We start from the raw sequence: 72089 nt of genomic DNA on the forward strand, positions 1-72089 counted from the left end.
AGTTCCTACTATAAGAAAAGGTACTATGAGATGATAGATATGTTAACTAAATTTATTGTGGTAATCATAGATATATATCAAATTATCTCATTGTACACCTTAAAGTTACACAATATTATATGTCAGTTATATTTCATAAGACCAGGAAAAATTTGCAAGAATTTAAAACATTGCTACTCATCTTTCACTTTTTTATTTTGGAAACTATGTTTACTTTTCATAGTTGTAGGTCAATTATGCTAACCAGAGAAAATTGAAGTAAATAGCACATGGCCTGAAACATAGTAAGTGCTCAATAAAGTACTTATTAGTATTGTTGTTAATAAAATTATTACTGTATGCCCATTCTTTGGACAAATGTGAAAACCTCCTACCCAAAGTTATTTCAAAAGTTATATGTTACAAGCCCCTCTATCTCATTGTATGCCCCATCCACAGAAAGTTTTTTTTTTTTTGAGATTCATCCAGTACACCAAATCTATTTTACTTTCTTATCCTTGCATATGACATTGCTGTGCCAGAAAGGCTCTTCTGTTCCTAGTCATTAGCACACACAGTTCAACTTCAAGGTTTCCATATCAGAGTTAATCTCTGTCTCATGGAACTTTGAACTTATATAATACTTTTAGCACATTTTACTTCATGTTTTGTCTTATTTATTTTTACACCTTCCAAGCCTCTAAAGCAGTCTCTGGCATGTAATAAGCACCCACGAAATGCTTATGGTGAAATGTGTAAATCCAACAGAGTAGGGTGTCTTCTTTTAACATAATATGGATTTTTTTCATGTAGTTCTTTAAACTTGTTTCTATTTTATTTTTCAGAATGGTGGGGCTTTATTTACTAAAAATGATTGCAGATGTTATTAAGTATACCTGTCATACTTCCTGCCCAACATCATCAGGTGAAGATAAGCCACTATCTTTGTGTTTTCCAACATTTGCTACTGCAACTGGTTTTCTCAAAATTCAATAGAGATGCTTTTCTCACAGACTATCCAAGGATGAGGACACTCTGGGTCCACTGACAGAAAGCCCAAACTCCTAGTAAAGATTCTTAGTAAATGCTGGCTTTTGTATACTATGGTAGAGAGAGGAAGAAATCAGAAATATGTGAATGGTGCATTGGTATATTTCTTTCTTAGCAGTGATAAATTCCTTCCTCCCAATTCAGTTTTACAGAGTCCTTTCTAGGTATGAACATGAGGCATGTTGAAAGTTACAAAGTCGCGAAGTGTTAGAACAGGAGCCTTAGAATTTGCCGGGTTTACCATGATGGATGCCTTAATTCTCTGCTTGGTAAGCTCTAGTTGAAATCAATACTGGAGTGGAGCTAAGCTACTAGGTAAACAATGCTGACAGTCTACACTACTAATACCAACTGTCTCGCTTTATCTAGAAGTGAAAGATTTCCTGGGATGTGGGACTGTCTGTAATAACACTGGAGAGACATTGGGCAGTTTGGGAAGGGTGTTCTCTCTAGCTGGTCTGTTTATGTTATGCTTAGCTTCAGCAACCAGGAATGCACTCTTTTATTCTTCCTCATAGCAGCTATGTTCTAATATTAAAATAAAGTAAATGAGAAGTTATTATGAGCTGGGTATTTATTAAAAATATCTACATTTATTTATACTTTGCTTCTGGATAGATGCTATAGGACAAGGCTTAGTGACCTTGATTTTGAAGCCAAGTGCCTGGGTCCAAATCCCAGCTCTACCACTTATTTGTTGAGTATCCTTGGGCAGTTTTTTTAACCTCTCTGTGCCTTAGTTCCCTCGTGTGTAAGGTTCCTAATTCTAGACCTTACGTCATTGGCTTGTTATTAAGGATGAAATTGAGTGATACGTACAAATTTCTTAAAATAGTGATTATTATTGTTATCATAACTACTGTTACCATTATTAATTTGCTATTAATTAGATGTGTAATTCTTTTTTTAAAAAAAGATTTTATTTATTTATTTGGCAGAGAGAGAGAGAGAGAGCACAAGCAGGGGAAGTGCTAGTGGGGAGGGAGAAGCAGGCTCTGAGCAGGGAGCCTGATGTGGGGCTTAATCCCAGGACCCTGAGATCATAACCCAGGCTAAAAGCAGACACTTAACTAAATGAGCTACCCAGAAACTCCTAGATGTGTAATTCTTTAGTTTCCTTATATGTAAAATGGAGGTAGTGTCTCATATGGCTAATGTGAGGAATAAAAGGGAAGAAGGAATATTAGAAAGCAGCACAATGACTAGCAAAAAAAAAAAAAAATCTACTCTCAAGATTTTACTCAGTGTCATTTTTACCATTATTATCAAAAGTGTTTTATTATTGTTATTCATTTGCCTTATTCTAGTTCCAAACATTAAAAACAGCAATCATGGATATAAGCAGATGCTTTGGATTCCTGGAAAGCTTTCAATTATCTAATTTAACATTTCTTGTGTTATTTCTTCATATTATAGCTCCAGCACCCATTAAACTGTCTCATAGTAACAACTTTGCAGATGATAATACAACTGGGACAAGTTACTGAGCTTTCTCTAAGATGCTTTGCCATCCACAGGAGACAGGCACATGGACCTGTGGCAGTGACAACGGACTGCTGCTTTATCTTCAGTGTGTAGTTGTCAGGGTCCTGAAGAAAACTGACTGTCTGGGACAGATGTGACCCCCCCCTGTTTTTGCCACCCTTCCCAAAGTTCTTAGTTCTTATTATTCCAGGGACTGCACTTTATAAAAACCTCAAAGGACAGATGAGATTAGAACTGCACATACATAAAAAGTTTCTTGGGAGAGGAAATGAAAAACTAGAAACAATTTTTTAAAGCACACATTTTTGATTAATAATCAATGCCGGTGCCAGGGCACCTGGGTGGCTCAGTGGGTTAAGCCTCTGTCTTCAGCTCAGGTCATAATCCCAGGGTCTTGGGATCAAGCCCCATATGGGGCTCTCTGCTCAGCAGGGAGCCTGCTTCCCCCCCCACACACCCTTGCCTACCTCTCTGCCTATTTGTGATCTCTAGCTGTCAAAAAAATAAATAAAACCTTAAAAAAAAATAATAACCAGTGCAGGTGCCATGCTTGAGTTGAGGAAGAAAGAAAGGGAGGAGAGAGGAGATTGTACACCAAGTGGTGGAGCTTAGCTAAACCTTTGAGGCTCCCAGAAATGCATTCCTGAGCATATATTCCAAGCCTGTAATGTGGCTATAGATTCTTTATGCCTCCATATGCCATGCCAGGTTATAGGCTTTGTAGCTTTAGGAAAACAAAAACAAAAACAAAAAGACTGGTTTAGGTATTTAGGTTATAACACCAGGGATTACATAAGTACAAATCAACCTTAGAACAACATTCGATATTATCAGACCTATGAGCAAGGTAACCATACCCAGCCTTTAAAGTCTCCAAAGAGGTGTGGTATTGAGTAAGAAATGCCTGTCCTCGCATGAACTCATTGTACAGTAGGAGGATTTAAAAGTAGCTCTATTTGCAAGAAAATATGCAAACTCACCAAAGAGAGATATCAGATACTTTCAGGTGGCCTAAGCCCTGGCTCTCACAAATATATTCAGACGTTCAGTTCATTGACATCCTATGGTTGGACTTGGAAGGCTTTTGCATGAAACCAAAGTAGTGCAGCCATCATGTCCAACAAGATCAGTTTTACTCCATTTCTGTAATTCAGCCCTGTTCAGAGTGACAAAAAAGAAACCCAAAAGGTTTAGGCTTCTAATTAAAGAGAGGGTTTTAAGCCCAACTGTCCCATAGCTTGTGAAGTGATAGAAGAGGGTCACAGCGCACACAGACAGCGTGCCAAATGAAACCCAATATGCACAAGTGGAAGGGACACCAAGCAACCAATAATGGATAGGCACGCTTTCATACGGGGACAGCATCAGCCTTTCTTAACGTGATGGAAGATAAAGAAGATCTTCAAGATTTTAGAAGGTAGGTAGATCCATTGTCTTACTGAGAAGTGAATGTGCTTTAGGAATTCCTGGAAATGTTTTTATGAACATAATTTTATGAATAAAAGATAATTTCTGGAATTCATTATGAGTTCAGAGAGTCACTAGATCTCAGGGTATGTTCAGGAAGTTACAGTAAAATGAGTACACACAGCAACCAGGTAAATAGAAAACCTGGATTTCTCTTTCTGGCCAGTAGAGTATTTTCCATGAGAAAAGCCACTTTTAGCCATTTTAGTCTGCATGGGAACCATGGGGACAGGGAGAACAGGGGTGTGCAGTGGGTTACTCTACATCACTTTCCAGCATGCGTGCACTTGCTTTTCCTCTTAGATTCTTTCAAGCCTAACAAGGTTGATACATTATGTAACTTGTGCAATTTTACAACAGCTCAACCAGGCTTATGTAACAGGACCATTTCTGAAGGACTTTCTCTTGTCATTATTCACTAGGTTTGGCTGCTTGTATTTTTCTAAGATCCTCAGACTAGCTTTTTATTTTTATTTTTTTAAGTAATATGATAGGCCATGTTTAAAGGGAATGAACAGGATGTGAAAATCTAGCAAACCAGACCAGCATCATTCGAATAATTATTTATATATTTAAAAGATGTATTTATTTACTTTAGAAATGGGGGGAGGGGCAGAGGAAAAGGGAAAGGGAGAGAATCTCAAGCAGACTCCCTGCTTACTATGGTGACTGAGGCAGGGCTCGATCTCACGACCCTGAGATTGATGACCTGAGCTGAAATCAAGAGTTGGATGGATGCTTAACCAAATGAACCCCTACACCCGCTTTCCTCAACCCATGCCCAAACAAATAATATGTATTAATCATTCATGTGTTTTGGGAATGCATTCAATATCTATTATTCAATAACTGATTGATATTTATTATGTCCTTACTTTATTCTCAGGCATTGCTAGTAGCTAATCATATGTCTCTCTTTAAATTACTAAGCAATTTATTATCATAGTATCTGTAATAGGCATTTGACAAAAACTTATGCATTTCATAAATTCCCCCCCCCCAAATTTTTTTTCTTCCATGAGCCAGGTATTATGATGTTTTATGTACATCATTCCTAACCCAACCCCAAATCTCTTCAGAATAGGAATTAAAACCCTCTTTTTAAAGCTGAGACATGGAAGCCCATAGACACTGAGTGACACACCTCAAGTCACAGATCTAATAGTGGGTAAGGGGTTTTCCAAACCTTGATTGCTTGAGGCCCAGCTCACCTCCTTTTATCAGACCACTTGTTGAAGAGCTGTCAAACCATATTGAAAAGTCTTCATATTCAGGGAAACATAGCTTGAAATTTTACTGACTAATCTGGTGATTTCCATGATTTATTCATTCAATATAATTTTACTTGACTTTTGATTAAATTAAGATATTAGTCATTGATTTTAAGCAATGAATCAGCAAGACTATGGGGTGGACAAAGAAGGAAACTAAAAAAAGCTACACGAAGAAAGATGATCTATGTGCAAGTGAAAAGGAAGACCTTAGACAGATGATCATTGTGACTCCAGAATTTGAAAATTCTCCGTACTTAGGAACTTCTCCAAGGAGAAATCAAATGTTCTCAGAGTGACCTAGGATTTTTCTTCCTCCTACTCTATTTCCTTCCCCTTGTCTTCCCTCCCTTCTTTCCTTCCTTTCACATTAATTAATTACTGATATGCAAGGTTCTATGTTAGATGATAGGACTACAGTGATGAATCCTGGAAGACGCACATGTTAAGGAGATAATTATAAAATATAATCAATTCTTTACCAGGTGCTAAGAAAGCTATAGTTTGCTGCCCATCTCTGCCTAAAATGGAAACAGACAAAATATTTCCTGGTGTGCCCCTTCAGATGTGCTACAGGAACTTCAAATCAACCCTCCCACAACTGCCAATAATATCATTTTATCCTTTGTTACGTCTCCTTTCTGACCGACCACTTTGTTACCCCAATCTAGGAATTATCCTTAACCTTATATTATCCATTAAGTCAGCCATTCAGTCAGACAATCCTGTCAGATCTTCCTGGTAAATAGCCTCTCTTTCAACTTCATGGCCACTGGAAATATTCACTGAGCATCTACTTTGAAGTAGGCACTGGGATACAGGGGTGGAAATGTGGCCTACAGTCTAGCACAAAGGCCAATACTGAGCACATCTCCTGGGTGTGATCATTGATACAGAGAAGTATAATGTCCTAAGGTTGTGTACCACAAGGCTGTGAATCCTATCTGAAGGTTCAAAGAGAGCTTATCCAGAGAAGTAAAATTAAAATGAAAACCTAAAGGATAAGAAGGAGCTAAGTAATTAAAGAGAAGCAAAAAGAAAAAAAAAAAATTCCAGAAAGAAAGGTATATCATTTGCAGTGGTCCTGAGTCAGTAAAGGGTATGGCGTCTGTGGAGAAAATAGAAAATTTCATGGAAATAATAGATTATCTGTTCTATCTTTCCCTGAATTATCAAATAACTTTCTTATTTTCTTCCTTTCTCTCTTGGACTTCTCTCATCAGTTTTTCACCTGGCTGCTAAAGTGACCTTTCTAAAATGCAAATCTCATTATGCCACAAATTCCACAGTTTCCCCACTGCTTACTCAATAGAGGTCAAATTCCCATTATGGTACATAGAATCCTTCAGTTTTCTTCCCTGAATTTTCTACCATCTCCAACCCGAAGGGCCAATAATTCTCTTTGGCTTTTCAAATGAGTCATGCCTGTTCACATACTTATATCTTTGCTAGACATGATTTCTCCAATCTAGATGCCTTTGTCTGTTTGGAAAACTCCTCAAATGGAAGATCCTCTAATGGAACATTCTCTAATAGAACTTACATGCCAAGTTCTCTAAATCAGAGGTCAGCAAACTATAGTCCATGAGCCAAATCCAACCCTGTCAGTGTATGCCCTATTAGCTAAAATGCCTTTTATACCTTTTTAGAAGTTGAAATAAGTTTTAAAAAAGAATATTCTGTGATATGTGAAAATTATATTGCACTTCAATGGCCAGACATGTAGTTTTATTGGAATGCAACCACGTTCATTTGTTTACATATTGACTGTGGCTGCTCAATACATATTCATTAAATGAACAAACGAATGAATGTAAATGGGGTTATGGCCATGGAGGATGAGAATGGATGTCGAGTGCGTTGAGCCTAAACTACACTTAATACCCACATCACAAATCTGTGCTGCTTTTCTTTATGATTTTTAACTGAATTTTAAAAATGTAATAAAACAAGGAATTATTTGCATTTGAATGTAAGAAAATGTAAGCGATATTCAACTAAACGGGAAAGGCTACAGTGCATATTAAGTTCTTACAAGCTCCAGTAACTAACTCTGAACTTTTATTACCTGGAGGACCATTTCCTGACTTTTATGGGAGCCATTCTGGGCAGTATATTCACACTTTGCTGATGCTTTTGTGTGCTCTTGGGCCAATTTCTCATTTCATCCTTTCTTGCAACTGACTTATTTGCCTTTTGTACATGAGGCTGCATTTAATTTGGCTGAAAAGCAAGAACAGATATTGCAATGTAAGAAATGTAAAACTATCCCTGCAGCTAAAAGAATCACACACACACAGAATCCACAGGATATATAGGGGAATTTTATTTTTTTATTTTTTTATCAATGTTCATACAATGGAGACCTCAGCTTTCACCTAGGAAATGTCTATTGCTGAGATTATGCCAGGTTAGTTATTTTCATTGAAATGCTGAAATGAGATCTCCAGAAATCTGTTTTCCAAAAGATTTGTGAAGCCCCTGGGAATTAATTCCTTCTGAGCAAAAAGAGAGTTAGGAAAATAAATTTAAGGCAGTAGCAGAGCCTTGGCAGTCAGAGAGAAGAGATGACTCTGAAAACAACAGGGTATTGGCTCTAACTGTCTGCCAGCCCAGGCCCATGAACTCTTGTCTAGTCCCCAGATATAAATGTTAAACCCAAAAGGACAGTTTCTTAGAATCTCGGTATGATGTTGAGTTATAAGCAGCGCTGCTTTAGGTTCTCTTCAAAAGTGCATTAACAAAAAAAAAAAAAAAATGGGCATGGGGAAGGAGAAAGACCTTCTCTCTCACCAGGCTGCCTTGAGTCTAGAATAGATCCGTGCTTCAATGGCAGTAACAGGGGCACAGGCAAAGGCCTGGCCACTTACAGAGGCACCTGCAGAGGAATTCTATGGAAATAAAGTTGTACCTAGCATGAGTATCAGCACAAAGTCAGCACCAGGAACTGAGGAAATACAGAAGAGGGTCATCAAAATTTGGAAAACCAAAAAAGTTTCCTACAGGATGGACCAGACAGTCTGAGAGTAAATGAAGGAGTGGGGAGCTGGAGGAATATCTGTTACAAAGGCTTGGCCATGCTGAAGGTCATGGCCCATTTGAGGAACTGTAACTCATTTAATTCTGACCACAAAGCTTTGAAATGGGTATAATTATCATCTCACGTACAAATGAGAAACTGAGACATAGAGATATATCTTGCCTTAAGTTACATACCTAAAAAGTGACAGATCTAAGATCTAAACTCAAGCAGTATATATTTCCCAGGTCTGTCATCCTAACCTATACTGTATAACATTACTCATTTGGTCCAGGGCCTCAATACATAGTAATTGTACTGAACAGAGATAGTTTTGTTGACTTGTGTTATTCAGTAAGACTTAAATTTCAAGTAAGCAATCCCACCCCCTCTCACCCCCCAGCCAATTCCCCTTTAGGACAAAAGGCATATTTAAAACTACACCAAATGGGGACGCCTGGGTGGCTCAGTTGGTTAAGCAGCTGCCTTTGGCTCGGGTCATTATCCCAGCATCCTGGGATCGATCCCACATCGGGGCTCCTTGCTCAGCAGGCAGCCTGCTTCTCCCTCTGCCTCTCCCTGCCATTCTGTCTGCCTGTGCTTGCTCTCTCCCCCTCTTTCTCTAATAAATAAATAAATAAATCTTTTAAAAAAATGAGTAAAAGTACACCAAATGTTACTAAGAATTTGGTCAAAAGCTGATGCACATCATATATATAGAATCAGTCTTATATTTTACACCTTTTACATTTACGACTTTAATTATAATTTTTAAGACCCATTACTGGCATCTCCCTTAAAGATAAGGAAGCTAAATATTAGAGAGGTTAACTATTTTTCCACTGGTCCCTCAGTGGCAAAGCTCAGACTATATCCAGGATGCCCAATATCCTTGTTTGCTCCACATTTTCCACTTCATTTCCTCAAAGAGAGATAGACATCAACGTGAGTTCTTAGAAAGAACCCATTAATTAATAGAAATAATTTTTTTAGTGTGTACTGTGTGTAGGTGCCTTGCTAGGTTCTGGCAGTGTAAAATAAATGAGTCACAGTCATGGTCCTCAAACATAAACACATGGAAGGAGACAAACAGGAGGACAATTCATCTCCACATTCCACAAGCAGCCCACCCCTGAACATGGTAACTTGTACTAGGAAAAAAGTAAACTCAAATCTAAGGGAGAGATTAGGGTAGTTTCTGGAAAGAGGTAACATCTGATTTGCATCTTGAAATGCTATTCATCTCTCTAGAAAGTAGGATTCCAGGCAACAGAAATACTATAGATCGATCATTGACTGCTCATTTAAAAACCACTGTGGGGCAGGTCATATGCTGCATACTGGATTACAGGATCAGGCAAGATAATAAGGCCGCTGCCTGTGTGCATCTTTATTTTAGTGGGAAATTTGAAGGGTTGACTACAGATAATTTGTCTTTTAAAAGTACAATGAAAATGTTTGATAAGAATACTTAATTTGGGGATAGAGATAAGAGGGAAGTAGAGATATTTCTGACGAAGTGACAGTGAAGTTAAAGCCTAGAGGATACTAGAATTATCTACTCAAGTGGAAAACAGAGAAGGAAGAACATTAAGAGACAATAACAATACCATGTCTAATGGTCCTGATGCAATGATCAGCTATGCATGAAGATGAGCATTATTTACACATAGTGCGGCCTAAGACGGTTCTAGAGAGGTGGGCAGGGACAGGGCAAGGAATGCCCATGGGCAACAACAATGAAGCCATTCAAGGATTCAAAAGAGAGATGAGTTGAAATGATCAAATTTGGACTCGTAAGACTTACTTGGACTCCATGGGCAAAGCCACAGGGTGTGAAAGACACCGGGATACTCAGGAAGTAAAGATAACTTTGTGAAGGCTGGAGTTTAGGGCCTGAGGTAGAGAGTCACAGGAAATTCAGGCTGGAGTCAGATCCTGCCTCAGGGTAAGACATGTATTTTATTCAGCAAAGAATCAAGATATCTTGATGGTTTATATGTAGGAAAATAAAATTAAGAATTGTGCCCAGAAGACTCATGTGCATCCAGGATATTGCAATTACTAATACAGATAATGGACTGACAGATTTCTTAAATATTTTACCAAAAGGTAGAAAGAAAAAAAAAAAAAAGCCTGTGCATTTTGATTAACCAGAGCTGCCTGGCTATGTTTTCCAGTTATTTGAAGTTTGTTGAAGACCTCAAATGCAAAAAAAAGAAACAAACAGACATGGCAGAGAAGGGCAACTAAGACCTTGCCACACAATACCTAGTGGAATGAATCTTCTGGTAATCCTACGTGAGCTCCCCAGGGAAATGCCTGGGCATATACCAGAATAGTGCCTGCCTATGTGATGCAACCTAATTCTGCCTCTACTTGTGCCTCTGGGTGGTAATTACAGATTTATACCTCTGGGTGGTAATTACAGATTGTTTGATCTCAGTTGGTAGTATACTATTCAATTTCCTCTGAAGACATCAGAGATATATGCACTATAGTAAAAATATTTTCCCATGCCACCATCTGAATCTCAAGCATAGATTTCTACTCATTTAATTTCTAGCTACTTACACAGGCTTTTTTGACATAGAAACTGAGTACAAATTAAAAATATAAGAACATTACTCATATTTCTTGAGGTAAAGATGGATGGATGTCCAGTAAATTATACCTACTCTTACAGACTTTGCTGTTGATGGGGTTCATGAAGGTTAACTAGTTGATCAGTCCATACTGGCTGCCTCCCATGACACAGTCTATATCCAGATGATTAGATTAAGAGGATGTTGTAGGGGTGCCTGGGTGGCTCAGGCATTGGGCATCTGCCTTCACCTCAGGTCCTTATCCCAGGATCCCTGGGATCAAGCCCCACATCAGTCTCCCTGATCAGCGGGAAGCCTGCTTCTTCCTCTCCCACTCCCCCTGCTTCTGTTCCCTCTCTCACTGACTCTCTGTTAAATAAATAAAATCTTTAAAAAAAAAAAAATTTAAACAGATGTTGCAAGAGCCACCTAAGTTCAGAATTTGACAGGTAACTTTGAAAATTCAGTGGAATCCTATTGTAATAATTTTCTCAATCATATGTCTCATACATCTGCCCTACAATTCACTGTAACCAGTTATCTTAGAGTTTCTCTACAAAACTAGAAGCAATCCCTTTCACATTTCCTTTGTTATTATAAAGAGGTACCATTCAGTTTAACAACTTATGAGGCTGCCATAGGTAAAGGCTTTTGTGGCAGTGGCAGACTCAGGACAGTCAAAGATCTTGCAATTGTCCAGTGATTAAATAATTAAATTTCATTGATTTATGCACAAGGAATAGGAAAGGAAATCACACCTGAACTCAGTGTCATTGACACCTCAGAAATGTGAATCAGTTTGTAACCTTGTTAATTTGGTGACAGGTATAGCTTTAAATTTGGAAGTTGCATGTTTTCTGTTTACTTCATTACACTATATTATGTAGCATTAAATAGCAGGCTAAATAAATATGATTTTTAGGTGTACATGAAATTATTACTATATATCCATTTAAAAATGTCTTTGAAACAAAAGAAAGGACTCATGTTTTGTGTAGACTGTCTTTAAAATACTAGAACCTCTCTTGGGGTGCCTGGGTGGCTCAGTGGGTTAAGCCACTGCCTTTGGCTTGGGTCATGATCTCAGGGTCCTGGGATTGAGTCCCGCATCGGGCTCTCTTCTCAGCGGGGAGCCTGCTTCCCTCTCTCTCTCTCTCTCTCTATCTGCCTGCCTCTCCATCTACTTGTGATCTCTCTCTGTCAAATAAATAAATAAAATCTTAAAAAAAATACTAGAACCTCTCCATATTATGATGATATGATATAAGTTTGGGAAGTGATAAAATTAACACAGTTTGTAGTAAAATTTGAAGTAATATTCTGAAAATGCATTAATAGTGTTAGGATTTGAATTTACTCATCAACATAAAAAGCATTAAAATGTTTTGCTTTGTTTCTGAGAAATATAGCATAGCAGTAAATCAAGAAAAGTATGGCAGCCCCAATTTCAAATGACACATAATCTTGAGGAGAATAGATATGCATAAATTAAATAATAGAGTGGTTAAAAAGTTTTGGAAAATTAAAGATCAGAGAAAAATGAATGCCATGATGCACCTACATGATTGACTAGGAACGAAATTAGCAATAAAGACAGTAAACGCTCTGAGGTCATATGCTACAGAGTGCAGTTTGTTGGTGTTGTCAAGAGGATTTCATAGGGAACTTAGAAAGTAAGGGGCAATAAAGCACTAGTAGAAAATGAGAAAATGGAAAAGTTAGGGAAAGGATTTTAGGAAGGGAGAGGCCAAACACAAGGGCTAGGTTAACAGACACAGGAAAAAGGAGGGCATCCAGTGTTAACATTAGGCAGTGACCAAATTAGTTGGGATGCAAAGTTCTGGATTCACATATTCATGAAGGGGAATAGCAGAAAATAGGCTGAAATGTTAGGTAGAGGGAAGTGTGAGACTCCTTGAGCTAAACTCTCCTTGAAATTTTCCATTGGTGGTCTTCTACTTCTCCTGATCTTTGTGGTGTCTGGACTTCTGGGAGATTGTGTTGGATGTCGTGAATTCCCTTGTTCAGTTCATCTCCTCAGATTCAGAATGAAAATGTGGAGCCTGGTACAAACTGGCTTTTCCAAAAGAAGAATGTAGATGACTGCAAAACCTGTTTCTGGAATGTGCATCTCAGTTTGTCTTTTACCTTAACTTTTGGGCATTTATACTTTGAAATTCTGCCACTGCTTCCTCCAATCTCCCAAAGTGAAATAACTTCCTGTTCTGGATGCCCATCTTCCCTGTATTTGTCAGAGGCGCTGTAAGGCAGTTTCATCATCACAGATGCATGGGCTAGGAGCTGTTGTTCTCCAATATATAGAAAATGACACCCTAATTTATCATCCAAGTGAAAGCAGTGCTATCAATAAGTAACTCCACGGGTATACAAGATGTAAATGAGATGGTCCTGGAAAATCAGGGCTAACAGTCACCCTATTTAATCTTTCTGTCATTTAGTTCTGTCAATTCCTTATTTTAACTCTCTTAGTTTCTGACTTCCTTTTCACTGCTTCTGTGCCCATCCATACCCTGAGTTCTGCGGCACCCTCCTCACCTCTCTGCTAGTCTCAACCCTTCTCCCTTGTGATACATATAATTGAAAATCTACTTCTGGTGCCACTTCCCTCCTCAAGAATCTATAGCAAATCTTTAGTGTTTCTCCTCTCCAAAACAAAGCTTCTCTTTCTGGCTCTTTAGGACCATCTTGATCTGCATCTAACTACCTGCTGTTGTCTTCTACTACTCCTACCCACACACTGGATTCTCCCCAGAAGTATCCTTTTTAAGTTTATTTAATTTATTTTATTATTTTATATTATTTTGGCTTTTGCAAATGAAACTTGGACAACCTAGAATGTCTACATCAACACCATCATGGCTTTCTATGTTTTCTTTCTAATCAACCTATCTAATCTTTAAAAAGAATTGAATCAATCCTGCTTCCTTTCTTAGGGCCTTCTCTGATACTAAACTCTCCTCCAAACTTAATAACCTTGTACCTAGTCCTTGATAAACCACAGAGCTTTTGTATTCACATTCCCTTTTGGTACCACTATTACAGGTTTGTTTGTTTTTTTTTTTTAAGATTTTATTTATTTATTTGACAGACAGAGATCACAAGTAGGCAGAGAGGCAGGCAGAGAGAGAGAGAGGAGGAAGCAGGCTCCCTGCTGAGCAGAGAGCCCGATGCGGAACTCGATCCCAGGACCCTGAGATCATGACCTGAGCCGAAGGCAGCGGCTTAACCCACTGAGCCGCTCAGGCGCCCCTTACAGGTTTGTATTCTTAAACAAATTTCTGTAACTAGATTGTTAATTTCTTGAGAATAAAGAATAGGGTGTCATGTGTCATTGAAGTGTGACATGAAGTGTGTTTTTGCTAATGTCTTTCCCATCAAAATCACTTTTTATTCCCCTCCTGACTCATCTGCCTGGCCATTTCTAGAAACAAAACAAAATTTTTAAAAAGCCATTGTTTTCCTTTCATAATTATCTACTTGATAAAATCTAAAGCAATAATATCCTCTTCTTACTAAATGAAATAAATAAATTCTAATATGTGGCAGTATTAGTATTTTTCATCTTCAATGTCTATGACTAATTAACCAAACCATTCTCATAAAGACAAACAGTTTGCTTTCTTATGCATAATGGATTCATATGTAAAAATTTCTTACCTGGGATTATTCCTAGTAAATTTTAAATATGGCATTGTTCCTTGTCCTTTTATATTTTTCTACCTTTCGGTTTGAATGCCTTGTGTTAACCTAAAGCTAGCAGCTGAGATTCTGCTGAGTCCTTCATTTGGTTCAATGGCCTGATTGTTTTCCTCCAACCTCCGTTGGCCAGTCACAGTGGTTCTTGAATCAGTGCCTACGATAGGTGGAATCAGTGGCTCAGTCTCAGGGAAGTGGGAGTCACCATTCTAGATTATTATGAGGCCATCACCAACATGGTCCGTACCCAGGGCTGCAAAGGTACAGGGAAGAATATCTTGCCTTGCTCCTTCTCTCGACTTCTAGAACCTGCCATTTTGAGTCTCATTCAGGAAGAGAGGAAACCTTAACATCCTACTTCTGATTTCCATTTCATTTTTTCTGTTATCTCTCAGACATGAAAAAGGGGGTAAGGTCTTTTCTGTAGCTACCCTCCCTCCTTCTGATTTTAACAGTGGACTGGTTATTCTAAGAGTTAGAATCTCCAGGTTTGGACTGGTATATGTAAAAAAAAGAGAGCATGAGCTCCCTATCTGTAAAGCCAGGCTTTTATTGCTTTGATCTCACAAAAAAGCTAAGTCTCAGCCTTTCCTACTCTAAACTAGACTTTGCAGAGCAAATTAAGACCGATCATTTTAATATTTGAAAAGTAAATATCTGGATTATTTTCATGAATTAAGTAGAACATCTCTATTTTTTTTTACTTTACTGACAGAAAAAAATTCCTTGCAAAATGTACTCCTTTGTGAAGACACTGGTTTTCATAGCTAAACTCTAATAGTACATAGCTTTAAAATCATTTCTTATAATTCTACAATCATATGTAATATCTGTGGTTATAAAAATGCAAAGCTTCAGTTTCAGTGTTCAATGTAGTTACCCTAAATATCTTAAAAGAGGTTAAAATACCAGCTTCCTGTATAGCATCCTCTTGAGCAAATAATTACTGTTACTGTTTTGTTACTGAAGTATAATTGACATACAATATCTTATTAGTTATTGTTGCTGTTAATTATTTATCTATTGTAGCCTAAAATTATTCACTCAGAACGGTGACATTGATAATATACTGCTGGAATTTTAAGAGATGAAAGTAGCCTACTAACTCTTTGGTTCTTCGCTCTTTTCCTTTCAATTCAATGCTCATTCACTCAGCATTTATTAAAAACCTATTCTGAACAAAGCCCTTCATGGGGTGGAACAGTAGAGATAAAAAAATAATAAAAGTGGGTCTTCTAGCAGAGGAGCTCACATACTTATTGTGTGCCAGGTATTTTCTTTACTATATTCTTCCTTACTTTCATTTAATTTTATAATATAATAGCTTCCCAAACACATGGCAGGTTTGTCTCTGAATGAGAAAAATAACAGAGTCTATAGCAGTCACTCTTTACCAAAGAAATTAATGCTCCATTCTTCATTTGTAAGTTCAGTTGTTGTTCATTTAAATTTTTGTATATTCATTCACTTATTCATTCATTTCATAAACATTTATTAAGTAGTTACTGTGAGTCAACTGCTGTAGTCGGCTTCCAGACATAAGCCATCTATCTGGGCCTTCAAAGTGATCTCAGTCCACTGACTCAGTATACACAATAGTGCTATAAGAGAGTGGCCGGGAATGTGAAACCCGGAGGGATGGGTTGCTTTGGTGGAATGGGAAACCTTCACAGAGGAACGGGTACTTGAATTGATGTTCAGGAATAGAAATTCATAAGATAGTTAAGTGGGAAAGGGCAATTTGGTTCAAGGAAACTGTATACACGGAAGTGTGGAGGCTGAGAAAACGTGATTTCGTTAAGCCTGCAACATAGAGAATGCTAAAAAGCCTACTTCAGTTTTGTTGGATATAAAGATGTGCCTGCTAAAACATGACATTTCCTAGCATTCCTTACAAATGAAGGTGAAGACTGGGAATGTAGCCGGGGCCTGCTGAGGAGTTAAAAGTGGCTGTTGTGGGGGAAAGCTTCCAGGTAAATTCCTTAAAAAAGGAGCAGCTGGGGCTCTCCTGGGGGGCTCAGTGGGTTAAAGCCTCTGCCTTAAGGCTCAGGTCAAGATCTCAGGGTCCTGGGATGGAATTCTGCAACGGGAGCCTGCTCCCCCCGCCCCCACCTCTCTGCCTACTTGTGATCTCTCTGTGTCAAAAAAAATAAATAAAATATTTTAAAAAGGGAGCAGCTCAGCTGGGATGGGCCTTTGCCTTTTTCCCTTCCTGTTCTTCCTGCCTGGAATGTGAAAATGATGCTCAGAGGAAGAACAATGCCCTGTGCCACAGGGCAACAAGCAAGTGCTACGAGTGGCAAAGCAGAAAGATGAAAGGGCCTGACAACCCTAAGGCTAGATTGAAAAACTAACCCTCCACTGCCTATTACAGACTTATTGCCAGAGGGTAAAACTCCTTAATTAGTTAAGCCACTGTTGTTCAGGTTTGTGTTACTTGGGCAAACTGGTGGAGTTTGTGTTACTTGGGCAAACAGACTAGAGGAAGCCACCCCAAAGAGTACTGTGCAGTTACAGAGTTTGAATGGTGTCTGCTAGAATTTCTTAAACTTTATATTTAGTGGGTTTTTTTTTTTTTTGTTTTTGTCTTTGTTTTTTTTAGTGTTTTGAGAATCACCAAAAGTACCTGTTAAACATTCACATTTCTGAGCCACAGCCGCATAGATTCTGGTTCTGATTCCAGTCATCCAGGTGGCAATAGGAATTTCATCTTGACTTTCCAAAGTTAGCTCTAAGACCACATTTACTTTTTATTTTTGTTATTGACATATACGGTATTCTTAGTTTCAGAGGTAGAGTTCAGAGATTATCAGTTGTATACAACACCCAGTGCTCATTACTTTAAGTGTGCTCCTTAACACAGATCACCCAGTTACCCCATCCCCCCACCACCTCCCCTCCAGCAACTCTCAGTTTGTTTCCTAGAGTTAACAGTCTCTTACAGTTTGTCTCCCTCTCTGTTTTTATCTTACTTTAAAACAAAGCAAACCCAACAAATAACAAAATGTAAAAACTCTCAGACTTAGGGATGTTGAAGCAACTGATGCATTTGGCTGTGGTAAGTGAAGCAGGTATTTTGTTTGTTTGTTTCTTTTTCTCTTCCTTCTATGGGAAGACACAGTTGCTATCCACAGTTCACAAAATCCAAATCTATGACACCTATGTTCAGTCATAAAGCTGATGAAGAAAATATTTTGTGTTTAATTTAACAGCCCTTGAATGTGCTTACTGTATACTACAGGCACTGTTCTAAGAACTTAACAAAGATCAATTAATTTGGCTTTTATAAGAACTCTATGCAGTGGGAACTACTATTATCCCAACTCCTAGATGTGGTAATTGGGTATAAAGATGTTAAATAACTAGGCTGCACAACTATTTATGCTGCATCTCTAATCTCTGGCCATCATAGATTTATTATTTATACTTCCAACCACTTATCAGTGAGCACAAAAAATCCCATGAATTATTCGACTATAATGAGAATAAAGACATTAGCACCATATGGCTGTTCTGAGACATAAGCATCTGGAGAAATGAAGATCTTGTAATAAAAGCATCTAGCATGAATTCAAATCTCATGGGCTGTGATGTTAGTTTTGACAAGCAAGTAACTTTGCTAGCCCAGCTAATTCCCAAACATCTGTTTCTTAATTTCTTAATTTCTGGGTTTTATGAATTTGAAAATACTCAAGGGTCTGGAGCTGTAACCAGCATAAATATTGTGGGTCTACAGTAGCATTTTCCCAAATATTTTTTTCCTTAAACAGTTGTTCTACAAGATGTCATATTTTTAAAAGGCTTCCAATTTAAACGAATTTGGGAAGTATTAGGTTAGCAAAGTCTTTATACTGCAGGATTTATCAGAAATTTGATATGATAAAGCCCATTGTAGATCTCCAAGAGAGAAACATAGATAGTGTTTTCCCAAAATTTGACCTTGGAATCCTTTTTTTTTTTTTTCTGAGTTTGCAGTGGAAGCGTTGTTTCAAAGAATACAATTCTAAAAATGATAGCTAACTGTGTATTCAAATTTAAATTTTTTATTTTGTACAACTTGAAGTAATATTTTTGGCAGAACTGTTCATAAAAGATTTTCTGCAAGCTGCGGATACTCATTGGTATGTGCAGTCATGTAGATGAGAGAACAGAGGAGGAATAAAGAGAACTGAAACACTGCTAAATGTGACTTTATCTCCTTTGCATACATAAAAAGCACTTAGGAAAAATTTCTAAATATTTATTTAAGTTTCTAAATTCCTTTTCATTTATTTCAGGACTTTCTTCTAAACCTTTTCTGTTCCTGCCTTTGAGTTCTGCTGTTTTCCCTTTGAGCTCTGCAAGATGCAGTGTTTTGAGTATTTCCCTCTTTCTTTTTCTTTCTCTAATCATAAAGCTGTAACTATAAAATGTAAAAATGAAATATTCATCTCCTTCATCCACCCAGTAGACATCTTTTTTCATCATCTGAAGTAAGTGGGAGAAGCGATTTTAATGTATGCAGGATAAAAATCAAATCATCTTTTTCTTAATGAGCTAAATAAGCTGAGAAATGTTATGGAGAAACTGTGTGGTAAATAGTAAATAAATATGCCTGAACTTCTCTACTAAAGAAAATGCTCTTGTTAATGTTGGTGGTTTACTATGCTGATTTCATCAAACATGAAACAAAATTTTAATAAGTTGATTATGTGAACTCAAGTCTCTGAAAGGATTGTTGGATTTAAGAAGAGATACAATAAAGCATTCATTTCAGGTATTTTTCAACTAAAGATTTGAGCAGATTAAAAAAAGAAAAACTTCTAAGATGATTCTAAGATCATCCAAGATGATGAAGAATCGATTTAAGCCAACCAATTTAGTCTGGGTCATGTGTGGACTTGTTTTTTATCAAAACACTGGCTCCTCCATAGACTGATTAAAAATACTTCTCAACTGAATTCAGGTTTTCTCTTCTCTGGGGACATGCAATTCTAAGGGAGTGAATATTTTGGAGTATCATTCTCATATTGTTTATCTTGTCCTCTATGTGACTGTGTATATGTCTTTCTCTCTCTCTCTCTCCCCTTTGTTTTTCTTTCATTTTCTCCCCCATTTTCATTATTAGAAGTCAGGTCATTTTTTAATATATCAGGTTTGTTTCTATTATTTTATTTTTTTTAGGAAAGGAGATGGCTACATATTATTATTAACTGCTACTGTTATTCACTAATTCCCAAATGTATAAAGAGGATACAAACGTGAATTAAAGTCACTTCAATTTGCCCAAAGAAATGTCCTATCATTGGGGTAGATAAGCAGTAACAGAATGATAAATCCTATCAAGGATATTACAAGATCTCCATAAAGCTGATTGCTCATTTCCACACACCAACAAAAATTCCCAGTCCTCTGATTTTTTGTGATGAAATAAAAACTAAATGAAATCTGAATACTGGCATATTCTCCAAGCTTCCTGTTCTATTTCTTCCTCATATCTTTGTACAGATATTGGCAACCTGTGGTTTCCTAAGAAAAATGGTAATCTTGTATGAATAATTAATCAGCCAAATAACGTCTTTCCATGTCCTACTGAAAATGTATCCAAGACCAGCTGAGTAACTCACATCATAATGTTAAAAACATCAAAGTTTATCTACAACGTACTTGTCACTGGGCATAACCAGTAAGGGATGACTGAGGTTAATTTTTCATTGAAGCTAATTAGTTACCATTTTGCTTGACCTTAGTTTGGATTTCTAGCCACGGCCATTTGGCTCATACATGTAAACACAGAGAAATACAGGGAAAATCATCGTTTTTACCTGGATTTTTGTTTAGATTCATAATCTGTGCTTTAGTTTTAAATCTCTATGGTTAACTACTATTACCATCATTGTTCATGTCTAGAGCTATGCCTTTCAATATATTAGACATTAGCCATATATAGTTACTGTACACTGAAAATGTGGTCAGGTCCAAAGTAAGATGAGCTGAAGTGTGAAATATACACTAGATTTATTAACACAAAAAAGAAGGTAAAATATCTCATTAATTTATTTGATTAAATATTGATATAATGATATTTTAGATATATTGGGTAATAAATAACATACACTATTATAACTATTTTTACCTCTTTTCTGTTTTAATGAGGGTATCAGAAAATTTAAAGTATATATGTCGCTTGTTCATATTATATTTTTAAAATAAATTTAACTCCCAAATTAAGAGCTATATATATATATTTTTTAGTTTTTTTTAATTTATTTTCAGCATAACAGTATTCATTGTTTTTGCACCATAACCAGTGCTCCATGCAATCCGTGCCTTCTCCAATACCCACCACCTGGTTCCCCCAACCTCCCACCCCCCCGCCCCTTCAAAACCCTCAGATTGTTTTTCAGAGTCCATAGTCTTTCATGGTTCACCTTCCCTTCCAATTTCCCTCAACTCCCTTCTCCTCTCCATCTCCCCTTGTCCTCCATGCTATTTGTTATGCTCCACAAATAAGTGAAACCATATGATAATTGACTCTCTCTGCTTGACTTATTTCACTCAGCATAATCTCTTCCAGTCCCATCCATGTTGCTACAAAAGTTGGGTATTTATCCTTTCTGATGAAGGCATAATACTCCATAGTGTATATGGACCACATCTTCCTTATCCATATCCTTACCCATTCCAGTCCGTTGAAGGGCATCTTGGTTCTCTCTACAGTTTGGTGACCGTGGCCATTGCTGCTATAAACATTGGGGTACAGATGGCCCTTCTTTTCACTACATCTGTATCTTTGGGGTAAATACCCAGTAGTGCAATTGCAGGGTCATAGGGAAGCTCTATTTTTAATTTCTTGAGGAATCTCCACACTGTTCTCCAAAGTGGCTGTACCAACTTGCATTCCCACCAACAGGGTAAGAGGGTTCCCCTTTTTCCACATCCCCTCCAACACATGTTGTTTCCTGTCTTGCTAATTTTGGCCATTCTAACTGGTGTAAGGTGGTATCCCAATGTGGTTTTAATTTGAATCTCCCTGATGGCTACAGATATATATATATATATATATATATATATATATATATATATATTAAAGACTTTATTTATTTATTTGAGAGAGAGAAAGAGAGAGCACGAGCAAGAAAATTTCCCCTAATTACGATAGATAGTAGCAAGGCACGCATTTTCTATTTGTGTACATATCCAAATCTTTTAAATTATTGGAATATCTGCTGATATAAAGAAATCTTCAAGGAGAAACTTCAAAAAATTACAGAACTATTTTGAAAGAAATCAAAGAGTTGTATGTGCCAATTGCAAGGGAGGTTTTCATTTGCTACATGATATGTTTACTATAATTATTTAATTTTTAAATAATAAGCAAATATTCTATACTCAGAAACAAGTACTCTTTAAAAGTAATGAATTAAGAGACACCTGATATAAAATTCAGTTAATGTAACAGCTTCTAAAAACCCAAATACATATTATGATGAAGAGGCTTACTTACAGAAAGATGTTGATTATCATCTAAGGAAGAATCAAGTACAGGTTATAAAATGGTATTATAATATGATGCCATTTTAACGTGTTCAGAATAAAAGAAACATAAAGTTGTATCAATATTGCAATTATTCCCCATGGAACAATTGTTCTCTGGGTAGTTGAGCTAAAGTTCAAGCAATTTTTTTGGTTTTATTTTGTTTGCACTATTTTTGTTGTTGTTGATCCATATTTTCACATTTTCCAACAGTGGATATATAATAAATGCATATTTTTTAATTAACATGACCTGTAACAGGCCTTACAAGGAGAAAATAACTAAGAGACTGTGGGAGGACACATGTAGGTGGGCAAAAAAAGGAGAGTCAAGCAGCAGTGAAAGGAGCCTGGGTGAGAAAACGTTGTCATGGTTGCCAGTGTGCCTCCCACAGCTGGAGCTGGGTCATCCACAAGCTCTAAACTTTGATCGTGGATAAGGTTCTTAATATCTCTAAGGTTGTCTGATTATAAAACCCACTTTGAAAGCATGCTGCGAAAATTACATGACATGGTGATGAAGAATGAGTGGCATCAAGCTCCTCACAGAGTTGATGGCAAACAAAAATGTTAAGTAGATTGATACAACCTCTAGTGTGATGGATATTCTACTCTTCATCTACACTACTGCCTTCCTGCTCTCAGTGTGAAGTTGCTACCACTGCTATGTGGCCCAGGGGAAGGAGAACTGAAGAACTGAGATTCAGTGCCAAGGAATACATTCTTCTCCCTGAGATGTCCATCCAAATCCCAAACTCCACCTAGGACTCTGAGAACAATCCCTACCCAGCACTATCTGTTTACATGAACCATTTTTCTATTTAGTTTAGAAAATAGTTCATCTAATCATTAAATAAATGTTGGTTTCATGTGAGCTACTGTTACAGTGGACCAGAAGTGAACTGACACATTCAATGGGTACACTGACATTCTAAACCCAAAGGGGAATGGGCAGCTTAACAGGCAGAAAACAAAAACCGAAGACATTCAAGACCATCTTGGATGTCTCTGAAAGAAGTGGGGAGAAGGTAAACCCATAGGGGAATGGGCAGCTTAACAGGCAGAAAGCAAATACTGAAGACATTCAAGACCATCTTGGATGTCTCTGAAAAAAGTGGGGAGAAGGTAGGTCAGATGCCCTTGAAGTCTTCCTCAAATCTAAACACTTATTATTCTATGCTTTTTACTTTAGTATATGATTAAGATTCTTAGACTTTTCACTAGATTAATATCCTTAGTCTTATGATACTCAAATTTTCCTCATCTAGACACCATTTTTCCTCTTTAAAGTATCTTTTCATAGCTGTCTGATGTGGACCAAACTGCTTAATTCTGAGCAGGCAATCTCATTTCCTTTATTTCCAAGTGCTTAAGGGACTGAACTTGCACACTGAAAACTGATAAATTACTGATGAGCAAATCATGGCCAGATGTTCACTTACGGTGCTGTTGATTTTTAAGTTCAGATTCAAAGATCTATCTTTAATTTAAAGTGTTTAAATTTATAGGGGTACCTGGGTGGCTCAGGGGGTTAAGCCTTTGCCTTTGGCTCAGGTCATGATCTCAGGGTCCTGGGATAAAGCCCCGCATGGGGCCTGCCTCTCTGCCTACTTGTGATCTGTCAAACAAATAAATAAAATCTTTAAAAAAACTGTTCAAATTTATAAATTGAGTTATAATATTCTTTTCCATAGATATGAGAATTAGGTAAGCAACAGAAATAAAAGTATTTAGTTTGATAAACTGAATCACAGTTGACATTTGGAGCCTTAAAATTTATTTTTGCAGTGTAAGTATTAGAGCTAGGGAAGAAAGGAGTTTCATTTAGTAACCAAATGCCAAAACCTTATGTAAAACTCAAATTAGAAGGGTTTTCTTGCCTTTCAACAGCTGGTAGAGCCTCACCCTGAAGAAATCTTGGCAGATTTTTATGCCAAGTCTACAATTAAGAAGGAAGAAATAATAAATAATAAATACAGTCCCAGATCACACACATATACATATACAGCACCCCATACTTCCTCTGTCTTCTAAGTGATTCAAGTTTTCAAAAGAAACAAACAAACTAACAAACCATGAATATAAATGACAGAGCGTGTTATCCTCAAAGGTACTAAGATCTGATAATATATTTAAGTACTAAAACTCTCAAAAGGACACGATTTTAAATGCAATTAGGGAGTGCTAGATTGGCACAGTCTAAAAAGATAGCCCTCTAACTTGATTAAGGAAGGAATTACTGTACCTTTTCTCTCTTACCCATCCGCACTGTATGGACACTCTCAGGTTCCTGGTACATATCATCTTTGGTACACACAGGGTTCCTCTCACTTTGTATTATTCTATTTTTCCCTGATGTCCCCTAATCTCAGTACTTTTCCCTCCATTCTTATTGTTTTCTACCCTACAGGGTCTAATATATGGCCTTAAGAGATATTTGAACTATTGAAAAGTACATAGGCTGTAAAAATTTTTGTTACAGATCTTCTCTCTTGCTTAATCAACACTGTGTGTCTTAGCTCTACTCATATATGGCAGATTAAATATGACTGTAAATTCTTGGACATTCCTCCAGTAAGAGATGAGTTCAAATGCCTTACTTTGAATCTGGTGGGATGTGTGACTGCTTTGGCTAACAGTATATAGCAAAATGACACTGTGTGAGTTTCAGAGACTTGACCTTAAGAAACTGACAGCTTCTGTATCCTGCCTCTTAGAATTCCTTCTCCAGGAGCTGTGAGATGCCATGTAAAATGCCTGCCTACCCTGAGTCCACCATGTGGGAGAAGCCACAGGAAGGCATTGACAGTCCCAGCTGAGTCCAGTATTCCAGCCATCTCCACCAACACATCAGGCATATGTGTGAAGCCATGTTATATGCTGCAAACCATCCCTTTTACCACTGAATACCAGCTGTCACACCAGTTAATGCCATGCAAAGGTGAATCATCCAGTAGAGTCCTCCCTGGATTCCTAACCCACAAAGCTGTGAAATAATAGATTGTTTTAAGTCACTAAGTGTGGGGTAGTTTGCTACTTAGCAATAGATAATGACAGCAATGTGTAAGTACTATTACTTTACAATTTCTGACTGCTTTATTTTTTTTAAAGATTCATTTATTTACTTTTTGAGGGGGTGGGAAGGAGAGACAGAGAGGAAGAGAGAGAGAGAGAGAGAGAGAGAGAGAGAGAGCATGAACGGGAGGGGAAGAGAGAGAGGAAAAGAGAATCCTAAGCAGATCCCAAACTGAGCACAGGGCCCAGTGCTGGGCTTGATCTCATGACTCTGAGATCATGACCTGAATCACCTAGACACCCCTTTGACTGCTTTATAATGCAGTTTTATATGTCTGTGTTTATCCACAAGTTCTTTTTAACTTGCATCAGTATAGGATTGTATTATATAGACCTAGTTCTTTTTTTTTATTATTATTATTCTACTCTCTTTTAGATCCAACCATGATGCTCTTCACAAATCTAATTCTTTGTTTCTAAGTACTAAAGCTGTAACCACCATATATGTTTTCATCTTTTTAGGACCACAAACAGTACTGTGATCCATATCCTTATATTTGCTTATCTGTCAAACAGTGTGCTAATTTCTCTGGGCTATATTCCAGGGAGCCGGATTGTGAGATGCCCAGGTGTATGCACATTTAGTTTCACTTAATACTTCTACAGAACCCTTCATACTGATACCATAAGTTTATACTTGTATGTACGTTATATTGAGTTGTTATATTTCTCTCATCTCAATTTTGTGTTTTCTGCTTCCATTTCTTTTCTCACTTTTTTACCTCTATTGGATAGATTAACTTTACCTCTGCTGATTTTAAAGTCATATATTATTTTGTATTCTATTGGGAATTAACACAATATTAGCCAGAATTCAATTACTAAAAAAAAATCCTCCAGAGTTAGTTTTAGCAGAGAAGTATTAATTACAGAGTTTTAAATGGCTTATCAGATTATGATAAAAACTGAAGAAACACACTTCAGATTAAGTTTTAGAAGCAATACAGGTTGCGGTGCCTGGGTGGGTCAGTCCATTGAATGTCTGATTCTTGATTTTGACTCAGGTCATGATCTCAGGGTCCTGGGATGGAGCCCTGTGCCTAACTCCCTGCTCAGTGAGGAGTATGCTGGGGGATTCCCTCTCTCTCCCTCTGTCCATCCCCCCTCTAAAATAAATAAATAAATCTTAAAAAAAAAAAAAAAGAAACAATCCAGGTATATTCTTAGTCATTATTTCTTCAAATATTTATCTCCCTCTATCAATACTTTTTTCTTCTCTCTGTGGCTCCTGCTATTCAGGTACGGATTTTTTTTTAAAAAATCTCTGGAGTCTTATAGTTTCCATTTCTGTCACTTTTGAATGCCATTTGGATAGTTTCTTTTTATGACCTCTTGCAGCCTCCCTATTTTTGTTCAGCTACATACATTGTGATATACATCCTGCACATGGTATTCTGTCAACAATTGTGTTTTTCAAAACAATAGCCTCCAACTGGTCCTTTTTTTTTTTTTTTATCAATTTTTGGTTCCTACTTCATATTATACCAGTATCTCCCCTTACTTCTTAGAGAATATTAATCTTATTTAAAATGCTATTCTTGATCTATTGGTTTTTTTCTCCTATAAGCTCTTTAGTTTGCTATTTTTCTTTTCTATCTCACCCCTCAGATTCTCCTTATTTTCCCCTATGTGCTTACATTCCACAGGGATATGTAGTCTGAAGGATGGCTGCCGGTGATGCCTGTATCCTATATACTTACATTTGCTTAATCTCTTCCTTTTGAGTGTGGCTGGACCTAGAAACTTGATTTAATAAGAATATACCATAGGATGTCAATTCAAAGATTAGATTAGAAAAAGACTCTGGATTCTACTTTCTCTTGCTCTCACTTGCTCACTCTGTAGAACTCATCTGTCAAGTGGTGAGCTGCTCTATGGAGCGGCCGCACAACAAGAAAGTGAGGAAGGCCTCTGGCCAATAAGAAACCAAGTCCTGCTAATAAATCCATGAAGAAGTTAGTTGAGAAGCAGCTCTTTCCCCATTTGAGCCTTCAGATAAGACCACGCCCTTTGCTGCACTTTGACAGCATCCTTTTGACAGGTCTTGAGGTCCAGGCACCCAGCTAAAGCACACTCAGATTTCTGACCCATAGAAGTTGTGAGATGATAGTTTATTGTTTTAAGCCCTATGTTTTGGAGTATTTTGTTATGTAGTGATAAGTAGCTAGGTAAAGTATTGCTATGAAAGGGTAAAAACTTCCCATTGGAGGGAAGAATAGAACTTCCCATCTTACTTCCCTTTGGACTGAGGAGGAACAGGCCTCAGATGAGACAGCCTCTGACATTAAAATATGAGCTCGACTTTCCACTTTATCATCTCTCTACTGAGTTGCCTTTCCCTTCAAGGAACCATCTAGGATTTCTACCCAGAAATTTTCCCCACCCGTCTTTCTCAAGTTTAACCATCTAGCTCTTGGAGTATGGGAGGAGAAGTGGGGGCAGGAAACACTCAAGCACTTACTGGCAAACACCCCTACCTCTACCTTTTGTGTTTTGTCTACTCACATACAGTGGAGAAGCTACTCCCATACAGTAGGGCAGGCACTGACCCACACAGGAAATGGGCAAGAGAAATCTACTTTCACTCTTACATTAGAATGAAAGTTTAGTTATGTAAAGTACCTAAATTATTTTCCTTTAGCACCTTGGAGATATTGTTTGCTAGCAACATATATTACAGCCAAAAAGTCTGATGTCATTTTAGTTTTCACTTTTAAGCAATCACTTTTTTTCCTTTAAAATCAGTATTTGTATCTTTTACTATTTGTTCTACTATATCTTCTATTATATCAAAAACTCTATAGGAGTGAAACTGGCTTTTCTGGATCTATTCTTCATGTCTCTTAAACCATATAGATGATACTGTGTCAGAACTATTTCTTATGTAAAATTGGTATAATACTTATAGAAATATATAGACAGTAACTAATAACATTTAAAATTAGCTTACAGTTAGATCAAGAAATTATCCAAACGAACTTCACCCAAAGGAGTGATCATATGAGAATATATGTACAAGTATTTAAGCACTATTTTTTCTTTCTTTCTTCTGTTCTCTCTTTTCAATTGCAAAACATGAGTGTTCACCAATACAAGGATGGTTGAAAAATATTATGGTATATATATTCTATGGAATACTGTGCCACTATTCATAAAATGACTTAGATTTAAAATATTAATTATACTACTTTCCTTTTAACACTTATAAATATGTTAAATGATTATGTTACTACTTTTATTTGTCTACCAGAAAAAAACATTAAAGGGGTGCCTGGGTGGCTCCATCTGTTAAACTGCTGCCTTTGGCTCAGGCCATGATCTCAGGGTCCTAGAACTGAGCCCCATCCCTGCTCAGCGGGGAGTCTGCTTTCCCCTCTTCCTTTGCCCCTTCCCCCACTTATGACCATGCTCTCTCTGTCTCTCTCAAATAAATAAAGACTTTTAAAAAAATTAAAAGACAAATGAAAAAAATAAAGGCAAAAAAGAAGGAAGAATGTAGAAGAGAAAGATTAACACACAAGTCATATTAAACTTTGGTTCTGATGACAAAGTTTTTTGTCTGGTACTTACGTGTACCACCCTTGTGGGACCTCATGTTTATAGAGTTTCCAACTGTTTTCATAGAACTACACAGGTGGGAGAAATAAACCTCTTCCAGATATTTATTAGAAATTTTTATTTCACGTCTGGGTGGCTCAGTTGATTAAGCCGATGCCTTCAGCTCAGGTCATGATCCCAGAGTACTAGGATCAAGTCCCACATCAGGCTCCTTGCTCAGCGGGGAGCCTGCTTCTCTCTTTGCCTCTGCCTGCCACTCTGCCTCCTGTGCGCTTGCTCGCTCTCGCTCTCTCTCTCTCTCTGACAAATAAATAAATAAATAAAACCTTTAAAAAAAAGAAAAAGAAAAAAGAAATTTTTATTTCTGTAGCCTCAGTAGGTATTTCTGTACCCATCCAGTAGGTAATTATCTCTCTAAATTGGCCGTTCTTATTTTTCCAACAGCTATGTTCTGCAATAACTACAAAAACTATTATGTTTATGGGATGCTTGGATGGCTCAGTTTGTTGGACGACTGCCTTCGGCTCAGGTCATGATCCTGGAGTCCCGGGATCAAGTCCCGCATCGGGCTCCCAGCTCCACGGGGAGTCTGCCTCTCTCTCTGCCCTTCTCTTCACTCATGCTCTCTCTCACTGTCTCTCTCCCAAATAAATAAATAAAATCTTAAAAAAAAAAACTATTATATTTAGGTTTTTGAGAGGTGACAGAGTTTAAAATAATACTGAAATTTTATTAGACTTTTTTTTTTAAGATTGTATTTATTTATTTGACAGAGACACAGCGAGGGAAGGAATACAAGCAGGGGGTGTGGGAGGAGAAGCAGGCTTCCCGCCCAGCAGGAGGCCCCACATGCGGCTTGATCCCAGGACCCTGGGAACATGACCTGAGCTGAAGGCAGATACTTGAAGACGGAGCCACCCAGGCACCCCAAATCTTATTAGAATCTTAAGTAGTTTCTTTCTGGTGCCATTTTCAATGATAACTTGCTAAAATTTTTATTTATTTATTTATTTATGAGAGTGAATGAGTGGCAGAGAGAAAGGAGAGAGAATCTGAAGCCAACTCGTCACTGAGCACAGAGCCTGACGCAGGGCTCAATCCCACAGTCACAAGATCCTGACCTGAGCCCAAACCAAGAAAAGCTAGATGTTTAACTAACTGAGCCACTCAGGTGCTCCAATAGTCAGGATTATTATATAATCCTTATCAACGTGGGGCTTAAAGGAAGTCTAACAAAGGACAAATAGGACTTAATTTCAGAATGCCAATTTGTTGGATCCTTTCGCACATTGAGGTCCTTCATCCATTTTGAGTCTATTTTTGTGTGTGGTGTAAGGAAATGGTCCAATTTCATTTTTCTGCATGTGGCTGTCCAATTTTCCCAACACCATTTATTGAAGAGGCTGTCTTTTTTCCATTGGACATTCTTTCCTGCTTTGTCGACTGCCCTATGACCCAGCAATTGCACTATTGGGAATTTACCCTAAAGATACAAACATAGTGATCCAAAGGGGCACGTGCACCCGAATGTTTATAGCAGCAATGTCCACAACAGCCAAACTATGGAAAGAACCTAGATGTCCATCAACAGATGAATGGATCAAGAAGATGTGGTATATATACATAATGGAATACTATGCAGCCATCAAAAGAAATGAAATCTTGCCATTTGCGACAACATGGATGGAACTAGAGCGTATCATGCTTAGCGAAATAAGTCAAGCAGAGAAAGACAACTACCATATGATCTCCCTGATATGAAGAAGTGGTGATGCAACATGGGGGCTTAAGTGGGTACGAGAAGAATAAATGAAACAAGATGGGATTGGGAGGGAGACAAACCATAAGTGACTCTTAATCTCACAAAACAAACTGAGGGTTGCTGGGGGGAGAGGGGTTGGGAGAAGAGGGTGGGATTATGGACATTGGGGAGGGTATGTGCTTTGGTGAGTGCTGTGAAGTGTGTAAACCTGGTGATTCACAGACCTGTACCCCTGGGGATAAAAAATGTTTATTTAAAAAAAAAAAAAAAAGATTAGAAGCAGAAAAAAAAAAAAAAAAGAATGCCAATTTGTTAATAGAGGCTAAGGAGAGAAATATCTCTCAAAAGGCAGAAGAATGGAGTCTAAAACCGTAAAAGACTGTTTTTTTAGTTTGTAGAACCTTTTATAACAACTCAGTCCTATTTAACATTTTAATTTAAGAGGATTGGACAAGGAAAAATAATCAAATCCAGGGTTGTGCAAACACTGGAAGGACACTAAGTATCGCAGAAGGGAAGAGGGGTCTTAAAATGGCAATGTTAGTAAAGTTATGCTATGAGAAAAATACTAATTTGAACAGGAACATTCCACTTAAAAGGATGACCCATGAGGAAACAATCCTCCTGTACTTGAAAATGAGTCCAGGTAAGGCTCTGGAAACTCTACCATCTCTCGTGGCATTCAAGTCCACAGCAATATTTACTTCATCTGCCGGATACTTGGCCTAAATGGAATTCACAAGATTGCTGAATCGTAGCCATGTATCTAAACAAACAACTGGTACCTTGGCAGGAGGACATAAACATAACAAAATTTTACATTCATCTTATTTGGGAGTTCCATCAAGATGAAAAGAAGTTCCATTTACACAATTCTAGATGCTCAGTAAGACTCTCCTGATAGTAACTGAAATTAAAATAGTTGATATGACCTTATTTCTACCTTTTTTGATTTTCAGCTGTGGAGGGTGGGGAAGTTGAAATTACTTTTCCAGAATCCAATTTTCCTGAAGGCTTAAACTGTTAAAACTTAGAAGGAAAAAAAAAAAAAAACCAATAAAATTGAACTACTAAAATCAGGTCCCTATTTGGCCACATTGTGAGAAATGAATCTTGGACATTGGAAGCACACCACTGGGGAATCTAACACAAGCAGAGATGTCTCTGTCTCATGCTGCATAGAATTAAGTGGAGCATAACTGTTCATTGAATGACTATCAAAACCGGTTCCATCCCAGGTTGTTGAGACCTAAGTACCACTAATCATGGGGAAAGTCCACAGGTTGTTGGATTTGAGTCATCATTAGGGGGGTAATGTTCCAGCTGTGAAATACATCACAAATCAGTGGTAAATGCTAGTGCTTGATTTTAGGAATGGGTAATTTGGGTATCTAATTTGCTTGCAGGATGAGGTTTTGAAGAGGGAAAATTGGAAAATGGGGGAAGTTGATGTGAACAATTAGTGAAGAGGTCAACTGTATAAGTCCCATTGAAAGAAGTGATGTCTTAATAAGGTTTCTGGAGTGGACCACTCCACTCCACGAAAGCAACATTAAGTTCTCTTTATCAGAGTGACATAACGCAGGTGCCCACAGCATCTCTAGCCTATACTAAGATGCACCATAGACTGATGGGGAAAAAAGGAGATACATAGACTGATGGGAAAAAAGGAGATACATGGGAAAAAAGGAACTCTGACATTGTCAACAGACCTTATCTGTTTTGAGGAATCTAGTCTTCATCAATTTCTACCAGAACCAAATAATAAGGAAAAACTCCTTTTACAAGAGGATTCTTCTATTAATCTGTCTGAAATATTGGTGACTCCAAGTAGCTATAATCATAAATCAATTCAATATTCATTATTGTTATCATTTGCCCTTTATTTTTTAATTTTTAAATTAAATTCAATTTAGTTAACATTAAGTGTATTATTAGTTTCAGAGGTAGAGTTTAGTGCTTCATCAGTTGCATACAACACACTGTGTTTATTACTTCAAGTGCCCTTAATGTCCACCAAGCGATTACCTCATTCCCCTACTCATCTCCCCTCCAAGAACCTTCAGTTTATTTCCTATGATTAAGAGGCTCTTATGGCTTGTCTCCCTTTCTGTTTTTAACTTATTTTATTTTTCCTTCCCTTCCCCTATGTTCATCTATTTTGTTTCTTAAATTCCACATATGAGTGAGATCCTATGGTATTTGTCTTTCTCTGATTGATTAATTTTGCTTAGCATGGTACTAGTTCCAACCATGTACTTGCAAATTACAAGATTTCATTTTTGACGGCTGAGTAGTATTCCACTATGTGTTTGTGTGTGTGTGTGTGTGTGTGTGTGTGAGACATCTTCTGTATCCATTCACCTGTTGATGGACATCTGGGCTCTTTCCATAGTTTAGCTACTGTAGACATTGATGCTATAAACATTGGGTTGCATGTGCCCTTTCAAATAACTATTTTTGCATCCTTTGGATAAATACCTAGTAGTGCAGTTGCTGGGTTATAGGGTAGTTCTATTTTTACCTTTTGAGGAACCTCCATACTATTTCCCAGAGTGGCTGCACCAGTTTGCATTCTCATCAACAATGTAAAAGGGTTCCCCTATCTCCCCAACCTCACCAACATCTGTTGTTTCCTAGGTTGTTAATTTTAGCCATCCTGAGAGGTGTGAGGTAGTGTCTCATTATGGTTTTTATTTGTATCTCCCCAATGCCAAATGATGTTGAGCATTTCTTCATGTGTCAGTTAGCCATTTGTACGTCTTCTTTGGAGAAATGTCTGTTCATGTCTTCTGCCCATTTCTTGACTGGAATTTTTGTTGGCTGGGTATTGAAATTGATAAGTTCTTTATAGGTTTTGGATATTTTTATCTGATATGTCATTTGTAAATATCTTTTCCTATTCTGTAGGTTGCCCTTTAGTTTTGTTGACTGTTTCCTTTGCTGTGCAAAAGATTTTTATCCTGATGAAGTCTTGGTAGTTCACTTTTGCTTTGTTTCCCTTGCTTTTGGAAACACATCTAGCAAGAAGTTGCTGTTGCTGAGGTCAAAGAGGCTGCTTCCTGCGTTCTCCTCCAGGATTTTGATGGATTCCTGTCTCACATTTAGGTCTTTCATCCATTTTGAGTCTATTTTTGTGTACGGTGTAAGAAAGTGGTCCAGTTTCATTCTTTGGCATGTGGCTGTCCAGTGTTGCCAACACCATTTGGTGAAGTGACTGTCTTTTTTTTCCATTGGATATTCTTTCTTGCTTTGTTGAAGATTAGTTGACTATAGAGTTGAGGGTCCATTTCTGGGTTCTCTATTCTGTTCCATTGATCTATATGTCTGTTTTTGTGCCAGTATCATATTGTCTTAATGATTACAGCTTGAAGTCCAGAATTGTGATGCCTCCAGTGTTGGTTTTCTTTATCAACATAACTCTGGCTATTCATGATCTTTTCTGGTTCCATACAAATTTTAAGATTGTTTGTTCTAACTCTGTGAAGTATGCTGATGGCATTTTGATAGGTATTGCACTGAATGTGTAGCCTGCTTTGGGTAACATAGGCATTTTTATAATATTTGTTCTTCCAATCCATGAGCAAGCATTTGCCCTTTAAAAATAAATAAATCCATTAACTGCCATAAGAAAAGCCAATTTTCAAAGAGGAACTGTCCTCTAAAATGATCAAACCTTAAATCTTTTGTTAAAGGAATATTTGTTAAAGGAATATTTATTAAATGCCTACCATTTGGCAGACATTATGACTTCAATAAAAACTGTCCTTAAGGGTGCTGGGAATATTGCATTCAAGATAGATTAAAAACTGGAGCAGGTTATTCAACTTTTGGGGAACTCACAGATTCCTCTGCGGTGTAAGAAAATCTATTGGTCCATGTTTTAGAACAATGCATATATACTTAGAGTGGATTGAATTGTGTCCCCTCCCCTTAAAAAAAAGTCCAAGTCTTAACCTCTAGTATCTGTAAATATGACCTTATTTGGAAATAGAGTCTTTGTAGATATAATTAAGTAAAGGATATCAAGACAAGTTCATCCTGGATTTAGAGACAGAAAAGAAGACACAGAGACACAGAGAAGAATGTCATGCTATGACAAAGGCAGATATTGGAAGTATGTATGCTGACACAAAACAAGAAATGTCTAAGATTGCAGGCTAAGAGAGGCAGGAGGACCTCAGAGCCTCTAGAAGGAACCAACTTGCTGACACCTTGATTTCACACTTCTGGCCTGTGAGAGATTAAATTTCTGTTGCTTTTAGCTACCTAGTTTGTAGTGATTTGTTACAGCAGCTCTAGGAATCTAATATTATGCTCCTAGATATAATATTTCTTAGAATATCAAACCCATGCATGGACACCCAAAGGGTTCATAAAGCCTAAGTTAAGAACATCTAAACTGGAAAAAGTCTAGGAAACTGTGGCCAAAGGGGATTGAAGGAAAGTTGCAACTGTGTCATTTTTTATAAAGGTCAATGAGGAATAGGAGATAAATATTGAAAGACAATGATTCTCCTCAAGTATTTTGAAAATTTAAATCTTTGTGGCCTCAAAAATGAGTGGACATATAATTTATTATCCCAAATGGGGAATTTCTGAGAGTTGAAGGGAGATACTATTAACACTTATATTGGAACAATAGATTTATATATATTCTAAGACTGCCCTGAGCAAAGTAGGAGATATGGTCAACCTACACATGGGAGATAACCAAGATCAAAGGATGGGATACATATAGAGAAAGAGAAAGAGACAAAATTTGTCTCAAAATAAGAATAAATTTCTCAAGAAAATACTCCAAATAACTAGATTTACCTAGGCAGAAATTTTTGGACAAACAGCATTTTACATTAAGGAAACCTATGAAGCCACATCCAAGTCTGAGGTTATATGCTGTATAATTCTAACCTAAAACTGAACTTCACCATTTTCAATACATTCTTGGAATGACAAAGTATTGATTGTGGACTCCCTCAAGAATGAATTCCTCCTGTAGGTTTTCAATTATGAGGCCTTAGTAAATACAGTTGACATTACTTTGAGCTACTGTAGTAATATCTATTTCAAAGGACGGTTGTGAAGTTTAAATGATAAAAAAAAGTAAAATTTAACCAAGTGTCTGAAATAAAAAACATTTCACCTTAGTAAATCATAAATATACACAACTATATATTATTTCACTATATATATATTATATAACTACATATTTGTTATTTGACTAATTGAGTTAATTAATGCCAACCCTTGAGTTCTTGAGAAACCATTATTATTCCGGTATTTTATAGAGCCTTGGGAATAGAAAAATATGTCACATGTGGTTGATGGAAGGGATGTAAGGAGGAGGGAAGAAGGAAAGAATGAAGGAACAAATGAACAAATGAATTAACAAGAGAAGAAAGGATGAAAGAAGAAAAGAAAGAAAAAAGTTCACAGTGATCATTATGTTACACAAGAACAGCTTCACTATGAAGATTTTAACAGGCATCAAAGGGATATAATATGATTCAAAGTAAAATGTAGAACTAATGTCCTTCAACCTCCCAGCCCATGACAATTCCTAAAATGTCTTGCACAGATTAGTATGTGAATGCCTCAGATACTATGCAATGATTTGTCCTCAGCTGAAATAATACATGAATGTCTTGGATACAGTTCATTCTTGTTATGTGAAATATGTTTTTAGGCACTTAAATTTCTATCAACAAATGTTGAGTCAACCTGCAGCTTTTAAGGGCTCTAACCAAGACAATAGTTAGAGGCATAGCATTTGTCCTAGTTTTGGGGGTTCTCCTGAGAATCAAAAGGGATAATGAGCGAAAAATCTTTAAAACCTTAATTGCTATAGAGTGGAAAATTCTATTAATAATAATGACAGTCAATAATGACAACAATTCTGTTAGAAATAGTCAGTTCTCCTTGGCAGCAGGGACATGGGGTACACACTTTGACCCAGGAGTATGTGGAAAATCCAGCTCTGCTCTGAAAATGTAGGGCATCTGGAGAACAAATGTAATAATTCCGAAGAAGACTCCAAACTGGAAAACCAAAAGCCCTGTGGCTACCAATTTGAAAAACACAATGGCATTGGGGATTTGAAGTACATAAGATATAAAACCCCAAAACAGACTGTTTTCAGGAAGTAGCATTGATAACCTGCACCAGGCCGGCTAAAGGCTACAAGCAAGATAATGTTAAGCATTGCATAGATGACCACAAATGTCCAGGGTACCATGGCACTTTTCTAACTTATCTAACTGGGACTGACCTCCTTCCCCTGTTCCTTCCCATGAACTATGACCTTAATGGCAGGGTAATTTATAGAAAGATTAAATTGTGCATGTTCTGCCTACATACTCCTTCCCTTCCCATTTCTAGCAGGCAGCCAGCTTTGCAATTGTGGCCTCAAGGATTTGAACAGGGCCAAAGCAGAAGCAGACAAATGTTAAGAGCTACTTCTGCTTTTATTTAAAACAAAATCTCTAGAAGGATTATGCCAGAAGGAGAGAAGAAAGTGAAGAAAACATTGGGGAAGCCATAAAAACTCCAGGACTGATTGGAGAGGGGAGAGGCCAGCAAGAAGTAGGTCCTGCCACTGTTGGTAGGAATGCAAGTGGGTACAGCCACTCTGGAAAACAGTATGGAGCTTCCTCAAAAAGTTGAAAATAGATCCACCCTATAACCCAACAATTGCACTATTAGGTATTTACCCAAAGGATGCCAAAATAATGATCTGAAGGGGCACATGTACCCCAATGTTTATAGCATCAATGTCCATAATTGCTAAACTATGGAAAGTGCCCAGATAACACCCACAGAAGAATGGATAAAGAAGAAGTGGTATATATACATAAGGGAATACTACTCAACCATCAAAAAAATGAAATCTTGCCATTTGCAATGATGTGAATGGAACTGGAGGGTATTATGCTAAGTGAAATAAGTCAGAAAAAGACAATTACCATATGATCTCATTCATATGTGGAATTTAAGAAACAAGACAGAGGATCATAGGGGAAGTGAGAGAAAAATAAAGTAACAACAGAGAGAGAGAGACAAACCATAAAAGACTCTTAATCATAGGAAACAAGCTGAGGGAAGATGGGGGGTAAGGGGTAACTGGGTAGTAGACATTAAGGAGGGCACGTGATATAATGAGTACTGGGTATTATGTAAGACTGAAGAATCACTGAACTCTCCCTCTGAAATTAATAATACACTATATGGTAATTAACTGAATTGAAAAAATTTTTTTAAAAAGGAAAAAGAAATAGGTCCTGCCCTGCAGGACCTTGTAGTATCCTAAATGGGGGAAAGATTTTTAAAAAGAAATGTGCAGCATTTACAGACATAATCTCAGGTACCAGGGCTCTTAGTCCCTCCAAAGATGAAGATACTTGTGTCCAAGAAACAGAGTTGCCCAACCTAAGGGGACCATGAACTTAGAAAATGGATATCCTCTTGGAAGCAGCATGAACTATTATCCAATTAGGTGAAGATTTGCCATAGCCTTTGGTTATGTAAGATCTACGAATTTTGCCCCGCAAAGAATGAAGAGCCTCAAAAATGAGTAAGATCCAATTTTCTCCATTCTAATGTATTGAGGTTTGGAGTTTAAATTCAGTTGGTTTAAATAAACTATTTTATCTGTAATTATTTTTGTACATGTAACTGTATAGACAAAGAGTTATATCTCCTTATATTCCTCTCTGACTCCTAAAGTCATGACCCTGCTTGGGTACTTCACTCAATCCTATACCTTTCTAAAGTGGGATTTCCTCACCCTTCCCTTTTCTCTCAACTAGAACATAGGTGTCTCAGTGTGGCAGATTCCAGCATGAAGAGAGCTATTCAAAGGACTCTACCATCAGGTGAGAAGGAATGAACATGAGGTTCAACTTGCAGGAATATGTGAATCCCTACTCAGATTTTTATGAAGAACTTCTACTAGTTTTCAGAAAACATCTCATTCATCTTCTCTCAAGCTACCTTTATTTCCTAATACCTCGTTAGGAGTTCCCCTATATTATTGCATAGGAAATTGTGCCCCTTCCTACCAGGACACCTACCATTGTATGCAATTATCTATTTGCTTCTCTGTTTTTCTATCTCCTTACAGGACTGTTTGTATCCTTGTTGGGAACTGGGTCTAAACACTAAAATCTCCAGTGTCTCAACATAATAAAGTCTTATATTGTCAATGAATATAATGTCATGAATGATACTTCTGATCTGAAGAGTCAGACACTTCCAAGAGAATATTGATTCACAGATTAGTGTTTCGAGAAAAATAAAGACATTTCACCAAATGGATCTAGACAGTAAGTCCTGTTATTAATGAATTTCAATTTGAGAAAATGGTGTTTATCTTTTTGCCTTATATGAGAACCAAAGTTAGACTTGGGGAAGAAAAATTTATCAGGTCCATTCTCAAACACATATTAAGATCACTAAATGCTCAAAAAAGAAGATGAAATAGAAGGAATATGAATGCGAGGAGGAGGAAAAATGCACAATATTATTCCAAAATTTTGAATTTTGAGTTTCCCCTGAAATCAAAATTGCAAACTGAACTGCAAAGTATTTAATAAAACCATCTGTAGCACTTCAACTGCCAAGCTACCAATCAAATATAATTAATCTAATAGCTAAAACATTTGATTTAAATTAAAACTTTTCTGGTGGGAATTTCAATTTTCCAATGACACTTAATACAAGGAAAATACTTGGGCTGGGAATTAAGTCAGAATTCAATGATTCTTTAAGATCATAACTTACAGTTTTCTAGTTTTTTACTGAATTTTTAGTTCTTATTCAATATTATGGATACTTTTAAGATTTTTTATTGGTATTCACAAGTTATATGGATAATTTTTCTTCCTTTCAACACTAGTGAACTATAAATGGAAAAGGCTCTTGAGCAACTGATTCTCACAGCACATTTGTTGCTATTGTTAAAATTGTTCATTTTCACAGCATTAAAAAAAATGTGATCCAAGATGAAACCTGCCTTGCAAAGTCACAACTTACAAGTGAATTTAAACATAGTCTGGAAGAATCTATTCATTCCTTCATAACATGCAATTCTATGAATCAAATATAGACACAACAATTTTAGACACCTTTTGCAATTGCATCACCAACAAATGGTTTGTTTAAAAATATAGTTGTAATTTAAAAAGCACACGTGCTTCCGTAATATTTTATCACCCCTTGCCCTGTGAGATAGACGGGAACCAAAAAAGCAGTCCTTTTTTTTTTTTTTCCTTTCTCAAAAATACATTCTCCACTTAAACCTTTTTGCTCTTGACCCTTAAATTTTTGCCTAAGCCAATGGCTGTCAGTATTTTCTATGGCAATCAAAAACCTATTTTCTGCAGCACAGTAACCCACATAAAGCAGAAACAAGCACAGACACTGTCGGAGACAGAAGCCCTGTGGGTGGGGCTACCTCTGGTTTCACCGCCTCTACTCTCCTCTAGTGGCCCCTGAAGAAAATGAAGAAGGTGCCCAGTTGCTTCTGGACAGTCCTGGTTTACACTGGTTGTTCCAGCATCATTATTAATAGCTCCCCCTTTCACACTCACAAGCTGTATGGTCAGTCAGCTTGCCTCTGAGGCACTGTCAAATAAGTGAAGAGCTCCTAGAACATGGATGAAAACCACTGGTCTGGAATTGTTATAAAATAGAACAGAATTCTCTTTTTTTAATTGATTTTTTTTCTTTCTGTAAAAAAAAAAAAACTTTTTTTTAAGTAGTTTTAAGTTCATAGCAAGATTGAAAGAAAAATAGATAGCCCATACACGCCCTGTCCTCACACATGCAGAACGTCTCCCATTATCAACACTGCCACCAGAGTGACTGCTGCCTTTGTTAAAACTGATGAACCCATACCGACACATCATTATCACTCCAAGTCCATATCTGCATTAAGATTCAATCTTGAGGGGCCTCTGGGTGGCTCAGTCAGTTAAGAATCTGACTTTTGATCTCAGTTCAGGTCTTACTCTCAGGGTCATGAGTTCAAGCCCGGTATTGGGCTCCACGCTGGGTGTGGAGCCTACTTAAAAAAACAAAACAAACAAACAACAACAACAAAAAAAAAAAAACAGACGAAAAGATTCACTCTTGGTGGTGTATATTTTATGGGGATATCTCTCTTGTCCAGGCATCTCCTCTCCTTATGACTTTGGTAGCTGGTGTTCCACCAACAGCATCAATAGAGCCAAGCCATATTACATTCCAGATGGTTTTGCCTGCCCAGTAGGTAAAATGGAGTTTATCCAAAATAAAAGTGCATCACTTTCCCTATCTGTACTCCTTCTGAAATTCAGTGTTTCTCCTAATTCTACCAACTCTCTAGTCATTGAAACCAAAACCCTAGTGAACTTTTACTTCTTCTTTTCCCTTTTGCCAAAATCCATTTAGCTGTCAATTGCTAACAACTCTGTCCCCAAACATTTCTCTCCTATATGCCTTTTTACCTCTACTGTCACTGTTATTACTCTAAGGAGGATTTATGTTTGCTCTCATATGTTAAGAGCCAACACATAATCCCACTCCACCTTTCAATTCCTATTTTAAAAATTTTCTCATCAATTCTACTCCCTACAATTTCTCATTTCCCTCACGAACCTTTCCCATTTCTTTCAGCTTGAAGTAGTCTCTCTCCTTCTTTAGAACATCATTACAATTTCACCCGTGCCTCACTTATAACTCATGGAAATTTTTACTTTCAGTTTTATGTGTTTGCTTATCTTATTTACTCTAAAAGTTTATCAGTTCTTTGAGGGCAAGATTTATGGTTCATTTTGGTATTTCTGATAAGAGCTTGAACTTTGGAGATTTTTCTATGAATGTTCATCAAATGGATGAATAAATACAAAGACATGAGTTAACTTTCAATATTTTCATTGCTTTAACCTTCATGCTCTGACCTGAATAATGACATACTATTCACTATCTTCCCCACTCTAAACAGGGAAGTCTACTTAATTTGTCCCAAGCATAAGCCACTTTCTATCGTCCTTTTCACAAATGACCTACATACAAAGCCTTCCCCTCACTTCCTGCTACTCCTACCTCCACTCCAGGTTTTCAAAATTCAACTCAAAATAAATGTCTCTTTACCAATAGCCTAATTAGCTAGCCCTCCTGAGCTGAAGTAGGTTATTCTATATTACTGGTTATTCTATATTATTTAACCAATCCCTATTCCCTGGTATCATCAACTTTTGATGATGCAAATAAGACAAAAAAAAAAAAAAAAACACCCAGGTAAAAATAATTCCTATATCTATATCATACATTTCTCCCAGACATCTCTTATAGCTTACAGTTTTTGAGTATTTACTACAAACCAGACAGTGTTCTAAGAGTTTTCCTATAATGATCGATTAATTTTTGATAAAGCCTTCTTAAACAGATATTATCTTCGTTTTATGAATTAGGAGACCGAGGCCAGAGAGACAAGTAAGTAGCAGAACTGGGCCTCACATATAGGCAGTGTGGCACCATCAACTTCCATGCTGGTAGCTACTGCATGTTTCCAGTCATCAGAGCTTTGAACTCATTGAACCTAAGGTTAACCATATGATGTAATAAAAAGCTTCCAAAGTTTGGCAAACAGAAATGCAAAGTCTGCATTGGCTACTCAGTAGCTCTGAGCCCTGAAACAAGATTATGTACTTGAGTTTTCTTATCTCTAATACTGGGGAAATTTTTAGTATTGTGAAAATTGAATGAATTAGGATACATTCCATCAAAACTACCCAGTAGAAAACTTAACATATGGTCTGTGTTCAGTGAATACAATGAATATACAAAGTGAATAAAAATGGAAATTTGTAGCATGAAGATGATTCAAACAGAACCAAGGGGCCAACTGCTGTGTTGTCCTCACCCCCCCTGCATGGTCCCCAGCCTTTCAACTAAGAGAGAGTAGGTGGGGTAATGGTTGAGAACCTGGGCTCTGGGGTTGTTCTGTCTGGATCTACATCCCAGATCTACAAAATGCTAGCTCTGTGAAGTTAAGCACATTTCCTAACCCCAGTCAGCTTCAATTTCTTCAACTGTCAAATAAGAATAGCAACAGCACCTATATCAAGAATTGTGTGCAGATTCTGAGTTACAACCATAAACAGTGCCTAGTGCATAGCAAGCTGCTGTTATTAACTAACTAGACCTTTAACACCTCAGCTCAAATTGCCAAAATAGTTCTTGAGCGGTCTTTATGTGTCTGGGAACTTCCTTTACTATCCTGTACAACACTGATGGGTTCTTTGTGGTAAACGGAAGTCTAGATGGTCCCATGAACTTAGCCTCCAAGTGTTATTTCTGTGATGGTTTCCTTACACGACAAAAGGGATTTTGCAGATGTGATCAAGGTAACTAACCAGTGGACCTTAATTTAGGGTGATTTTCCTGGTGAGCCTAATCTAATTACATGATCCTTTAAACCAGAGTTTTTCTCTGACTAATGGCAGAATAAAAAGTCAGAGATTTGAAAGCGTGAGAAGTCCTCCGTGTTCTCCTGCTGACCTTCATGCTGGAGGAGACCATGTGAGAAGGAATGTGGGTGACTTCCAGGAGCAGGGAGTGAACTCCACATGACACCCAGCAATGAAATGGGACTTCAGTACCATAGCTGCAAGGAACTGAATTCTGCCAACATCCTAATGAGCTTGGAAGCATATTCATTACCAGAGCCTCTAGATTAAGAGCGAAGCCTAGCCAACATCTTGACTTCAGCCTTACGCAACCCTGAGCAGAGAACCGAGTCACTTGGTGCTGTCTGTCTGTCCTATAAAACTGTGAAATGAAACATGGGTGCTGTTTTAAGCTGCTCACTTAGGGGCAAATTGTTTTGCAGCAGTAGAAAAAGAACACAATCACCTCTCTAGATGATTGATCTATGGTGTCAATGGATTCTAATTGTTTTAACATGGTATACAGGATCTTCCAAGTGTTATCTAGTCTTTCTAACTGAATACCATTTTCATTTATTGCTTACAAGTAACAATCACTCACAGCAAAAGAGACCATTAACTAACTTTTTGTGGCGCCTTTCATTTCCCACTGCCCTGCTCTTAGTAATTGGCAAAGGCATAGTTCCTCTCTTAAGAGGAGAGGCCTCCATTTAGCATTTTTCACTGGATCTTAAATCCTTTACAGAGGGGATGGCCAGTCCTCGGCTTATGCTAATATTTTCCATTCCTTGTCCTTTAACAATAGATTTCCTACCTCCTGATGGTGAAAGATGTGGTGAAGAAGATATCCAGGATCATGATGATAAAAAAGAATCTAGCTACAACAATGGCAACAACTGCAATAGCAACAGCACTACCGTTTTGTTAAATACTCAGACTATCCTAAGCTCTTATTAAATACTTTACATTCTCTCCTTTACTCCTTTCTGCCGTCTCTGTAAGATAGCTTTAAATAACCTCAGTTTGTAGGCCAAAGTTGAACTCAGGTGGTTTAAATAACCGGAGAATATATAGGTAGCAAATAATATACACCTTGTATTTATTTGACTCAAAAGCCCCTACTTTTAATTAAATTTTAGTTTTAGTTTGGTTCGCGTTATAGGGGATCCCAGGGAATTGGGGAAGGATTCTGAAGTGTAGGGTGCCTTGCAAAAGGACATTGTTTTCAGCTGAATTTACTTGTGTCAACCACTGTATGGGGCACCAGGAACACAAAGATGAATAAGCTACAGTCTCCTCAGAGGCTCACAATCAAGGCAGGAATACTTGAGAGAAGGAACCCCTTCTACTGGGACTTAAAGGATGAGGAAAGACTGTTAAATGGGAAAGGTGTTCCGGGAAGAGGATACCTCAGGACTAATGCTTATAAAAGACTTGAAAGAGCTTGGTGAGGTAGGGAAACAATGATTACTGGAGTAAAGATGTGGACAGCCAAGCCTAGAAATATGCAAGTGTGGAGAGGCACAGAGTGGTCAAACGCCAGGCAGAATGCTATATGCCCAAAGATCCCACTTAGCCCTGAAGCAGTAGGGCATCTCTGTTGATTAGATTTAAACAAGGCTAGTAACATTAATAAGAATAGTTGGCATTTATTGCATTCTTACTAGATTTCTGGCATTGTGATTACATACTTTATATTTTCTAATCTTTATAATTACTGTGTGAGGCAATATTTTTAGGTCCATTTTATAAATGAGGAAAATGCGTTCTGAGAGATTAACTAACCTGTTCAAGTTGAGAGCTACTAAGCCGTTGACTCAAAATTCAAACCACGAATTACCTTAAACCGAACTGATGTCCTTAACTATTGGATTAGATCAGAGCTCAGCGGTAAAGGGGGAATCTGAGGTTATGACATGTTTTGAAATTAGAGGGACTCATTGGCTCAATGACTAATTAGTTTTGTTCACATAAAATGTGTTGTTCAGTAATGATAAATACTCGCTCTCTCACCTAAAGTTTGTCCTTAAACAATATTGTGGCAGCAATGAGAGAGTAAGAACAAGAGAGAGCCAGAAAATACAGTTACTTTCCCACTGGACCTGAAGAGGATGAATTTGAAATTCTTGGTCATTATAAAATTCCTAATTGTTATACTTTCCCACAATCTTAAATCATTTAGTTTGAAGATAGTATATATTTTTTTTAATGTTTTTAAAGTGATTCATCTTAAAACCTCATTGGGTACTTAAATATACACATTTTGTAAAAAGTCTGTCAGAGACATACCCTTCCCTAGTAACTTTATGGGTTTGGGGTAAAGTAAAAAATAGAACATGAGTTTATCATTTACTCTTTTCAATAAACTGGAAGAATAAAATGTTCCTTTCTCATTTAGACCATTCCATATGCTGCTTTCTTTCTTTATCAGGTAGAACGGTTTATGTCTCAAACACGATTTATTAGGCTGAAAGGAACACAGCTAGAGATTTGATTGAGACCTAATTCCCATAACATTGTGTGTCAACCACACTTCAATTAAAAAAAAAAAAAGACTTAATTCCTGCCTTTGGTTAACTTAACATCCAGAAGGGAAGATGCCACATAGTCTCAAAAACAAAACAAAACAAACAAAAAAAAACACCCAGAACTGAAATGTCATTAAGTAGTCAACATTTAATGGGATCATTAGTGCTGACAGAATTGAGAGAAAGAAGAAATTTGGGGGTGATTTGTGAAGGGGAGGGAGTGGGTCCAGGGTCTGGGGCTTGAAAGAAAGGTCAGATAATCATGATTTCCTTTGAACGAAAGGAATGAAACATTGAAGGGAAGATGATTAGGCATCAGCAAGAGCAGGGAGGTTAGGAAACTGATTTTTTTCTAAATAAAGACAGGAGACCAATTATCTAGAGACTAAATTATGCCTCGAAAAGTAGACTTTAATATTTGGGTGATTGCTCATGTCTTTGAAAATCTGGTGAAGGCTATAAACTCACTTCAGGAAAAATGTACAATTGTAAATACAGTAAATTATCCTAGAGTACAGAAATGACTAGTATTTTGGTACATATCATTGTAGACCTCCATCTCTGGTCATAGGTATATAGATATATGTATATAAAAACATCTGTCAACAATAAAAATATAATAAATTTTCAAATATAAAATATGAGAAAGTAGGAAGCATATGATGCATTAAAAAAAATCTTTGGTTTTACATGTGAATTCTTAAGTATATTTACGTACATTTCTTGTTCTCCCCACAGTGACTGATAAAGCGTTCAGGCATTTGCAGCAACAGATTCAAGCGCAGAGACTGATACTCATTTTGGAACGAGAAATGCTATTATATTCAGAATTATTTTATTAGAGCAAATTCTATTCCTTTGAATATTTTTATCTTTTCAAATAAAATTAGCTTTTATTCTTAATTATAGTTAAGTAAAACTACATGCTCATAGTAAACATTTCCCAAGGAATATACTAAAGTCTAAGAAAGAAAGTGAAAAGTCAGGTGAATTCCTACCAAGAACGGAAGGACTTTTAAGCAACAGAATAACATAGTTAATGTAGTTCTTCAATTGGTAATACCGTGTAAGAGGAGTTAGAAAAGGAAAAGCCTAGAAGCCAGGAAACCAGTTAGACGAGCAAGTAATCATTGGATAAATAATGAAGGACAAAAAAAAAACTGTCATCAGCAGTGAACATGAGAACTAAGTGTGTTGAGCATCTAATTTGTGTGAAGCAATATGATGGACATACAATATACTGAAAAAAGTTTTTAAACCATGTGACCTGTGCCCTCTAGGATCTCAATTGAGGGGAAGAGATGTGTTCATACGTAGTTGAGATTCACAAAACATGCTTGGGCAATTTGTGTGAATATGATTAATTCCTTGAAATAAATATAACACTGTATATTAACTGGAATTAAAATAAAAACTAAAAAAAAATATTAAATCCTAGTACACGTCCTTTTCCAGCTTACTGATGGACTGGGAAACATTTCAAATTTCTTTTTTTGATTAGGGTTAGGAAACTGGTGGTGCGCAACAGAGAATTACAAAATCAGGGCTATGGTGATAACAAAGTCTGGAAAACCTTTAAATCAACAGAAGTCATTTGATTTGGGAATGTAAAGAAAGATTTGTAGGAAATGAAGGGCTCCAGAGTTCAAGTTGCCTGGAGGGCAGAAGTAAGCCCTTTTAAGGGTGAAGCCTTATAAAACATTTATCTCTTGGTGGCTGTCTGACTAGAAGGGTCAGGCTAGGGCAATGTTTGTTAATGATTATTGAGTGTAGAGTTGTTTTGGAATGTATCTAAAGCTAATTCTTAAAGTAAAAGATAGGAGAGTGATTAAGAAGACAGCAACAATTATTTGAAAATAGGAAGAAATAATGAGCAAGACAGAAAATAAACAGCTCTACAAGTAGCTGGTGTTTTTTTTCCCCCCAAAAACATGGATTTTGCTTTCTGATTATCTGGAATATTTTTCAATGAATCCACTTTTTTGCATAAACATAGGAAACATAAAATAGTGTATTTTTAAAATTTTTTCATGCGTTTGATAAAAATTAACTGAAAGGATATGTCAAAAGTAAAAGTTAGAAATAAACAGTGAAATCTATTATTAATTTAGCTTTGTATAGTATTCCATTTTAATATAATTTTCAAATAAAATTTCTCTTTTGACTGTATCTAGGGGGAGAATATTAAAATAAATCTTTTGAGAATGCATAATTAAATCTTTTTATACTAAAGTCTGCATCTGATTCTTTTATGGTTATTGGGGCTAGATGACTTTTTAAGGTCTTATTACTCTAGTAATAGGTAATAGAAAAAAATTTTAAAAGACATGCAAATAAATACTAATGTATGACTTACATATCAAAACTTATATGGATTTTAAATCGAAATGGCACTGCATATTTCCCATTTTAATTTCACTAACACCAGACAAATCCTTTTAATAATCTAAACGCAACTCCTAGGCTGGGAGGGGCTACCATTTCATTTTTTGATTCAATTCCAAAGTTCCTTTCAGAGTAATAAAAATATTTTCTAAGGAAGCAGAGGATGACCTTGCTTCATTATTTAAGCAACTTAGTCTGTTTTTTTCCAAGCTCACATGGAGTTGTCTTCAAGGACATTTTCTCTCATATAGTTCTTACAGGAGGGATGATGTCACCATGGAAGTTGTCAAGCATGATGTTTCCCCAGAGACATTGCTCTATGCTAGATATTTGCAAGAAGGGGCCAAAAGACAGACATCTCCAAAGGCATTTCTAGATTCAGATCTAGATCCACATCTATTCTTTCTTAGGAAAAGACTCTGCTTTGAAAACAATTCAAAGGGACACAAACATTTAGAAGCAATTAGAGGAAACTTTCTATGCAAAAAATATTAAAATAATAATTCACCATATCAAGTTAGAAAGAAAGAAAACTAGGTGTCATTAAATTGTATTTTTATTTTAATTTTGTCTTTCTTTTCTTCCTTTGGTAAAGACATCTAACTCACTAAATAATATAAATTAAATATCCTAAAATTATACAGAAAGTAAATGGTCAAATAGTATATTAGGAAAGGTCCTAGAATATGCATATAATTAATTTCCCCATCTTGTCCCATGTTGATGGATTATATCATCTAAATTCTGCTTAAATTTCAAGTTATGGGTAAGTTGAAAGAAGGGAAGGATAAATTGGAAGTATAAAAAAGGACTTTTGCCATATAATTGAAAAAAAAAGATGGCAGTGTAGTTTGGGTCTGCATTTTGCACAATGCACTCAAATTGTGTGGGTCAGGTATCCATTTTATTTAAATATTTAAGCTCCTCAAAATCCTGACTGCTCTTCATTATTTTTATTTTAAAGAACTAGACTAAATTGCCCTTAGTCTTGTCTACAGCTTTCCCAAACTACTGCAAAGCACTTGATTATTATTTTCCTCACCAACTCACTCCAGAAGAAAAATAATCAAGGGTCTCCACTTTATTCTTAATCTCTCTCTCTTCCAGGATCACTCACTTTCATTCCATCCTCCTCACAATGTGGTCATGTGACTTTCTTAACGCCAAGTCCTTCTTTGACTTTCCTTGGCCCTCGGTCTAGCGCACCCATGATCTTCTCAGGCATACTTTATGTGACCCTTCTGTTATGATGTCCCCCCATGCATCCCAAGTTTTCTGTGCCAGAAAAGTTTTTACTCTACTTCACTATCTAAACTCTTCACAGCTGTCCTAAGTTGAAAGTTTAGGCCTAAAACCAGCTGCACTATTTTTTAAATAACCCTCACTTCCAGCTGATACTTTGTCAGTATAAAATATAAAATATTGGAAGGCTTATGGAAAAAAAATCAATACAATAATCAATTCGTCATGTACTTATTTTGATTTAAAAATTTTAAACATCTTAAGAACAGTCTTTGCAGCAGCCATCACTAAAGGGCCTTTTAGATTTCCAGCTCTTTTATACTCACAAATAATTCAGAACTACATTACAAGCTCAGTGTCTTCACAAAATAAAAACTGAGAGAGACAAAAAGGCAATCTGAATTTGAAAAGGTCTTTATTTTTCAAAGTGTTTTAAGGTGGATCCTCAATTATGTCATGTGGAGAAGAATTTCGTTCTAGATGGCTAACAGAAGAACTTTTGTCAGTAGAATTGACAAAATGTGCCTGGAAAACGTTCAGCTATTTTGAAAATAAATGTCAGGATGTCAGCTCCCTTTTTCTCTGGCCTCGGGCTATGATTACTTGGCTATTTAACACTCATGTGCACCAGCCCCTATATATTAACCCCATCAGAGATGTGTAAACAAATCGGGACAGAGTTCCTGCTCACCAACTTCCAATTCTTTAACGTCACACACATAAAACAACTTACTTTGGTTTTCTTCCTCCATGTTATGTTTTCTGATTTAGCAGTTTATTGCAGATTTATATCCATGGTCAGACAGAAAACGACAGAAACGTAACTATCAGTCTTCAATCACTGGTCAACTAAATATCACAGAGACAGAAAATAATGTGGACTCTGTGGACGAGACACTGAGCCGGCAATCTTTATACAACTCTCTTTAAGCCTTTATACAACTCCAGTCATGTTAACATTCTGAAAGTTTCTATCACTTGTTATCTTCATATGGGGATAGACTAGTGTACTTGTAATTTTAAAGTAGTCATAGAACGTTCAAGAAAAAATCAGCTTTATTTGTATTTTTTAAGCTGCCTGAGAAGTCTTTTTGAGGATGGATTGGGTATATATATACAGAAGGAGAGGGAAGGAGAGGTGGGGAACACTGTGTATTTTCTAGTCAGGTATTCCTTAACCTATTTATGCCATCTATGTCTAAACTGCATCTTCAAAATTTCTCTAAGGATGTTTGTCATAGCATTGCATGCAATAGTGAGAAAGTGGAAACCACTTGGAAGTCCTGTACTAAGAGATTAACTGATCAATAAAGGTGATATAACAAAACATTATACAGCTGTTAAAAGACACTGGAAGATATAAGAAAATAAGAACATAAAATATCTTAGAGTAATAAGACACACAGATATATACATTTATTGTGAATAAGTATGTATATATAGAAAAAAGTACCAAAACGCCCTGTACAAAAATACAAACATAGTCTATCTTTGTGTGATGGGATTATGAATGATAACTAGTGTCTTCTTTTTCTTACCTGCCTTGTTAAAATTTTTATAGTAAACATGTTATAAGTATTTTCTAACTTGAAAGGGAATAAATGTGTTTTGAGTAAGATTGATAACCTTCAAGAAAAAAAGACAAAAATATGTTTCACTTACAATGAATACATATATATATGGTTCTATGTGTAGTGTATATAAATTGTATATATCTAATTTGTAATTAGATATGTATGTCTCCTAATGTCTGAAAATGTCTGAATGTCTCCCAATGAATACATATATATATGGTTCTATGTGTAGTGTATATAAATTGTATATATCTAATTTGTAATTAGATATGTATGTCTCCTAATGTCTGAAAATGTATGAATGTCTCCTAATGCAAAATTGCTTCTTTTTAATTTAATTTAATTTATTTATTTGACAGAAAGAGAGAGATATCACAAGTAGGCAGAGTGAGAGAAAAGCAGGCTCCCTGCTGAACACAGAGCCCAACTCGGGGCTCAGTCCCTGTACCCTGAGATCATGGCCTGAGCTGAAGGCAGAGGCCTAACACACTGAGCCACCCAGGCGCCCCCAAAATTGCTTCTGATCCAGGATTGATAGGACTGCAAATGTATAATCAACAAAACAATTTTCATTTTCATTTTGCATTCAAGTTTAGCACAAGTAGAAATGAGCAGAAATTACCTTAGAAGTTTGAGTTCCACAGACTTGCCCTAATCTTGTAGGTATTAACTCAAGGTTGAATACATTTCCAATTTTCCTTTTAATCAAATCTATGAGCCAAGAAACCAGGAAAGGAAATCATAACAACTGAGTTGCAGCTGTAGACCTTTACCTCCAAAATTGAAGATGAGGCATATCAGGAGTACAAAGTTCATTCAGTCAAAAACAAGGAAGGAAAAAAAAAATCTTATTACATAGCACAGTCTCACACACACACACACACACCACAGTGTTTTCCAAGATGCAATCAGAATTCTTAGGAAATTCTGTAATATGTGAAATCATTTCGCTTCCAACTTTTTTTTTTTTTAAAAAAAACCATGCCACCAAAAACTTCTTTTAATGGAAAACAAAAAAAAGAGAAAAAAAAATTCCCATAATCCTACCATTCTAATAAAGTCATGATGAAATTAGAAAATATTTACATGTAACTCTGATTATTAAAAAATATAAGCTCAATTACATGAGTTTATGTCATTATTACCTCATCATTACAAAACTGAATATTCAAATATATATAATAGGTAAGATCCTTTCGGGTTTTATTTTATTTTATTTTAAAAGATTTTATTTATTTATTTGACAGAGAGAAATCACAAGTAGATGGAGAGGCAGTCAGAGAGAGAGAGAGGGAAGCAGGCTCCCTGCCGAGCAGAGAGCCCGATGCGGGACTCGATCCCAGGACCCCGAGATCATGACCTGAGCCGAAGGCAGCGGCTTAACCCACTGAGCCACCCAGGCGCCCCCTTTCGGGTTTTATTTTAAATTTGTTTTCCCATAGCAAATATAAATCCATATCCCCTTATTATAATTTCACAGACCCCTATATTTTTCAGTTAAAACATACATCATAGAAATATAAGCAATAATATAATTTTAAAATAATTTTATTGATATCTGTTCTCAATAAGATCCTAGCAATTTGAATACAAGGACTATTCTGGCTTCTGCTTATTATGGTACCCCTGGCACCTGGCTCAGTGCTGCCACAGAGTATGACTGCATTATATAATTATCAGTGAATGAATGGCAGTTATCCAATGAATGAATGAGAACCTCTTTAGTGAATCAGGATCATTTGATTCACTTTGGAACTTCTTGAATTAAACATCCCTTTTCATAGTGTTTCTTTTCATTTTTGCTTTGAGTAGTAATTTCTATTTTACAGAGTTATTTTAAAAATCATGTATCCAACAAAACATGAGTATATAATATTTGCCATGGTGGCATATTGGAAACACCATACATTCTGGAATAAAATTAACCTGGGTTCAAATGCTTACTCGATTACATACCTGTGTGTACTGAGCAAGCTATCTTAACCTCATTGAGCCTCAGTATAAACATCTACAAAAGCAAAATATATACAATTTAACTAGCCAGGGCTGTAGCTGTGGATATTAAGTAACATGCATAAAGCACCTAGTATGTAGAAGAAATTTCCATATTAGTTCCAACCCCTAATATACATAGACGTTTATAGTAAATAGCAACAGAGTAACTTTGGTTATCTATTTTATACAGGATTTCACATCTTAGACCCCATTTAAGAAACCATCACTGTAAATAAACAATCCATGAAATTAATGCTGTTTATGAAACTGCCTCAGGATCACAGGCTGCCTTTACCAAAACAGCAGATAATTGGCTTCTGGAAGAGTCTCTTTCGTGACATAAGACCACTAACGCAAAAAAAGCACTATCTCCAGAAAGAAAAGTGGAAGGCACAAAGAAACTACAGACACAATGGAAAAATCATTAATTGTGCTAAATATAACTTAGCAAAGCAACAAACTCCACATATAATTAATGAGAGTGTTTAAAGTTTGTCATTCAAAGCAAATGACCAAGCTCTTGGAAACACCTTATAAGCAAAATAACAACATTCTTGCCCATTTTATGATACTGTGCTGCCACATCTTTGAATCACTGGAAGAAACCATGATTTATTTAACAACACACTTTATGACATATTCAATTGTTCTGTCCAGAATTAGCAGAGACTTGTACTTCACATATATTCAGCTGAAGTTAATTGGGGTCTCAGAAAAAAACAGCACTGCAGCATTTATATAGCAATTAGACTACATATGTGGCTCCTGTAATCACTGACTAAACTTTATTTATTTGTTTATTTATTTATTGTATAAGTAATTTGGACACAAAATGTTACATTAGTTTCAAGAATATACCATAGAGATTCGATGTTTATAAATTATAACTAAGCTTTATTTTTAAAGTAATTTCCTCTTTTACTCTGGGATAATAGGAAAGAACATATAAAAAATAATTGAAATTCACACATAAAAATCCAAATGTCTGAAACTGAACATCTTTTCCTAAAAATTAACAAAAATAAGGAAACAATGCTTATTAATCAATAAATGTATGAGACAATTCTTGTTAGTCAATAAATGTATACCACTTTTCATGCAACTTCATTTAATACTTGCCACAAACCTATGAGCATGGTTCTATTATTAACCTCAATTTATAGATGAGGAAAGCAGGGCTTACAGAAGTTGAGAAATTCACCTGAATTCACAAAGTTGGCAATTGGCAAACTCCAACGAATGTACCATTTATCCATCTCCAAAGCCTGCTTTTAACTATTCTTATCCATTCTTGTGCTTTTAACTATCTTATTAATTATTTGTGAGTTTACAAGAAGTCACACTGTATGGTGAGAGAATGTTTGCCTATCTTAGCACAAACATGACCAACAAAATGGCTAAAGGGCAGTCAGTTGGAGCAAGAAATATCAAAAAGCAGTATAGTGCTAGATTTTAGAGTTGGAGGTGGTGGAAGAGACCACTTTCCCACTCTCCTCACAAAACTGAGGCCAAGATAGGAAGATGGGGAAGACAGCCCAAAGTGGCATCTTCTCATGACATCATTGTATAAGTGTCTTAATACTATTCCTTTCTAAGCTATTGAGAGAGGATTCCACCCCACTTCTGACCTCTACCTTGATTTTGTAAGAATTCAATAATTCAGACAATGGTTTTCTTCTTATTGTTCTGAAATAAATTGTCATGTCAGCAAGACATATGCTTTAGCTATCGGCTTTGTGGACAAGGAAATGAAACATTCTGTGAATGGGGTAATTTTCTTCTCTAATGGACTGCAAAAATAAGCAGTTGGTGAACTAACGTTTAGCATATTTATAGGGTCATTTACATACTGCTTTTTAAAACGACAACAATATTCAATCTGCTTGTGGCTGCACCATGGTTTAAGAACACAACTGAACTCTATGATCGACATTAGTTACAAAACACCTAGGTGTTTCAGAAAGGGAAATTATGGGATTACCAGTTTGCTCCAGGAAATATCTCCAGTTTAGTATTGTCTTACTCTCATCCTTGTTTTACTCCCCACTCTCAGCAATTAGATGTTTAGTTAATCTCACTTGTCCTGATTCTGCTTTCTAAATAGATACTGTTTGATCTCCTCAAACTATTGTGCCTCATGAGTCAGTTATGCTTGTTCTTTCTTGAGGATATTCTCACTCTTTCGTCCCTCGCTGCACCATGCTGCATGCCCAACATATAATTCTAACCTAATTCCCAGTAATTTGATATGTGGGTTACTCGTTAGTCCATTCATTCAACAAATGTTTATTCCATGGTTTGTCCATGTTCAAAGCTGACCATACAATTGTGAACAGTTTAAAGTATTTGAGAAACAGCGACGTGCAGAGTGTTACAAAAGACACCAGCCCAGTTTGGTTGCCACAGGTATCTTCTTCAGAGAAGTAATACCGAGCTGTGAATGAAAAATTAGCAAGAAAGTTTGCCCAGTGAAGGATTAAGAGGAAATAGCATTCTAGCTAGAAGGGGTAGCATGTATTCTCTGCGTATGTAAAGTACCAAAGCACTAAAGGATTAGGCATCTTTAATTTCTAAATCTTTATTTTCCAAAACTAACCAAGTTTTGTCTTACAATTATTGTCAGCTAAAATGAACAATGGCAATAGTTTTCAAATCATAGCGCTATCACATACTTCTCTGAAACACTGGGCTAGTCTTAGTTTCTTCATAATATCCTGAGGATATACTGACTCAAACCATACATAGCCGTTATGATGGTTAATTGAGAGAAACCCATGTGGCACACTGAGTGTAATGTCTTCCAAAAAGTATTTTAGCTATTATTAACTAATTTCCAGACCTAGATCAGGTCATGCTGGTGGGAATTTGGAGCAATCTGCTTAAATGACAGAGAGGAGGTCATTTAAATTTCCAAATATATTTAAATATGTAATTATTTGTGAGTTTACATACATTTACATGCATGTATCCCTGAACACGACCGTTTAGGTTGGCATAAAAGACCAAATAAATGAAGCAAATTCACGATGTTGAGAAGTTAGAACAGGTAAGGAGAGTAATAAATGGAAGAATGCCACTTCTGTGGTTTTGACCATGACCTGAACTTATTTCTGTTCTTAGAACTTGATATCTCAAATAGCTTTAAGAGTCTAGGAAGTTGGTATTCCTTTTGTGCCCTCCGTTAAACCCTCATACTCATGTCATTCTTCTAGACCCAAATGCACAGTTAATGAGTCTGGTCAAGAAAGCGTAAGTCTCTGATCAGAATGTATTAGGTTTACCTTAAAGATGCCCCTTCCTTACTCAAATACAAGCAATGTTTTCCTTCAAAATGCACTTCCTCAGTTGAAGACTCATTCTTACAACTGCAAAAGGAGCTTTGACATTTTTCTTAAAGTCTGAAGAAAAATGTCAATCACTTACTGAAGTATGAGGTAGCTTATTAAGCTAATCTGTTTAATGTTTACCAGAATCTAACTTTTTTTTTTTTAAAGAGCCACTCTGCAATAGGCCCAAGTAGGGGATACTCAATGGTTCTGTTTAATCTCATTTTTATCTTAACTACTTATGAGAACAAGTCTGAGAAGGAAAAATAAAAAATACAATGTCATGTAAAGATGTTAACTTTATGCAAGCCAATATCTGCAACGCCTTCCTTTATTTCCATGGTATCTGCCAGGTAATTTACTATGTTACAGGTACCATGAGCTCTCCTAAACTCTGAACCCCCTAATGAAAAGGCTGTGTTTTCTTCTTCTGACTCCTCGGTACCTGACACCATGCCTATTACTGAAGGATTTCTAGATGGATGAACGGATAGATGGACAAAAGAACAAATGGACCTTCTTAGGAAGGCAAGACACACATACATCTATGAACAAACATGAATTATTGGAAGGCAGCATAGAGTGAGATGTGAAAAAATAAATGGATAGACATTGTATCTTTAGTTCTTAGAAAGATACAACTGGCTGCTGATAGTTTGTGAACTCTGAAATAGCATTAACTTGAAATAAGAGTAATACTTAAAATAGTTGCTTGAATACAATTGTTTTTACAAGGAAACTTAAAATAACATTTTATCCATCAGAAATTTTATTACTTTTCTATTCTGACATCTAATTTAACACTTATTGATCAATAATGCCATATGATTTTTTCTTGTAATTGGCTGAAATTATAGCAATTTACCAAGTAACTCTAGATACCTCATGGCAGAAGTTCTGAATCATACATGTGAAATTAATAAAAAATGGAAAAACACTTCATTATTTGATAGTGTCCAGACTTCCTAAATGTGGAATCCACAAAAGGGGGTAGGAGTAACTGATGGTTAAAAAAACCCATCATGTATTTAATCTAAAAAATTACTCTCTAATGGTAAGAATTTCTCTTTAACCTCTACTTTTTTCTGTTTATAATAGTAATGCATGCACACCAATTGCTCATATCCAATCTAACATTGAGAACATGTAAAATATTATTATACTCAAAAAGGTACAAAAATGTATATGCACACTTATTTCAAAAAGAAATTAAAAATCAGAGAAAAATATATTGTAGAGAGTGAAAGTCCTCAATAAAATATAGCTTCAAGTCCTAATTTTATGGCATGAGAGAGATCTGGAGACCTAATCTCTCAAAGGGGCTGCCCTATACACCTATCAGCATAGTAAATAATAATAAAAAAAATTTATTCCATTGTTTCATCCAATTTATAATTAAAAACAGAATTATCCATTCTATTAGATATAGTCCTCTGGTTGAATCATAGTCATTGGTATGATTAGATGAACAGTCAAATTTGATAAAGTAGCACAAGCGCTGACCTCCACGATTTTAGAGGCTATGCTTTTGTTCATTGCACTCTTCAATTACCTGCTGGTGGCACTCAAGAGCCCAGAGGAATTCAGCTCCTTCAGGGGAAAGTCCATTTGCGAAGGAAGTCTTAAGGGAAACACCACCTCATAGGTTGCGATGCCCATCCACTTTCTTTGAATATAGGTTTTGCCAGTTTTAACTCCAAAACAGATGTCTTCAGACACCCCAGAGATTATTGGACTAATTTGACCTGATTATAATAATTCCTCTTTTACAAGACTCATTTGCTCTCTTCTCCGAGTTCTGAATGATCCATGACTATGGTGTCCTTTGCCATAATTACCCTTAATTATCTTGCTAGCAGCCACACTGCAACAATGTTTACCATTACTTTTTCACTCAACAAAACCCCTCTTTTTTTTTTTCCCTAAACATCAATTCTTTGCTTTAATCATTCTCAAAAAATTTCCATTTTTAGTATCTCCATTTTAGTATTTCCATTTTGTAGTATCTAAAAGCAATTTTTCTTTTATTCAGATAGTCTAAAGCTCTCCTCTTCTATTGTCTTTCATGGAAGCCTGTTCTTTTTCTTTAGCACATTTCTCCCAACCTGCAATTGTATTCTTATTTGTATGTTCACTTGCTTTAATTTCTCCCTCTCAGAACAGAATGGCCTTTTCTCCAAGGGCAGAAGCCCAATCTGTTTGGTTACCATTATATACTCATTGTCTTGACAAGTCCTGTTGCGTTCGTTCGTTCGTTGTGAGTGATCTAAAATTTATGAGGGGTGAATGAATTAATGAATGTGCTTTTCAAGATGGAAACCACAACTGAACTGAGAGTTAGTTATATCCTATAAACTACAGACTCCTACATATTATAGGGTAAACAATAGTTCAGTGGTCCCAGAATAGTGAGGTTTCCCAGGAACATGTGATTTTCACTACTGAAAACAGGACAGTCTAGAAAATGGAAATGATTGGCCATCCCTGCACATTAGAGGCCCGGTTTATAAGACAATGGAGATTGTAACATATGACTAGAACACCACTAATCTCTAACCTAACCTGTGTCACACCGTTCAGTTTTAAAGAGAACATTCAACTACACTGTCTCCCTGATCCTTCACACTCCTTAGAGATTAAAAGGCAAGAGTCTACTTACTATTCCATGTTGCAGATGAGGAACCTGAGGCTCAGAAAGTTTAATAGGTTTCTCTAGTCAATTGCCTAATAAATTCAGCCATGGTATGGAAGCAAGGCCTTTTGGTAAGATGCCTACTCCTACACCTGACCCAATATGTCACTCTGTCTAACCAACTCACACAGGAATTAAACCTGTTAACTTTGGCCTAATTAACACTACTTTCCTAGTCAGTAAGAATTGGAGGCAAATAAATAGGAACAGTCAACAAATCAGATATGGACAAACTCTTTTATCACCTATATAACAAGCACAGTATCTCTTTGTTAAGAGTATTTTCTCTGAGTTGGCATTTTCTCCAGGCCTTTAAAAATGTTTTTAGCTGTACATTTTTAATTTTCATTATAATGTTGTTACGGGTTTTCATTAATTATTTGCTTGGCACTATCTTGTTGTATGTGTGATCTGTGTACACTTTGAAGCCCACCCTAACATTCTGTGGCCCCTGTGTACAGAAAGAGCTTTGCTAATGATAAGAGTATTTTCCTTTATCCTTTGTTCAGCTCTGACAGATTCTTAAGAAACAATCAACTGGAAGTAATTAGATGTTACTAAAGTATAAGAAAAATGTAAGCAGGAGACAATAATACACAGTGAGGAAAGGACAGTTTCTACAATAAGTGGTGCTGAGAAAACTGGACAGTCACGTGCAAAATAATGAAATTTGACGACCACACCTTACACTGTACACAAAAATTAGCTTAAAATAAACACCTGAAGGCAAGACCAGAAACCTTTAAACTCCTAGGAAAAAACATAGGTAATATATTTCTTGTATTTTTCTTGGCAATGATTTTTGGGACCTGACTACAAAGGCAGGGACAACAAAAGCAAAAATAAACAAATGGGACCACAGATCTTCCTTGACTTACAATGGGGTTATGTCCTAATAAAACCATCATCACTTGAAATACTGCAAGTTAAAAGTGCATCTAATATACTTAATCTAGTGAATAACATAGCTCAGCTTAACCTAATTAAACATGCTCAAAACACTCACATTAGCCTACAATTGGGAAAAATCATCTAACACAAAACCTAGTTTATATTAAAGTGTCAAATATCTCATGGAATTTATTGAATAGTATGAAAAACAGAAGGTGTGTATGGATACAGAATCACTGTAAGTATGTTGGATGATTACCCTTGTGGTTCACCTGACTGGAAGCTGTGGTTCACTGCCACTGCCCAGCATCATGAGAGACTATTATATTTCATACCACTAGCCTGGGAAAAGATCAAAACTCAAAACCTGAAGTACACTTTCCACAGCATGTGGTTTTGTTTTCACACTATTATAAAGTTGATAATTTGTAAGTTGAACCATTATAGGTGGGGAACCATTTGTATACCGAAGTAGAAAGCTTCTACACAGCAAAGGAAACCAGCAATCAAATGAAAGGCTACATACTGAATGGGAGAAAATATTTTCAAATCATATATCCAATAAGGGGTTAATATCCAAACTATATAAAGTACTCACACAACTCAATAATTAAAAAAAAATCTTTATTTAAAAATGGGCAGAGAATCTGAACATTTTTCCAAAAAGACACACAGAGACCAAGAAGCACATAAAATGATGCTCAATAACACTAATCTCCAGGGAAATACAAATTGAAACCATAATAAGATATGACCTCATTCCTGTTAGGATTTATTTTGTTAAGAAAAGAAAAGAAAAAAAGAAATAGCAAGTGTCAGCAAGGATATAGAGAAAAAGGAACACTCAACGTATCACTAGTAGGAGTGTAAATTGGCCACAGCCACAGAAAACAGCATGAAGTTTCCCCCAAAATTTAGCCGAGATACAGAAGAAACCAAAATGTCCATCAAGAGATGACTGGATAAAGAAAATGTAGTATTTACACACAATGGAATATTACTCAGCCATAAAAAGAATGAGGTCTTGCCATTTGCAAAGACATCGACCTGGAGGGTATTATGCTACGTGAAATAAGTCAGACAAAGAAAGACAAATACCATGTGATTTCGCTTATATGTGGAATCTAGAACAAAAAACAAATGAACAAACAAATAAAAAGCAGAAACAGACCCATAAATACAAGAACAAACTGATGGTTACCAACGGTTGTAGGTATGTCAAAATAGGTGAAAAAGAGTAGCATTCCAGTTATGGAACAAATAAATTTAGGGATAAAAGCTAGAGGACAGGGAATACAGTCAATGATTATTATAATAGCATTGTAGGGTGACAGGTGGTAGCTACACTTGTGAGGAGCATACTATTTTTTTTAGAAAGATAGTTGGGAGGGGGCAGAGGGAGAGACAGAGTGTCAAGCAGACTCCCTAGTGAGTGTAGAGCCCAACACAGGGCTCGATCTTACAACCCTGAGATTATGAACTAAGCCAAAATTAAGTCAGATGCTTAACAGACTGAGCCACCCAGGCACCCCAGCATAGCATAATTTAATAGATTTACTGAATCACTGTATTATGCACCTGAAACTAATGTAACATCATGTATCGACTACACATAAAAAACAAACAAACAAACAAACAAACAAAAAACAAAACCCATCTTGCCATTTGGGACAGGAAGGATGGACTTGAAATGTTTTGTACTAGGTGAAATAAGTCAGAGAAAAAGAAATACCATGTGATGTTACTTATAAGTAGAATCTGAAAAACAAAACAAAATAACAAACAAAATAAAACTCACAGATACAGAGAACAGACAGCTGGTTGTCAAAAGGGAGGAGGGTTGGGAGGTAGGCAACATTGGAGAAGGGGAGCAACAGGTACAAATTTCCAATCATAAAATAAATAATTCATGAGGATGTAGTGTACAGCATGGTGACTATAGTCAATAATACTGTATCACATATTTGCAAGTTATTAAGAGAGTAGATCTTGAAAGAAATCATAAGAAAAAATTTGTAAGTATGTGTACTGACAGATGGTAACTGGACATGTGTGGTGATCATTTTGGCATGTATACAAATATGAAATCATTATTTTATACACCCAAAACTAATATAATGTTATATGTCAACTGCACTTCAATTTTTTTTTTTTTTTAAAAAGGAATAGCCAATGAAAAGAGCAGAAGACAAAGAAATATATCTTAGGACAAGGATTTAAAAGGGTGATTTTTAACCAGTCATGGTATAACAAATACCAAAATAACTAACCATTTAAAAATTGTGGATCATTTCTTTTAAAAAATTATGTCCTTTGTGACTGCTTAGGAAAAATCATACCTCTTTAATTGTCCTCTGGGTGAGACAGTCTGGCAAGAGAGACTAAAGGTCAAAAATAAAGATCTATAAACTGCAAAGAGATGAAATATTAGAATGAGTCAATGCTTACTTGTCTTCATGTTAGAGAACTTTAACCTTTGCCTCATTTGAGGAAGGTTCTTACAGTGAATACAAAATCCTTTAGGAATTAAACCAAAGCATATAGTGTATAGAGAAAAGAAAATCTTCCATAAATAAATTCATTAGAGAAGATCTATATCATTTTTCTCCCAATTTAGTTGGAAAAGGAAAGACAGAAAGGAAGCTATTGATTTGGAACTCGGAAATTATATTACTGTTGATCTAAAATTTTAGAAGAAATCTACTTGGATAATCACAAGCTGGGAATAAGGAAAATAGTGTCTTTCAAAGGTCAGCATGATTGCAGCTTGGGCTGATAAGTATAATAAAGGTTTTCTGAACAAGAACGAGGCTCTAACTCTGCCCACTTTTCTGTTTTACGCGGATCTGAAAGAGTGACCTGCATTCGGAAAGCACATGGGGTAGGAAGGGCAGTTAACTCCCATTCTAATGCTCTTATTTGCACAGGGCACCTCTCGCCTTTCATGGACTCTTACTTATTTTTATTTCAAAGGACTGAATGTTCTTTAGCCCCCAAATCATCATTTTTCATACACAGATGAAAAGAACACAGCAAGAATTCTTGTCATTGAGCCTATTTTATTTCAAGCCTGGGAAGAAAACAATCAAAGAACCTAAGGACTTCTACTAGTAAGTGTTTTTAATTTAACAATCCCCCCACATCAATCTTATAATTAATCAAAATCAGAAAGAAATAGGCTGTTGAAAGGAGAACAGTTGGAAAAGTGCTGAAATTGGGATGAAGGTCTAGATATCTCCAGATATGACATGTTTAATAACACAGTATGTGAAAATCAGAGGAAACATTTAATAATCCTGCACTCAAGGGAGCATTTTTGTTCCTTAGTGAATAATGAGTTAGATTGTACAAGGAGAAAAACTCTCCTGGTTTAATTTATAAAGATGATCATAAATATGCAAAGAAACACAGCAGTGAAGAATTAAACCCTCCAAATAAAGCAGAAAATAAAGCAATTCTTCACATTAGCCAAAGTCAAACATATGACAAAAAGTATTAAAGGTCATTTTTGATTGATAAAAGTCAACATCTAAACTGAAAGCGAAATAGATACACTATGACTGATGAATAATAGAGTATCAAAAACATCAAGAAGAACACAACTAGAAATATAAAAGAGGAATAGATATAATGACTATAGTACAAGATTTTAATAATCCATTGTCAGTCTGTAAAGAGCAAATAAGAGATGTAAGTCAGAACATAATGAATAGCTCTATTACTTTTAAAACAATTATGAGTTATATTTTCAAACATTATGCTGTTTTAGCAACAAAAATCCACATGCATCTCAAATGTCAATAGAACACTCTTAAGCGCTGATCAAATACTGTGTAGCAAAAGGTTATATAATCTTATAAAACAGAAATTTTACATAAACATTACTATAATATTCTCTAAATCAAATTGCTTAGAGATTTAAAAGCTCCAAGTACTGTATCAATAACAGACTATTTTGAAAATAATAAAGTCGAAAATGCCACATATCAAATCTAAACATGATAAACTATAATTAATTTCATGGCCTTAAAGACTTTAGCAATAAAGTAAATGAAAAAATATAGTACTCATTACTAATTTATATTCTTAAATGTTTACGATTTTAAAATAGAAAAAATAAATGAAAATCATGTCCAGTTTGAGAATTTTATTTTTTAATTTTAGTTAAGTTTTTTATTTTAATTCCACTGTAGTTAACATACAGTGTTATATTAGTTTCAGGTATATTAGTTTCCAATACAGTGTTTCAATACTTTCATACATCATTACTCAGTGCTCATCATGGTAAGTGTACTCTTATCAGCCCCTTCACCTATGTCACCCATTCCTCTTCCACACTTTCCCTCTGATATGCTTTATTTTACAAGATTAAAGTTTTGCATTTTTTTTTCAACAGGCATATTTTTTTTTTTACTTGAAGAATTCTTCATTCAAAAAATATATGTAAAACATTCCATCCAAGAAACACAGAGTACACATTTTCTCCAAGTACACACAGAACAATCCCCTGGTTAAATCACATAAAAAGAGACATAACAAATATTATAAATTTAAGAAAAGTGAAATTTAAAAAAACATATACTCCAACCATATGGTACAAAACTGAAGATCAACAAGAAAACAAAGCTGGAAAATCTATAATGTATATATTAAATATTGAATATGAAAATATTAACACACTACTGCACAAGCAATGGGTCAAATAAGAAATCATACAGCAAATCAAAATACATGTCAAAACAATAGGAAAAGAAAATGCAATAATCTAAAACCTATGGGATACAGCAAAAGCAAATGTTACAATGAAATTTATGCTCTAAGTTCTTGTACTAAGAAAAAAAAAGGTTCAATAAACAACTTAACATTACACCACAAGGAACCAGAAAAAGAACTTTAGCTGAAATTTAATAGAGGAAGGAAATAACAAAGGAAAATCAGAAATAAGTAAAACAGAGACCAGAATAAACAATGACATAACACTGAAAGTAATGAGCAGTTTTTTTCAAAAACATAAACAAAATTGGCAATGCTATAACTACAATAACTAAGAAAAAGAAAAAAGGAAGTGTCAAAAACCAAAATGAGAAATGGAAAAGAAAAAAATACAATAGATAACCACTGAAATACATAGTGTGGTAACAGATTACTATAAACAATTATAGACTAACAAATCAGATAACTTAGAAAGAAAATCAGATAATTCCTAAAAATGCACACACATTCCCACGATTGAATCATGGATCTTGAATGCAAGAAACAGGAAATATTCTTAAACCAGTAACAAGAATAAAAGTTAGATTAGCTATCAAAACTCTTCCAGCACAGAAAAGCCCAAGGTCACATGGTGGTGAATTCTACCAAACATTAAAAAATAATAATAATTAAGGACAATCTTTATCAGAATCTTACAGATAATGGAACAGAGAGAACATATTCAAAATAATGTTCAAGAATTTTAAAAGAGAAAATTAAAGTCCCAAGAAAACCAAGCAGAAGGAAATGATTAACATAATAATAAAATTTTTAAAAACCCCACAGTAATAAAGAGGAATTAAAGAAAACACAGCTGTTTTCTTTAGCAATAAAATTGACCAAACTCTCAGAAATCTAACATAGAAAAACAATAAATCTAAAAACAGGAAAGGAACTATGAAAACAGATGAAGAAATTTAAAATGTTTTAGAAAATACTGTTTATGTATGCTTACAAATAGATTTAAAATCTCAGTGAAATGGAGGCTTTTCTCAGGAAATATAAATTATCAGAATTGAATAATGGGTTATAAAGCCTACACAGATCACTCATATAGGAAAAAAAATATTAAAAATTTACCCCTGTTGGAGTCAGGATTCATATTCATGAATTCTCATACTTTGAAGAAAGATCATTTCCATCCTACCTAATTCTTCTCACAATCTTATAAAAAGGAGACAAAGTCACTTGTTGAATATGCAGCAGAGCTATGACTCCAGTCAACGTCATCTTACAGTCTGCTGTTTCTTCCGCTGTACAGCAACAGTCTTATTCTCTAGTACGGTAAAGCATACATTTTTACAAAAATGTGTTTTTTTCTTTTTTAAAACCATTTTACTGTGGGAGGGGTGGATACTAAAGCTCAGTGAGACAAAATGTTTTTCCCAAGGTCATCAAGTGGACGAATCACACCTGTGTATTTTTGAAGCCTATACTCTTTCCACTACTACACACAACGCATGAGCCCTGAATCATCAACCTCTGGCCAGCAGCTCATACTCTGAGAGTAATTCTGCAATCAGAACAGTCCAACCTCATATAACCACACTTTCTGTAGCACACTTAGATCTCGAGCCTCAAATCCATTTGATAGTGCAACCTTGAATTCCTTTAGGACAAGACAATTCAGTCATTTCTGTTTTTTAAACTGGATTTCTTCTGGGAGACAATGCAGTAACTTCAGGATGCTTCTCAGTTGATGAGATTTTGGGGGCTCTGAGGTGACAGTGAGGGGCTTACACAGACTATGGCTGTAGCAGAGGGATACCTGCTTCATGGTTATTTCTCTGCTGGTGGACATGGATCTGGTCACTTGATTCTTCCACTGGCTCAGGCAAAGCTGGTTGCCCAGCTTTGGCCAACTTCAACTCATTCTCTGCTACAAATCCCCTTCCCCTGTGTCTCTGGGATCATCAGCAGGCATGCCAGCTCTCATCTTTATGCCCCTTTCTTGCTCCACTTCTTGAATTTCTTCTTTAACCAGATAGATAAAAGATTTGAGGGTTAACCTTCAACCTTTTTCTCATCTATCCTGCCCTGCCATCTTTCCTACCCAACTGCTGCTGTTTCGTATTGAGACTGGCAACTAAGAAGCTTTCCAGCACACACCCACCCACCACAGTTCTATACAAAAGACCAAACTTTCTGGGCTTAGAAGGGGCTGACTGTTGAGTAATTCTCAGACCAGTACCTTGAATGCTAATACCTGCACACTGAACTCTCCTTTCTCTATTCCTCTAAGCAGGCCAGGTGCTTCCACACTAGCCCAGAACACATCACACTGGGACCAACCCCAAGATTCCCAGAGAATTCTCAGATCTCGGATAGTTTGTAGAAGAATAGAGTACTTTCATGGGATTCCAAGTCTCTCACCTTTATTCTCCAAACAAATCCATAATTTGGAAAAATAGACTCATTTTTTTCCCAGATTACATAATCATCACTCCAGAATGCATAGGCAGAAGACCGAGTAAGGAAAAAAAAAGGATTAACTAAATTAGCAGTTTTCAAATGTTCCTTTTGATCAACATATTAATTTTTTTCCTTTCCACCTTCACTGTATGAATGGAGGACACTTTCTTCACTAAGTAGCCAAGGATGTGCTGGACATACACATTCTTAAAAGTGAATGGAAATTTTAGTGACAAGAATTAAGGAATCATCTCTTGGCTAATTCATTTAGTTTAGACGTTGGAACAGTTTGTTTGACATCTGAACTACTCAGCTGTATAATGAATATAATTTAGAGCAAAAAAAAAGTCCATAGTTAGTCACTTAAAATTTTCATGGTGAACAGGCTAGTCAAAGAGTATCTGCAGCTGATTCAGTCAGATCATACAGACATGTTCTTTATACAAAACCTATGAAACACAAAAAGCTCCCAGAAACTTGGAGGTCATCTTAAAAGGCTCCTTTTCTCTCAGGCTCCTCAACCTGTCCTTTACCAAATATTGTCAGTTCTGTTACTTCACTATCCTTGCCCTTGCGACCCCACGCTTCCATTCCTGCAGTTAATGATCTAGTTTAAGTTGTATCATTTTGTATCTACCACAGTAGATTTATGCTTTATTTATCTTCCTATCTTCACCTCCACACATGCCAGATCTTTCTGATCTGATCTGTCAATTTTGTAGCTATTGGCTTCAGAATAAAAAATTCCGGCAGCTTAGGACAGCATCCGAGGAGCTCCACAGCCTCATGCTTGCTACTTCCCTCACCTCACCATTCCCTAATGTCTCCTTCTCATTTTATCCTACTGGCCGCACCTATGACTCCATCAAATTGTCAAGCCTTCTTTCCTCTTGGACTCTGAGCATGCTTTTTGTCTCTCTCCCCAGAACATCCTTCCTCTCTTCTCTCCCTTCATCTCATCTCTTACTCATCCTTCACTTTGGAAGATCTTCATGCAAGGTCTTCATGCTCAAGAGCATGAAATATAATTTTTTTCCCTTAACATCTGCATCTCATAAGGAATTTCTTAGTTTTTTGTTTTGTGTTGTGTTGTTGTTGTTGTTTTACAAAAAACAATGCCATTTAGTAATGTCTTGGAAGTTTCTTAATTATTTTGTATATTTAAGTTCCTTTCTTTTATTTTGGAAAATACCTTACTATCCATAAATTTTTCATTTTACAATGCCTAAGCATTGGGATCAGAAAGCAAACTATTTTAGCAATTAGGTATTTCTGCTTCCTAAAATTTCATCAATTTTTTGGTTTGAAACATTACTTGTATCTTTTGGTAAGCAGTTCTTCTTACCAGATGCCATCCTACTCTGTCTGAATTAGAGTACTGCTCTCCAGTGGGCTCTCATAGGGCCCTGTGGTATCTCCTCTAATAAGCACTGAAAGTGTTTATTTTGATTCTCATTAGAAAATAAACTCCTGCCAGGACAGTGACTGTGTCTTTGTCATCTTCGTAAACCCAGAGCCTAGTACAATGCCAGGCATAGCAGCCATTTAAAAAGTATCTGCTGATTGAGTCATTCAATAAATACAGAGCTAATTACTCCATGGCTGTGTAATCTTGAGTAAAGTACTTAACTACTGAGTTTCTTCATCTATACACTTTGTATAATATTACACTTATCTTCTGTAATTTGTAAAAGAAAAATAAATTAGATCATATAACAGAATTCTTCAGGAAATGTTGTCTAACAGATTTATGTTCATATTCCTATTCTCCCACTTTTACTGGCAGCATGACCTACTTTCACTGCATTACCTAGAGCAAATTTAATGATCTTTCCAAACTGCATCTTTCTTACCTATTAAGAAGTTAATGTTAGTGCTTCCCAATGATTAAATGACATATGAACATATAGAAGTAGCAGAGCTTAGTGTACAGCAAATGCCCAATAAAATTTTGTTGTGATTATTAGTTATTAATTTCCAGTCTAACAATATTATTAATGGCATAGTTATAAACAAAGCTGTGGTGATGACTTCAGAAATCAGCATTACAAAGAAGGTTCAAAACCTTAATTAGACTTGTAAAGAATAAATTTAAGACAAAAATTTAATGCTTTTGAAAAAAACAACATTAGTAATGAAATTAATCCCTTATTGTTATTAGGCATATGGGATTTATTTGACCTTAATATTAAAAAAAATTCTCAAGATTTATATCAGATTTCTTCCTAGAATTGAAAGAACTTTGATGACAGGGCATAATAATAGCTAGCAATGTACATATCTAGGGCAATGTATTTTTGACATTCTTCAACTACTTTGAAACATTAAGCATCAAGGGAAGCAGAAATAGCACAGACAGAAAGAAAAAGAAATTAAGAATGACTTTAGAGAAAGCAAAGGAAATATGATTTTCATTTGACCTACATTTATAAAGGGAAATTCTGTAACATAGAAATAATGAGTGAATGTTGAGCACCCTGAATATATAATACTTAAGTTCAATTTTTGCTGTAAATTAATAAAATTATTAGGTTTTTAAAAACTTTTAGTTTGCTGACTATATTTAAAGACCAAGGTCTAGTGTGAAAATAAATACTAAAGATTTGGTTACTCAAAAACGAAGATCATTTGAACTTGTTGCTTATGATCAGTTTTGACAGAGAACATGTCTTTTAACTGCCACAGTTAGCCTAAGGATTCATTATTTCCTATTTATTTAACATTACTGATAAAGTTAGTACTGCATCAAAAGTAGACAGTTTGGTGCCTGCCCTAAGGGTAGGAAATTTGAAAATGGGAGGAGGACATGGCCTTAATAAGTACATGATATTTATCTTCTGACTTCAGCTCTATATGGTAGCTTCTCAGTACAAATGGCATTTTTTTTCCTGCAGTATCAACTAAAATCCTGCAGAAAGGTTAGCGATGTTACTTCCTAAAGAAATTAAGCAAGCTGTGCTGATAAAGCTGCTTTCATTGTTCTCCATTTACCTAAGTAGCCTGAAACCTTTTTTGGAAGAAGCCAGGGAATGAAATATAAACATTCTCCTTAAGCAAAACATATTCTTTTCAGAGCGGCACTTGTTATATTGAGATCTAACTTATCTACGTGTGATTTTGAGATGCTTGGATTATGGCTAGAGGGCCAGTCTGAATATATTTTGAAAATTTCTTTTTGTGACAAGATTAGGGAACCAAAAATGGTAAACCACTGGTGGAGGTCTTGGTTCGAAACCAAAACAGTTCTATGAATAAGCTTCTAGTTTATGATCAGAGCTACAGAAGAACTGGTCATTCTACCAAACACAATCAGGAGGGGTGTGTGTGTGTGTGTGTGTGTGTGTGTGTGTGGAAAGGCCAAATAGGAAGGACAGAACTTGGAAAATAAGTAGAACGCGGAATTCAGCACAAAGATATATCCTGAACAAGAGAAAGGTGAGAACATGAACAAATAGGTTACCTTCTACCCCAAAAAGGTCTTCATGCAAGGTCTTCATGCTCAAGAGCACGAGATACAATTTTTTTCCTTTACATTTGCATCTCACAGTGAGTTTTAGGGTTTTTGTTTTTGTTTTTTACAAAACAATGTCATTCAGTAACCTCTTAGAAGTTTCTTAATTATTTTGTATATTTAATTTTTTTTTTTTGGACAATACCTTTCTGTCCATAAATCTTTCACTTTACAATATCTATGCATTAGGCTCAGAAAGCAAACTATTTTAGTAATTTAGTATTTCTGCTTCCTGACATTTCATCAATTTTTGGGTTTGAAACATTACTTACATCTCTTCTTAGCATTTAACTTATCATCTGCTAGTCTTATATCCCTAATTAGATTGCAAATCCTTGTGTCTGATTTTCCTTGTGTCCTCCACAAGACAAGTGCAGTGTCTTGTATGTAGATAGTAACTGATCTTGATTTGATTGAATTAGAAACAATATTAGGATGGAAATCAGAAATAAATAACTTCATTTTAAAGTTAATATGGACCATCTAGAAAGAAATGAAAAATGGTACTAGAAACAGAAAATTAGAAAATTAGAAAAAAAATTAAAACTAGAAAATTAATACCCTATCCACTCATCTACTCATTCAAAAATACTGGGAGAACTTCCATGTGTCAGTGCTATTCTAGGCTTTTGGGACAAGTTGATGAACAAAATAAACAAAAATATCTGCCTTCGATAAATAATATATATATGTCAGAAAATAATAAGTCTTATGGAGAAAAACAAAGCAGAGAAGGTAACGGGATGCCAGGGGCAGAAATCTGGGGGAATGAGGTGGATTTTTAATAGGGTAGGGAAGGTCTCACTCAGAAGGTGGTATCTGAGCAAGACCTAGTGGAGGTGGAGATTGAGCCAAGAAAGCATCCAGGAGAGGAATATTCCAAGTATAAAGAACAAATCTAAAAAGACTTAAGATGGAAGCATCTTAAGGGTGTTGAAAAAACAGCAAGACAGCCCTTGAGGTTGAACATGGTAAGTGACCAGTGTGGTAGGAGACTATCTTAGAGAGATAACAAGCTTGGAGAGAGGTACAGATCATGGAATGTGTTGCGGGCCATTGGAAAGACCTTTTTTTATTTAGGGATGGGGGTGGGGAGTAAGATGTAAGTAAACTCAGAAAATTTTAACATCAGAAGTGTTATGATCCTAACTTTTACTTTAGGATCACTCTGTTTTATAGAAACTAGATTTTGAAAGTGTAAGGGAAACAATTCAGAAAGAATGTCAACAATCGAAGCAAGAAATAACAGTAGTTCAGACCATATTGATAGCAGTAAAGATAGTGAGGAGTGATTAGACTCTGGTAATAGAAGTTAGAGTCAACAAGATTTGATGATGTACAGTGTAAAAATAAGACAGAAATCATGGATGGCTAAAGGCATTAAGCAACAATCTCTAAAACTTGGATGTAAGACAAAGGGATGACTGTGTTTTCTTACATATTAGACCACTGCTTCACAGGACCTGAGAGAGATGACTTTATGCTCTAGGACATCCACCAATGCTGACTTATCAGTTATTATTTTAACTAACTTCATTACTATGTAGTTGTATGTTCACTTGCAAACTTTTGTCCAATGAAGATGCAAGTATTTTCTACCTAGTAGAGAAGATAACCTCAACAGATTTCTTGTCTTGAAGATTATTAACCACTCTTGTTTCCAGCTAAGAAAACTTGCTTGCCTTGCTTTCCTGACCTACTATATAATTTCTGCTTCTCTTTTGAATCAGCCTTATCTCTGTTGAGTTTTTTATTCTTCTTGTATCCGCTTTACCACCCTGCTGTTTCCAACATATGTGAGCTAATAAATTTTTGGCAAGTGCTCACTTTATATTTGTATGTCATGTTCCTATCTCTTAAAAAATTATGT

The 72089-nt window shown here is 36.1% G+C and overlaps 1 protein-coding gene across 4 annotated transcripts; it reads left to right on the forward strand.

The window, feature by feature from the left end:
* Positions 1-3572: 3572 nt before the first annotated feature.
* LOC309868734 (uncharacterized protein) lies at positions 3573-43890 on the forward strand. 4 transcript variants are annotated; one of them, XR_014313819.1, is made up of 5 exons: positions 3573-3931; positions 24806-25029; positions 38289-38354; positions 38603-38804; positions 43717-43890. XR_014313819.1 is itself a non-coding variant. In XM_082738866.1 (4 exons), the coding sequence occupies exons 1-4, from the start codon at positions 3897-3899 to the stop codon at positions 43866-43868; spliced, it is 477 nt and encodes a 158-aa protein (XP_082594992.1). In that variant the 5' UTR covers positions 3573-3896; the 3' UTR covers positions 43869-43890. The 4 variants fall into 4 exon arrangements, 1 of the variants encoding a protein (XP_082594992.1); XM_082738866.1 differs by lacking the exon at positions 38603-38804; XR_014313820.1 differs by lacking the exon at positions 24806-25029 and having other exon boundaries at positions 3578-3931.
* Positions 43891-72089: the final 28199 nt, after the last annotated feature.

This window comes from Mustela nivalis (genome assembly GCF_964662115.1).
Source record: "Mustela nivalis genome assembly, chromosome: 7".
Lineage (NCBI taxonomy): Eukaryota > Metazoa > Chordata > Mammalia > Carnivora > Mustelidae > Mustela > Mustela nivalis.

Coding starts and splice junctions, on each gene's coding strand:
- LOC309868734 (XM_082738866.1), top strand. CDS start 3,897: ATGGAAGATAAAGAAGATCTTCAAGATTTTAGAAG. Junction 3,932..24,805: donor GATCTTCAAGATTTTAGAAG/GTAGGTAGATCC, acceptor CCTGCCTCTTAG/AATTCCTTCTCCAGGAGCTG. Junction 25,030..38,288: donor CCAGTTAATGCCATGCAAAG/GTGAATCATCCA, acceptor TCTCTCAACTAG/AACATAGGTGTCTCAGTGTG.